Source organism: Alosa sapidissima, chromosome 12, assembly GCF_018492685.1.
Source record: "Alosa sapidissima isolate fAloSap1 chromosome 12, fAloSap1.pri, whole genome shotgun sequence".
NCBI classification, from domain to species: Eukaryota; Metazoa; Chordata; class Actinopteri; order Clupeiformes; family Clupeidae; genus Alosa; species Alosa sapidissima.
The window spans coordinates 16,159,644-16,219,738 of NC_055968.1; the positions used below are offsets into that span (position 1 = coordinate 16,159,644).

General features: G+C 41.0%; 1 protein-coding gene and 1 long non-coding RNA gene across 2 annotated transcripts; both read left to right on the forward strand.

Annotated features, from left to right (window-relative positions):
* The first annotated feature begins 2,265 nt into the window (after positions 1–2,265).
* On the forward strand, positions 2,266–11,272 carry LOC121677940. The gene is made up of 3 exons (XR_006021111.1): positions 2,266–2,407; positions 5,951–5,956; positions 11,252–11,272. It is a non-coding gene; the product is annotated as an uncharacterized LOC121677940 (long non-coding RNA).
* A 10,019-nt stretch (positions 11,273–21,291) lies between these two features.
* Positions 21,292–57,914, forward strand: slc1a7b (solute carrier family 1 member 7b). The gene is made up of 11 exons (XM_042057097.1): positions 21,292–21,358; positions 24,055–24,160; positions 39,596–39,811; positions 43,443–43,485; positions 45,074–45,308; positions 45,627–45,726; positions 46,513–46,746; positions 50,041–50,235; positions 53,301–53,435; positions 55,894–55,993; positions 56,855–57,914. Exons 1-11 carry the CDS (start codon positions 21,292–21,294, stop codon positions 57,140–57,142), a joined length of 1,719 nt encoding a protein of 572 aa, XP_041913031.1. The 3' UTR covers positions 57,143–57,914.
* The last annotated feature ends 2,181 nt before the right edge of the window (positions 57,915–60,095 follow it).

Sequence of the window (60,095 nt, forward strand, 5' to 3'; positions counted from 1 at the left end):
GATTTATTTTTCGCGGAACGGATGTACAGGACTGAGCGGCGGACATATTCTGTACCGCTATGCGGTACATCTAGTTAATCTTATCTCTAATTGTTTCAATTTTGTCATTGAAAAAGTTCATGAAGTCATTATTGTTTAGGCAAATAGGGATAGATTCGGTTACTTGGGTGTGGCTCTTCGTCAGGCGGTAAAGAGAAATGTTGTATTGTTTTTGTTTTCTTCGATCAGCGAGGAATAGTAGGTTGACTTGGCTTCGTTGAGTGCTTTTTTGTAGGTGATAAGGCTATCTTTCCATGCTTGGCGAAAAACGTACAATTTAGTGGTACGCAGGCTCGGACTGGTAATCTGTACAACCGGGCATTTGCCCGGTGGGCCGGTCCACCTGTGGGCCGGTGACCTCCGGGATTTTTTTTTTTTTTTTAGCCTATTTGCGGCCCGTCATGTAGGCCTATAGGCCTAGCCTATAAATGCAGTTGCATCCATTTGGCATTTGCCCTCTTCATGACAGGTTCAGTGTGTGTTACGATCGCGCCCCCCTGCCCCACCCCTCAAGTGGATTTGTCCAAGCAGCCGCTAGGTTTGTGGGGAAATATAGCCATATACGAGCGCATGGTAGCCTGGGCTGTATAAGTGCCCTCCGCTGGCTGATGTTCACATCATCGCAGTTTAACCGTAAACAGCAATCAGAGGTCTAGTTTTATTCCATAAATATGGAATTATGGAAGTTAGTTGCACGCGCTACCACAAGCTTCCATTTACTGCACCATGTAGGCTACTGTAGTGCGGTTCTGTCAACATAAAGAAACTACGGGTAGCCTACAATTTTCGCACAACTTGGTGGAAAAGTGTAGCACAGGTTAAAGAAAACCCATTAATTTTTGGAGCTGATCCTACTCAAAAGGAACTTCAAAGTATTTCCTATATAGTAGGGATAGCCTAACTTTTAGCTCACAGTGAAAGTGAAACTTGGAAAGTGGAAGTCTTTCCACCGAGTGTTACATTACGGTACCGATCCACTTGCACGACACTTCATTTTGTCGTGTCGCATTCCACTCTAGTCCTATGGGTGACGTCAAGCGACTTTAACGGGCCCGCAAAGCATTCCGGGAAGGCAGCGCTGCATTTGAAAATAGGTCGCGCGTCAAAAAGCTGGGCTATGCCATACGGTACTGATCCACTTGCACGACACCAAAGATTGTTAAGGCGGAGCAAGATACTTCGTCGTAGTTCATGTCTATGGGCGAGAAATGGGGATCGAATCCTGTCTGCATAAAGAGGCGTGTCGATGACGTATTGACGAGCGTAAGTTGCAACCGGCCAACAGCAGCGGCAGAAATAACCGGCGCACACCTGATATAAGGTTGATTTTCTCCAGACTGGATTGCTCAAAAATGCTAAAAATGTACCTGAAATGTTCAGAAGGGTTTGAGGATCATGAAAATGTGCCCGAAATTCACATTCCTAACTCTATAGAACCAAGACTTTAGCATATGTGGTGAAATTCTGAGCTATGCCCATAGACTTCAATGGAGCAGTCGCTGCCTCTGCTCTGCATAAAGGGGGATTTTGACCCCCCCCCTCGTGCGATCCGGGTTCCCGGAAGTGGCTCCTGATGAAATATCTTGCTCCGCCTTAACAATCTTTGACGACACTTCATTTTGTGTCGCATAGATGTCGCGCTGCCTCCCCACGTTCAGTCGTGTGTGGGCGTTTTGTGTAAAATGTCAGTTACTATCTCGGTGCTTGGGTGAATTAACATTTTGGCAGAACCTGACATGGTCAAGTAGGGATTGAAATGCAATTGTGAGACAATCGTTCACATTATCCATATGAATATTAAAATCACCCAATATAAGTATTTTTCCTGTTTGGGTAGTTAAAGTAGAAAGGAAATCAGAAAATTCCTCTAAGAATTCAGTGTAGGAGCCAGGGGGTCTGTACAATGTGACCACAGTTACAGGCTGATTAGTTTTCCAGTCTGGCGGTAAAAAATTGAGGACTAGAACTTCAAAAGATTTAAACTTGTGTGTGAGCTTGGGAGATGTGAGAAGACTAGATTGATAGATTGTAGCTACTCCACCTCCCCTGCCAGTGTGGCGTGGTACATGATAGCCAGGTTTCAGTAAGGCACATTACATCTATATGATTGTCAGTAATAATTTCATTAACCAAGGCAGTTTTATTTGACAGTGATCGAATATTAAGTAAAGCAAGTGTAAGTTGCATTTTTGGAGGAATTTGCTTAACCGAAAACGCTTTTTTTTTTGATTCCATGTTTCTACGACATTGTCATACAACCTTTAGCCATGTGGCTGTGTAATTTTCAGTTAGAACAAACATATTGGTGAAGAGAAAATCCACATTAAATCAATATTTGCCAGGGGTATCAATCATTTTGTTCTTAAAGGTACCCTGCCAAACAAAAACGTTTTTACTTGTATGCTATTTTTTTAAATATGTTTTGTGAAAATTAACAGCTACCTTCTTTGTCAGCTCTAGCCACTGAAAAGAAATAAGCGGAGAAATCCGGCTAATTGCAAAAGCTCTTCAGTTTGACGTGGAATTGATTGAGCTCATTACTATTCATGAGCTCGCCCAGTTGAGACCGTGCCCACAGAATATGTCTAGCACTGTGACAGTGAGTTGTCCTACATGCAAGGATGGCTGAATGTCAATGGGCTTGTGCGCTATGCACAAATATAACTTCAACAATGCATTTTGCCCAAGAACCCGACTTGAGGATGGCTTCAGTTTATTTTTTGGAACAATGTCACAGGCTTTGCAAAAAGGTTGCTGTTGAAGCCTGGAGCAGTACGCCATTGCGTCAGTCTACGACCAGTGTCCGGTCCGTAAGTAAAACGTCCTTGTCAACTCAAGGAAGTGTTATGTTATACAGGCTTAATGCACTCACTAGCCTAACAGGTTTATGCCCATTTGGACAATGTTAGCACTCGCTAGCCAAGCTAAATGCATGCCATGAAGCTAAAATTAGTTGATAACAGCTGTCCTGTTGAACCGACTAGCTGTTAGCCAATCAGAGTCAAGCAGCTTAGCTCGTTGAATATTGATGAGAACTGGCGCAAATCGAGCTGAGTCTTCCTGCAGGCTTTCTATACCACACCAGAATGACTTGAAACAAGGTAACCAAGGCATGTTTTCCACAACAAATGTTACAGAGTCCATGGTAGAACTTTAGACATTAGGCTACTACAAAGTAATGAAATATGTGTGGCAGGGCACCTTTAACTGTGTATGTGTATGTGGATCTGACTTGAACTTGAATACTGAAATGTGAATATTTTGGATACACATGCATGTATTTTGGAGGTGTTATGATTATTGCTAAATTTAATCAAAGCATTTTCCCAGAACGTTTATAATTATTAACAATTCTGCATTTGTACCTAATTCAGAAAAGAAATACCAAAAATCATTTGTTTAACATTGTATACCTTACACTGGTGGCACTGTACAAGACCACAAAGCCTTGTTAAGGTATTTTAGACCAATGGGCATCTTTATTAAAGGCTATTGGGATTTCTATCTAACAATTACAAGACATAGTTGTGTCCTACTGTACATGAACTGGTACAAACAGACCAATTAGGCCTATATTTGCCTATTACCAGCCCTTTGCTGTTGAAAGTTGAGAAGGTCTAATGAGGCTGCTAATGAGGTCCTAAGCAGCAGCGTTCATATTGTAGCATGTCCACAGGCTACAATAGTAATCATTAAATTACAGTGACTGGCTGACTTCAGGGTTTATTTATGTTGAGACTGCCTAGACTGGCAGTGATATTATCCATTTTATATGTACGCTTCTAAAACTTTACAAAGCAAGGTACTAACAAACAAAGACTTTCAATTTCAATCAAAGACAATCAGATATTACTTCAAAAACGTAAATGGCTTTTATTTACTATTACTCTTTGCTTTTGTTTATGTAAAGCTCATTGAATGACCCCTGTGTATAGTACTACAGAAGATGAAAGGGTCCCTTGCAGTCTACAGTTACAGCATCATATTCCAAAACAACTGTTGGCTACTGTAACTGTAACCTTGTGTATCGGAATCAAATTGATTCATGAAACAAGCGGCGATACCCAGCCCTATGGCATAGTATAGTAGAATAGTGTACGGTATAGTGCTGCCACCCCAACAGTACTGTTGCTACAGTGTTGTTATTGTTGTGGCCACTTGAAGCATGTTTGCTTTTGTTCATCCTTCAGTGTCGCTATCCCATGCAGCTTAAGACACCCCATGATCTCTGGGTCCCTATAACCCTATGACTTCATCCTCTTTGGCTTTGGGTTTTTCATGCCGTCGGCTGCCCATCCCCATATTTTTATGGGTCTTTAATCCTCGCATCAGGCCAGCCCTTTAAATACAGGGCTGTTCAATGTGATTGGTGTGGCCTTACCGAGTACAATCACGCCAGCTGTCACAGGCCCCCTGTTGGCCACTGTGTGGAAGTGCATGTTGATGAGAGGGGCGTACGGAGGATGCCTGGAAAGTGTCATGATCTCCTTAGTCCTGCGCAGAGAGAGGAAGAGAGAGTGACAGAGAGAGAGAGAGAGAGGACGGTGGTCAGCACACAACCGAAAAAGTGCTCTGCGGCCACATTAGGAGCAATCGGACCGTCGCCTTCTTGTGTACAGCGTTCTTTTTTCTACACCTGTCTTCCCTCTATTGATATATTTTTCTGGTGCACATCTTTGTTTTTTTGCATCTTTGTTCTTTTTTCCTCCACCTTGGATTTGTCTTTTTCACATATGGGGTATTGAGACGCCACTGGTTGGGGATTCGCGATGGCCGTGGCACTGGATGCCGTTTGGGTGCGGGTGAAGGGGGTGTGCAAGCAGAATGGGCTGCTTATCCTGTCTGTGATGGCCGTGATCATTGGATGCCTCCTTGGCTTCTTCCTGCGGTCAAAGCAGCTCTCCGAGCAGGTCAGTGGATCAGGGTACAACTCCCCAACTCTCCCTACCCCCCTGCTGGACACCTGTCTACCCCAACCTCCATCAATAAATCCACTAATGGTTGACCTGTACCTCTTTTGCAACACCCCACCCTAGCCCACCTCCCCACAGAAGAAGCAGTACCATAACCCCAGACCCCACGAGTGACACCCTGTCAACCCACATACTCCCACTGTGGTCCCCAGCTGTGTGCTGTCACCAATCCCACATTTCTTATGTGATTGTACTATTCATATTTATTTTGGTCATGTCCTGCTTAGGGCTTACAATGCATGTTACAGTGACAGTACAGCTCAAGCCAGCAGGAGACAGCTGCCATTTTTTTCTTTTGATGCTGCGTAAGACGCATTAATACAACAGCTCTATCAAGCTGCTCTCTATGTCCACACATAAGAGTTACCCACCTCACTATATTTGTATTTTTTATTTATATCTATATGTCTATATATATATATATATATATATATATATATATATAATTATTTTTTTAAAGGAGCACTTTCTCCTTTAAATTCACATTACTTACAAACCTATAATTGAACCTTTGAGTGGTTATGAAGCGCAGTTGCACGCCCTGATAGATGGTGAGGCTTTACAGCAAAAACTATTGTGTTGGGCGTCGGTACAGTAATCTCTTGCCCATGTTAAATCACATGCCATTCTATAATTAAAGGGATATAGATTCTTCTTGTTAATCATGACCTTAGTGTGGGCTGTGAACAGTGAATTTCCGTTTTGGTTGCCTGGGCAAATCTTCATATTCGGGAATATGCCTAAAAATAAAACGGCAGCCATTTGCTGCGACGCTGGAGGATTACCATCCAATCATACAAATGCTCTTAGTAATTGTACATTAAACAAGAGTGCCTCATATGTCGTAGCACGCTAACTGTGTCATGTTTTCTATTGAATTATTGAATTATAATAGCCCCAGTTGTACCTATGGGCTTGTAATTGGGTGTGGAGACAAGGTATATGTGTTCAGCGCTGTACAAGCAGATATGAAAATGTGGAAGAAGACAACCTTTTGGTTAACTCCTACTGGAAACGTGTGCTGAAGCATGTAATTGTTCTGTGTTATAATTCATTACTGACAAATTTTCAAGATTTTCATGCATGGACTACCAGACAGACCATGGTGGATTGTCACTCGTAAAAGTTACATTAGTACACAACATAACTGCTGTGTTTTTTTGTTGTGCCAGACCAAGCATGAGACTAATTTAATAAAGCGGGCTGATTGAAGTAGAGTTCTATCTCATCCCGCATCACACGTCCCATCTGCCACTCAATTTAGGCAAGTACAAGGTCAACTTTTATGGGTCAGGCGCAAGCACTGTCAGCAAGTTACTTTGATTTCATATTCTGAGCCTTTGCCTGTTTAATTCACAACTCCGCTCTCTGGAGCCTAGCTGAAAAGTTTTGCTAATGTACACACATTTATTTATTTATCAATTTGTTTGTTTATCCTTTTATACATTTATTTTCACTTTATTTATTTATGCTACCAGCAAAACAGTTGGGCAGCACCACCAATGGGAAGGCCAATCACTTATAAACCAGCCAGTGAACTTTAAGCTGAGCCTGTTATTCTTAAACAGAACAGATATGGTGGACTCCTGCGGCTGTGGCTGCCCCCCAAGTGCAGCCATTATTCATTTCTCCTTCTTTATGAGTGGTAGGAGCATTTTTATCCATTTTTCTGTATCTTTGACCTCCCCAGAAGGCTCATCCCCATTTAGATGAATGGAGATATCTTGCCTGGGGCTTGAGCTTTAAGTACACCACAAAGCTAACTATAAGCAATGCATTATTTAAGAAGTTATAAATATTACAAAAACATGAAAAATCATAGGCTGTGATACATAGTACATGTTTTAAGCCTCAGTGCCGTATTACATGTGAATGCCTCTGAAAGGAGAGTTATGTTTTTCAATTTCATATATTGATTAGTTTTCAATGAGAAGATGGTGTTAATAAATCATGTTTTCACAAGACAGGAACCAAAGTTCCAGCTTTCTATGGCAGATCCAATCCTGAAGAACATGCTCACGGAATACAAATGGGTGCCATAGATACATTTGCACTCCCCGAGCAAACGGGGAAATAGCACAATATTCCCTCCTCTGGTTGCCTCCCTTTGAGAGCCCCATGCCAAACAGGCATCAGCCGGACACTCAGTGGGCTGCCAGAACCACCTCGGGGGCTAAAACACCAAGCAGCCTTCTCTCACTGAGCACTGCTGTATCTGTATTCAGGTCTTGTAATACAGGTCCAGATTGATGCTGAATTTCAGATGACAGTTTTGGCAAATCAAAATTACCACGAAGACTGAATCTAATTTAGTTGACTGGTCCCAGGTGATGCCCTACAGTCCTGTGAGAAGTCTTGTTAGAAAGTCTGGCTCTGCAAATCTTCACATCCACAATAAGCATATGTGTGAGAGGTATCTAGACATGCACAAAGGCATAGCAACAGGCACTGGAGTTTGACAGGGAAATGAGGAGGGAGAGAGCTGCAGTGTCATGAGTGAGAGTGCTCTGCTTGAATGCCAACATGTGGACTGCTGTGACTGGCCACTAGGCTTAAGACGGATGTGCTGTGAGTATACTAGCCCAGTGGTTCTCAAATGGGGGTACGCATACCCCTGGGGGTACGTGAAGGAACTCCAGGGGGTACGTGAGATTTTAACCCTTAGAACCCGATTGTACTAGCCTATTAAGGATATGCTGTGAGTGTCTACTAGGCTATTAAGGATATGCTGTGAGTGTCTACTAGCCTATTAAGGATGCGCTGTGAGTGTCTACTAGACTATTACTCACACACTCACAGCTGACAGACTTCACACCTTTACTTTAACATGTGTTCATTCAGCAGATGCTTTACAAAGCACCTTACAAAATGTGGAACCACATTCAAGCTTCACTGCACAGACTACCTTAGGTAATAACAATAATGCGACTACAATAAATACCTGAGGATGAGATTGCGGAAGTTTAGATGCTAGTCAATGTGTGGTCAAAGGAGATGGTGGTAGATGGAAAAGGAGAAGGAAGAATAAAGAAGGGAAGGGCATGGAAAGTGCATAAGAGGTGTGCTGGCTAACATGACCTCACACCACACGTCTTTTTTGACTTTTTCTTTCTGTTAGATTTTTGTGTGTTAGGTAGAAATTCGATTGTGTGTTGTGTTTTGCAAAATGTTTTTTAGGAGATTAAAAACTGAGTCAAACAGTAAGAATCAGTGTATGGTTTTGGTGTAGGGTTATGTTGTTTGAAAGTTGGTGTGGGGTTATGAGTGGCTACTAGCTTATAGAGGATGTGACCTGAGAGGCCTAGAAAGGCTGTGAGAGATATTGAAGTGCATGAGTGTAAATGGATCCCTGTGGAACTATGAAGGATTTTGATGTCCCTGACCTTTATCTAAATCTCTGTGTCACTGTGATGTACTGAAGAAGATAAAGAAAAAAACTCTTTCCTGATTCACTCAGATTTCCCCGGCACTCAATATATTACAGTTTTTCTCGATTGCTTTTACCTGCTTAAGTAAATTAGAACCCACTTGGTCTTCATGACTACTTTCTTTGCACAGCAGAAGTCATCTCTTGCGAATGTGTTCACACATTTTCATTGGGTTCACACATTTCTCACACCCTTTTGCAAAACAGTTAACACAGGTGTCATTCCCATGCTAAACAAAAGGAAAACATCTTTTCACAGGTGGTATAGATTCCTTGCATAAGTCTGAATTTCTGATACACCTGTGTGAAACTCCTTTGCACAATTCTTCAATCAGCAATCATTCATTTTACATAAGAGATGTCTGTTCTGTGTTGCTATTTGCAAGTATGGATCTAATGCACATTTAGACAAAGTACTGTATTGCCTATTTGGTGGAGAAAACAGTACAAAAGGTCTTTACTGTATGTCTATTTCTATGAAAGTTGTAGTTCAATGACATTTACAGTATCTTGCTAGGTGTTTGCTGTATGTCTTACAGTACATGTCAATGACAGTTACATCTTGGGAGGAATGAATAATTTGTTTTTTTATTCAGTACATCTTGTCTTTTCAGAGTTTTTTTCTGATACCAGAAAAATGAGAAAGTAATGAAACAGACATAGCAAAAATTCTCATTTTGAGAACTAGATTTTGCATTTTGTTGCCCAGTGTGTAATGATTGATTAAAGCGTGTTTTTGACAACAAGTTGTAGTGTTTGAAGGCAAGATTAGCTTTTGCTGCATGTTTTAAGTGTTTTGAGAGAGTAACAGCCTTTTGCAAGCAAAATGTGTCATTTTGTCCAGAGTGCTTTTGTTCAGACACAGGTGTTAACTGTTTTGAGAATGTGATGTCAGAGTTGACACAGGTATCAAAACGATCGAGAAAAACTGTATTACTTACTTTGGAGGTTTCTTAGCACAGCTTCCCATGACTCATGACAGAATTCCCGAAACAATTTGTCAAATGAACAAAAAAATCACTACAAAATTGCTTATTGTCCTCACAATAGCACTTCAGTGGATGGTCAATACCCACAGGTTCTATTCACTGTTTTAATTGCTTCCCATAGGTAAGACTTTCATAATTTGTATTCAACACAAGCCTTGTGATACCTTCCAGCGTGAAGCACAAAGCACCAGCTGGCTTTTGTGCAAACACAGTTTTACCACAGTGAACTCAAGTTTGAGACAACAAACTTATCCCCCCCGTGCACTGAACCCCATTAATTCGCCAACTCTCTGATCAAAACATTTGTACAGACTGGGTAATAAAAACTCAGTTGCTTTCATCCTCCCTCTTCCCACATGTTTGTTGGTGAGAGAGAAAGAGTGAGTGAGAGAGAGAGATAGAGAGAGAGAGTGTGTGTGTGTGGGGGGGGGGAGAGAGAAGAGAGAGTGTGTGTGTGTGTGTTTGTGAGAGAGAGAGAGAGAGAGGAGGATGTATGGGCAGAGCATCATCAGAGGTGAATAGGTGATACAGATAATCATTGGTGGTCTGTTTGATCAGCAAGGAGAGTAGTAGAGAGGGAGAAAATTCTGAGGAAGATTGTTGAGTTGGAAGAAATCCAGATTTTCCATCTCATATGGTAAAGTCTTCATCATAGACTCCATAAGAGAAGAACCATGAATGATCATCTCAAGGACTGAGTTCCTTTAAAATACATCTCATGAGCAGCCTATTGTTCCACTAGATGGCAGAATGTAGGCAAATTATTTAGAAACCTAAAGACAGACACAGTGGTATTCAAACTGGGATCAGTGGGCCAAATCGTGTGTCCAGAGGAATCACAATCAGCAAAATATAGTAAGCTTTTCTCAAACCTAAGAAAACAGATGCAGGAGGAGGGAGCTTTAGCGCAGTGTAAGCGTCTCGTAGCGTCGGCGTCCCATAGCGCCGGCATCCCGGCGTCCCACCAACCGGCTCAGTGCTCACGGGGGACGCAGGTTTGAGTCCAGCTTGAGGTACTTTCCTGAATCCACTCCGCATCTTTTCCTTCACTCATTTCCTGTAATTTCTTCACTGTCATGTCAAATAAAGGCTAAAAGTCTCACAAAGTTCAAAAAGAGAAAATACAGGTCGCTGGACCATCAGAGAGGGTCTGAGGACGATGTGATTATAAACAAGGGCTCTCAACCAATGGGGATCCTTTCATTTCCCATCCCAGGTATAGCCAGACCCAGCAGGGGTGTGCAGCACCTCATAATGGGTGTGCTGGTTAACACATCCTCACACCACACGTCTTTCCTCACGCCAGCTCTTTGTCAGGGTAGCTCTGTACACAGGGTCTAAAACTCGAAAACCGTCATGCTGTTCGGCTTGTTATTGAGTCAGATGTATTTGATCCTCTCTTCTTATCCTAACCTAACCTCAAGTCAAGTGCCACCCAGTTCCTGTACTAACTCCACTTTAACCATCTCTGGCTGAGTGTTCTCTGCTTGCTCACCCCTTTGCAGAATAACAGGAAATGTGGAAAATGGAGGGGCATGTGAGAGGGGGCAAATCAAAGGAAGGATTGAGTGTTCTAGAAATAGGACATCCTCTCCCAAAGAAACGGTATCAGCTGATTGAGGAACATTTATTGACTTCCTGTTTTTACTTTCTGGAAGTTTCTCTGTTAAATGGTGTGCAACTTCCATCTCTGAATCAGTCTCAATTGTGAACATACATGTAGGATGCTGTGAGTGGCTGTAATCATCCATCGTCCAAGTTTTTGATACATACACACACACACACACGCACACAACCACACACACACACACACACACAGAGAGAGAGAGAAAGAGAGAGAGAGATACACACACACACACACAGAGAAAGAGAGAGAGATACACACACTCACACACAAAGTACGGGCTATTGCAGCTACAGCTTGGTCTCTGAAATTTTGGTAGAGTGCAGTTGTGATGGCTATAGAGTGATTTGTTTCAATCAATGAGCTTTCTTTGTTTTATTATGTCATACTTTGGTAAAGTGCAAATAATCATACAGTTTGGAAGATAATATTTAGATTGGGCTATTCATTAATTCAGATAATTGCAATAAAGTATTATAGACCACTGTGATATATTTATCACTCTTACCGATTATAAAAGATTATAAAAGTCTAGATACAGACACGGAGAGAGAGAATGAATATAAATGTGTTTCTGTAGGTCATTGTCAGTGGCATAAGGCAATGTGAAGTAGGTAGGGTCTGACTTTCCATTTGTAACCTGATCAATTCAGGTGGTCGTGGAAGAAAAGTAACATGTAACATTTCTAGTGTGTGTATAGTATATCCATGTATTCATTTCAATTACATTAAATGAACATTAGAAACATTGGGCTTGTATGTTGGTCAATATGCCATATAATATGTAGGCCTATCCTAGACTTCCAATGGATTTGGCCAGTTAGAATTCTATCTTGTTAATTCTAGCTCAGCTGCTGAGTCACACCAAATAATGATGGAGGCTTCATAATAGACATATAGCAACAGCCTTGTACATAATTTTGCCTATCCTACCAGGTCGAAATATAGCCTTGTAGTCTTGAGGTTCATCAGAATTTTTGTACTACTTTTAAATCATGGAAATTAGGTTTTTTTTCATACTGTGAATGTCATTGAATGATTCTTCTGAAGGATTTTACACAAAAGTAGTGGCATAGCAGTTTCTTTCAAATTCCGTACCATGTCGTTTCTCTTTCTATCCGGTACCATATCTCCAAATAGCCACTAATGATTTGACCCAATCCTCACAAGGTCAGAGACAGCCCTACAGCAGAGTGAGCTGGTGGTGTTTTGTGGCCTAGTGCTTATACCAAGCCATTCCTACTGAAATATTTGGCAGCATTATTTGAGTAAAATGATTGTAATCTTCCTGAAAGGTCTGACAGGTTTGATGGGCGTATTCGTTATATATTGAAAGACTCTCCCTTGCACACAAGACTGGCAGAACGTTGTATTATTTCTAGTTTAGTATTGTTTTATTTTTTGTAAATAACATTAGATTTCATTTGACATTATGTAGATAAAATGTGCCATTATTGTAGTCCTGTGTTAATAAGTCTAGTTATCCCCAGCTGTGGCGCAACTGGCTGGGGCACCTGCACCATGCACCGGCGACCCGGGTTTGATTCCCGCCCCGTGGTCCTTTCCGGATCCCACCCTTGCTCTCTCTCCCTGTCACTCTCCACTGTCCTATAATTAAAGGCATAAAAAGCCCCAAAAAATATACTTAAAAAAAAATAAGTCTAGTTAGCCACACATTAAAACTCTGTTGGATAGACATAGGCTCTACAGCTTGAAGTGTGACATTTGGCTGAATTTAAGTCATGGCAACATTCAGACATCCACTTGACTAGCCGCTTGGCAGCAGATGCTGTCCTATCCAGCCAGCTGCATCCTTTATGACACACACACACACACACAACACACACACACACACACACATACACATACACACACACACACTCACAGGCACACACAAACACATGCATGCATGCACAGAAACACATACACATGCTTGTAAACACACACATACACACGCACGCACAGGAACACATACACATGCTTGTAAACACACACACACACACACACACACACAGCCACACACACACACAAGTACTGATCCTGCTCTTAAACAGAAAACTAAGCTCTCTCTGACTAATGCAGGGCAGAAAAGCTCTTTAGCCGTTATTATCGGTCACTCCTCTCCCTGGCCCTCTTCCTCTCTCTGACTGCTGCTGTATCAGACTCTGCCGGATGTCTACATTCATCTCCCATCATATTTCCTCCTCCACACCTAGCACACCCTAAAAGCAGACCAAACCCCTGCTGCATGTTTTATTTTATTTTATTTTTTATTTTGTGTTGTTGAGACTGAATACGCATTGTGGTTCTTCTGTGTATCCAGTATTGTCATGCAGTGATCCAAATCATCTTTAGTTGACTTGATATAATATGAAAAACATTTTTGCTTTTGGTGTTGTCATAGTTGGGGTTCATTTGGAAATATATAATAATAATAATAATATGGCCTTGCTGTTTATAACAAAGCAATGCATTCTGGTATAGACGGACTTGAGTCGGAGTGTAAAAGTACTCTGAACTCGTTGGCTACTTCATCCAGCCGCATGGTTCTAATGACCAGACCAGGTCGTGTGCAAAGGAGAAAAAAAAGCCTGAAACATGTCTGCACCAGATTAAATGATTACAAAATTACTTCAAAGCGACTGCCAGTCATGCAAGGTCACAAAAACATGATGTGACATCCCCTGCAACACAGCATTTAGATAATATGATTTAGAGTCAAACATTTTTTGTATGTTGTTCTCCTAGTCATGTCGGAGTGTGTGTGTGTGTGCGTGTGTGTGTGTGTATGGGGGGGTGGTGTTGCAAGCCAAATCCAAGCATGGCAAATACATGCACTAAGCTGGTACTGTATGTAATTTTGGTATACCTGGCAATAGTTTAACTATTTAGCATCCCATAACAATTTACGTGACACTTTATCTAGTTTATTGAGGTATGGGGCCATTTGACAGGCTAAGTGCAAAGTCTAAAATCAAGCTAAATTTAATTTGATAACCATGTAAATCTATTTGCTAATTCAATACCATGAGGAACATCCTAAACACAAACATCTGTGGGTCATCTCAATATTCCAGCATGTCATGCGATAGCCTTAGTCCATGTGTGTGCCAGGCACCCTACCCATTACTAAATCTCGTCCTTTGAACTCCAAATGTCTCCAAATGTTGAGTTAATCATCTACGACGTCCATTGCTTAGAAGAGCAAAATGATTGGCTATTTCTTTTCTTGCCACGATCAATATTAGCAGTGACATCATTTTGAAGTAGTTATTGGCCTGTGCACCCTTGTGAAGTGAAGTAAACTACCCCTAGCATGGATTACTGCCCATCGTCTCCAGTGGCAGATTCCACTTCAGTGCCCAACCAAAGTGAAGGCTTAAAGTAAAGAAGCTTTCTAAAAGTTTTGTCAGAGAGCCAACCTCATCCTACCAGGACCCTAATGGAGGCCGAGAGAGAGTTTGAGACTGAGTTGGTCTGGAACGCAGAGTTAGGAGGAGGAGGGGCCAACAGTGTCAGGCGGACAGAGGATACTGGGTAGTGGGCGTGCTCAGTTAGAGTGACAGAGGTGGCGCAACAGTGGCCAGAGCAGCGTAAGGTCACCTGATCCACAAATGCATTTTGATTGATGCAGAGCTGAAAAGCAACCCCTGACAGTGTTCTGACAGCGACCCCTTTAATTTGCTTTGCAGAGTGATTACGTTCTTGCGCTAACATATATTTCACTTCTGTCAGTCAATGTCACTACTCATCATGTCTGGTGGCCTCTTACTCGAAATTTCCATCTAGATTATTAGACAATCTTAAGCGTGATGTAAAATTGCATGTCTGTCCATTTTTTTTAATGGCAGCCTGTGTCAGGTGATTTAACAATCTTTACATGTCATTGGAGTTCTCAAATTATGTAATGTTACTACGACCTGATACAATATTTGACATTGAAATGATATAATGATACATGCATACTTGTATTGTTTTATAGGCCTACATTACATTGTATGGTATCCCATCAATCCATATATGTATTCACATTACTTTCTTTACCACATAGCACAAGTTCATTGAGATCCACATCTTTGGTAAAAAAATATTAGAAAAACTAACAATTGTGTGTATGGTCTCATAAATTAGCATGTTTGGCTTAAGTTTTAAGCGACTATTGACCATGCAATGGCCAAGCCAACCCCATGTGTTCAGAGACTGCTATATCCTGCCCATGCCATATAATCACTGCTATTATGTTAGATGTGCACGTGACACTTTCACAGTTTCATTTTAAAGCAACTTCCTTAAAATCCTTTGCATAATTTAGTACAGTGTCCACATGTCAAAATCCTCAAGTTTTTTCTCTCATGTTATTTATATCAGGATCAACAGAAGAGTGTAGGCTATGCTACTGGGTTAACCCAGTTCTTATATCACAGCAGCACTGCCTTACAGTATGAATGCAGCTTCTCTGGATGTCATTTCATTATTTGTGCTTGCCTGTGTTTTTCTCCAAGGCCACTTGAAGAATGGTCTTATTTTAGTCAGAGTTTTTTTTTCTTCCGGATATTTTTTTTTCTTCAGTAATTTCGTGTCAACGAAAACTGGACACATAAACACACACACACAATTACCCCCCCACACACACACTCACAAGCGAAAACACACACAGAGAAGCACACATATACACAAAAGCCAACGCACACACATGCACATATTCATTTACATACAGTACACGAAAGTTGCAAGAGTAGGAGATGGAGACAAATTGACAAGCGTGATTTATTTTTGCGGAGAGAATGTGCAGGACTGAGCGGTGGTCATATTTTGTATCACTTTGTGGTACATCTTGTTGTTGTTGTTTTTGTGTGCTTTACAAGGCTGTATATATTTCACCGCACTAACTTGTTTCTCTTGTGCATGCTAAGTTAGGACATGCTTTCTCATTCTCATCGATATTGATAAGACACCTGGGGTTTCTTTACACTGCTTGCCAGTATGAGGTTAATAAACTTTGAAAGAGGCTGGCATTGTTGCTTCGAATTTTTTTGTTGATTTTTAAAAAAAAAAATATTTTGTTGTTTGGTAAAAAGCCTTAAAGTGAACCCTTTTGCAACATCCATGAAAACATTGTTCATTCAGACATAGTGACCAACAATATTTTACTTTAGTTGAAATTATATTGAGAGATATCTAATATTGTGAGTCTACATTTTTAACATGGATGATGCAAACAGTACCTGGTCACATTAATCTTTCCCTAGTAAACTTAAGTTAAAATGGGAAAGAATTGTTAATATTCAATATGACTATAATAAATCATGTCATACAGATATACCAAGGACTATTTGGTATTTCTAAAGGTCATAGCTTATTTAGCCTATACTAAAGTATTCAATGAAAATATATGTAAAAGTTCATTATTTAAAACAAACAAATCATTATTGATGAATTTAGTCCAGGTTTACATTACATTTCATTACCAGTTGTATAGGGTACAGTGCAAAAGTGTTTGTGCAGTACTAAAGCTATCAAAATGATTATGTACTGTATGCCACCCATCCCAGGAACTCTCTGTCCAGCTTGCTGAAATCAGGCAAACACTTTGGCAGTCTGAGGGTCAAACTGAAAGGCACAGGAGGATCTTCCTCTCTCAGGCCATTAGATGACTCCATGTGTGAACATGCCTACTATATCTCTTAAAATGTGGATCTTACTTTCTAAGATAATGATTTGGTCTCAAAGATTATGATTTATAATCTTAACATTTTTCTTTCCAAGCTGTTCTTTTCTTTGCAGTGCAGTTCTTCAACTCAGGACTTTAATATGTGGATTTTACTGTTTTTTTTTTTTCCAGCAAAAAAGTAGTTTGAAGGTTGTTGCCGTTTTTGCTGTGAGAATTTGTCCAAAGTTCTCCTCACTTCACACAGCTCAATGTAGCTCTTTTCTCTGGATTCTTGTGTTGCTTCCTGTATGTTCATCTGAGTTACACAGTAGACAGGCACTAGTGTTTTCACTTGATGATTGTTCTACCCTCCCCATCATTTGTGAGTCAGTTCAACATTCATTTTCAAGACACTGCTATTGAAACAAATTCTGATAAAAAGACAAAAAGCTATTTGTATCTGACCAAAGTCCGACCATTTTGAATAAAATAAGTGAAGTGTAATGTAATAACATTTATTTGATGCATTGTTGCTTTGTCTAGATTTTCTCTAGATCTCTCAAACCAGAGGTATTTTAGTCTACATTTTTAAAGTAATAACTAAGTTCTTTTTAGGCATAGAGTATGAGCAGTCTGCATTGTCATGGGCTGATGTGTCATGTAACCTGTAAAGTGTGGGCTAGTCATGGTGTAACAATTATATATGAAGGTATATTTGGTACAAAACTCATGAGCACTTGTGGCAAAAGATTTTGTACTACTAGCCAAAAGTCACAATCAGTAAAATACCTTCATAGTTGTAGCTTTGTTGCTTTGCATGTCTTAAAGAAGAAATCCGGTGATTTTTCTTGAACAACCTTTCAACCAATGAGAGTGACATCTGTCATTCCCTTTAAAAGCAAGCAGCGCAACTTCAAACAGCGCATCGGTATTTTGCCAGTCAGCGACGCATTTGAAGGAATCTGCTTGCATGGGCGACCGTATAGAACACAGGGATTTCACTAAACCTTGCTTTACTGAAACCTATTTGTGGCATGCATTCTGCACTCGCCTATTATTTGAACTTAAAGGCAAAGTGAAACTATCATCACCATGGTCTCATAGGCAAAACAGTTCTACACAGTTATTTACTTTCACTATTGATTGACAAGGGGTTACCTTTGTACAGTAAACGTAGCCTGAAAAAAGTAATCCTTTCCCCAATAATGCTGAAATGACTGAATAAAAATCCTAAGGCTATTTATCTTGACGTGATAAATTTATCTTGACGAGCTGGCGAGACACGCCGCTCCGTCTGGCATCATGTTTTTGTTTGTTTTTATGTAATGTTCGTAATTTTATGTAATGTCATGTTTATTTTTTGTATTGATTTGTCTAGTTAAATGTTTTCTCTCTTTATTTACGTTATTTTTGATAGTTTTCGTGTTATTCTCTTAGTCCTTTTTACTGCTTTCAAGTCGGCTGATGTTGTTAACGTCTGTCCATTGGGAGCTTGCTATGGTTAGCTTTTGCCCTGGGCCTCTTACATCCTTCCCATCCATCTGTGAGCCGGTGCTGCACTTCGCTGTCTGGTCGAGGGGATTTCTCGGGACAGCAGCTGGAGCTACTCTGCGAGAGATCTGCCGAGGCCGCCGTGCTGTTTCTGACCTGTGAGCTGCCATGCCAACTGCCTGGAGTCTGGATTGAGCAGACTAACGTTAACGTTAACGTTGAAGAACTCTGCATTACGGACCAACAAACTGTCGCTGTTATAAGTCCACCGAGTTGCTGATCTACAAGATCGCCCACGACTTTCAGACTGGTATGCTTCCAGTGGTCTCCAGACTAACAAGGCCTAACGTTCACGTTATCTCCAGACTGCCAGTGAGTGTAAAGAACTTTGTTGGCGTTGCATCGGTTGTGGAGACACAGCTGTGCGCAGTTTCACGCGAGTCATCATTGCCCTTGGACATTTTCAGCCGGTTGGAAATTGGACTAATTTTATTTTTATTTTTTATTTATTTTATTTATTAATTTGTTTGTTGTCTGTCTTGTATGTCTTGGTGTCACGGGTACGCTGGTGACTACGCCGCTCCGTCCGGCATCTTTTGCGTTTGTTATTTCTTAAATGTAGTTCTATGGTGTCACGGGTACGCTGGCGACTACGCCGCTCCGTCCGCTATTGACTTTGTTAGTCTATGTGTCAATGACAATGTCTTATATGTGGAGCGCTTTGGGTTGCACTCTGTGCATGTTAAATGCCCTATACAAATAAAACTGACTTGACTTGACTTGACTTGACTATCTTGCAGAGAAGTTGTTTGGGACTGAGACTTGCTAAGGGCTGCTTACATCTCGTGACAGTGCGTCTTTAGCTGTGCTTTACATGCGCCTTTCACTATAGGGTTTTCTTGGTCAGTGGCATCATGATTTTTTAGAGGGTGTAACTAAGATAGCAATTTTTGGATCATGCGCCAGACCACACCTTCTGCCACACCCCTGGGTGCAAAATAAAAGTGAAGCACATGGCACAAAATCCTAGCGTGGTCCTACCAGACACTCGTACATTTCATAATGTACAGAGAGTCTGGCCACTTTCCATTGCCAAGCGTTAACTTCCTTGAAGGCGAGTACTCTGTTGAAGTTTAAAACCATTGGATCTTCCCAGAGCCACTCTGGATCTGCCATAACCAATCCCTAACATTTGGTTGTGACGTATGTCATGCTCAAACTAGCAAACTAGCGCACGTCCTCAACGTCTGCCTCTGCCACCCCCTCTGTTCGCTGATTGGACAGGTAAAATTTGGCCTGAGAAAACCCGCGAATATACCGAAATCCCAGACGACGTACTGAAGGAAAATAAAAATTGAGTGCAAGTACGTAGCCAGACTTCCAAAATCCACCACTGGGTTTAAAATAAGAATAATCTTAGCGTCAGGCTTTGCGTCGCGTTTATGATCATCAAAATAGAGCCCTAAGTGTGACCGCCACTTTCTACTTTTGAATACGCGGTTACACTTTACTTGTCAGTATTGACATAAGACACTGTCATGAATGTGTCATAAACAAGTCATAAACGTTTATGACATAATGCTTCTGTTATTAGGTGACATTCGTTTTTTGTCATAACAAGGATTAGGGTTAGAAGTTAGGATTCAAGTGTCATGACAGTGTCATATGTTCATGACAGTATCATGTCACTCTTATGTCGATACTGTCAAGTAAAGTGTTACCGAATATGCTTTGGATGTGAACGCCACCTACTGTATACAGTGAAAAACAAAAACGCTGGATTTACTAGATTTTATCATGTACATCAGTTGCACATGAATGAAATGTCTAGAATTAGTCCAGCATTTCTCTTTCGGTTTGCAAAATTGATTCATGTTGTGATCCGATTCATGTTGTGTGTCCAATTTGATCAAGTAATTCCAATGAAATTGATTAGGCTTAGGCCTACATGAAATATTAATGTAATTTCAATGTGATCGTATTATACAGGTGGCATGTACTGAGAGTAGGCATTCAGATGAGTACTTAGTATTGCAATGTCAGTGTTAAAGGAAGATAACTTTGATATTTAAGACTTCAAGATGAAACATGCTTAATATGTTGTGCCACGGTATTCAGAAGCATTCATTAAAGTTAGAAACATATAACATGAAACCACTGATTTTTTGTACCTAAATAATAATAATAAAAAAGTATGGTTCATCTGAAATGGTTCATCTGAAAGCATAACATAAGATACAACTCCGCTCCAAATTCTACTCCTCTTTAAGAAAAAGAATTGCCAGCTGTGTGATTTTCTCAGTGTTTTCTCATTGCAAAGGCTCATTGGAACTCAATGAAATGGTGACACCAAGGCATCCCATGTGTTAATTTGCCTTATTGGTTCAGTACTAAGGTGCTTCACATTAATCTTACATGATACATTGTTGTGGCAAAATATGTCAGATCAACGTAATAACATTGTGTTTGAAAGAAAACATGAGTTTGTTTAATTTCATGTTTTGTGGTTTAGTAACTGTGACAAACCCTCTTTTCCTTTCCCCCCCCAGTATATACGCTTACCTTACGTGATGCAATTAGAAAAATAGGTTACTCAATTGGAATGATTATTTAAACACAATAAGGTTGCGTTTCATTCAAAACTAGACTGTTTTATGTAGTTGTAATATAATATGGTTTGATAAATTGGACAGCCCTGACTTTTTCTTTTTTACAGTGTAAGAGTTAACAAACGATCCCAATGAGTGATTGGGTTAGGGGTGAAAATAAGAAAAAGGCTTGGCTCTTGGATTCAGTGATTATGGCTTATCCAGTGGTTGAAGTCATGTGTTTAAGTGCAGCATGTCTACTTGCACCTCCTTTGGACAATAATGCATTGATTTAAAATTGCATCTTGAAATTCTCTCAGGGTCTTAGTTTAAAATGCTTTACATTATGAGGACTAGAAACTACGGGGAGGGGGGGGGGGGGGGTTAAATATAATGCAATCCCCTTTAGCCCCTCAACTGCACCACTACACAAAACATCTACATACAGTGTGAAGCATAGGGGATTTGTTGATGTGCTCTGCATTGTGCTTTCCTCAGTGTGTTAAAATGATGACAGAACAGATGCTGCTGCAGGTTTCCAATTACACCCTCGCAGACACAGAGGCAGGGCCCCATTGTAAAGGATTACTTGATGATACGTAGTTATTTCTGTCAGAATGGGGGCTCTTTTTTGGGTAACGTTAGAAGACGAGCCTCACAGACATATCTGTGAATAGAAACAGTAGACTCTGACTGAGGCATCAAACGAGATAAACATTTTGACTTCTCTAGTGAGAGTAATTATCGAGGCCTTTCAGTAAATCCTTTGTGTTTTAAAAGAGGGAGAAAAAGAGAATCGTTTTGCACTGGGCATGAGGTGAGGCTCAGCTTAGAGATCTAAAAAACACAGTTGATGTGAACAGGTAGGACTTTGTTGATTCCACAAACGGAATCAATTACAGTAAGGTATTGCTTATTAAGGTTTTCCCAAATTCTTTTATCCTTCTTTATCTAAATCTTCATGTTTTAACTTGCTGCTATGATCAGTGCTCATCACAAACCCGGCAGCAGACACCAATTCATGGATGGGCATTCTCTTTCTTTTTTGTTGTGATTTCCTCTCTATTTAGGATTTAAAAAACATCTTACAATTTATTTATTTTTTATTTATATTTATTTTTAAAGGACCGTCTTAGTATGAAAAGGTAACCACAAAAATAGACAAAAGTTAACAAATTATGCTTGTAGTGGTATTTGTTAGTGGTATAGAAATAGCAATTTCTCTTTACTTTACTCTGTGCCCCTAAGACTTGCGTTATAAGCTAATTAGTTTGTGATAAAACTGGTCACATTCGATTAGCATGAAAACATATCTCAGAGAACGGTCAAACTCTGTACACGTGTTATTAGCCCCTAGGTTCATTTTGCGCAGGAATTGTCCTTTAATGACTGTCGTTTGTACTGCTGTTCTAAATGCAATTTGAAAGGATAGATAGTTAGATGAGTGTTGGAATAAAGACATGTTTGTAATGTGTCCTAATGAATGATTTCTCTCAGAAGTCTATAACTTTTTGTATGTATGGATCAAATAACCTATACTCATCCCTTCCATTTATACTTCTATTTGATTATATCACAGGAAGTTGTGAGGAGTGTCATCAATGAAATCACACTAAAGTCACTCTCATTAAAAATGCACTTTAGGCCTATCATTGTGATATATTGTATTATGTTGATTATTGATATTTGTTAGTTGCAAATGATAGTTGCTTTTTTATCCAGCTTTTTACTAGCCTGGCCCCACCCATCCTATATCTCCTTTCAGGGAGATAATAGTCTGGGACACGATAATTCACTAACATTTCCCTCAGTCTCAGGCCAATCAGCGACAACAGGGGAAGACAAAACCGAAACTTATTGTGATAAACAGTAGCAGCAACACCTGCAAATGTGCAAATGTCAAAGAAATGCGGTTGGAAAAATGCAGAAATCTATCTACAGCAAAGGTAGACCCATATACATTGTTTCTGTTGGTGCTGTTTATTGTCAGTTTGTTACATTTAGGTGAAGTAGGAAGTAACGTTAGGAATCTCTGATCAATGTGATTGGTAAGGCTGGACCAATGATTTCAAAGTTAGTGTCCGTTGCGATTCAAGTGTTGGAAAGGAATCCCAGTCATGAGTCATCAGACTATGTTCACTTTCTGAATGAGTTTGGATTTCCATGCTATCTTATCACTGTAGTTGTGTAGAAATTGACCTAGGCTAAGCTTGTTTAAAAATAAGTAAAGACTGGTATCTTCAAGAAGCCCTTGAAGTCCCAACTTTTCTTAGGGTATCTCCTCTCCTAACACATCTAACAACCCAACACACCTAATGTGCACTTCCCATGCACTTACCATGTACTTCCCTTTCTTCCCTCCTCTACCTCCTTCTTCTTCTACCACTTTCTCCTTCCACTACACTTTGTCTAGTACTTAACACTTCTGCACTCTCATCCCGTGGTAATAGCATTGATTGATGTTGTGTTAATTGCTACCTAAGGTCTCCTCTGCATTGTAGCTTGACTGTTATTCCTCATTTTTGTAAGTTCTTTTAGATAAAAGTGCCTGCTAAAATGAATAAATGTAAAGACAGTGTGTACTCTCAAGAAATTATAATTATGGATCCTGATGAAATACATGGATGATTAGCGCACCCCCAACAAATCAACTGCTTTGTGTGCTTTCAGTTCTTAACCTTACTACATGATGCCTGTTTTGAGTTGTTTTGAGTTGTAATAAGCATTGTTATTATAGATAATTAAGCAACTATTGATTTCATACCAGAGAAGCGGCAGGAACATAACCATGCATAATTATGAGATTGGTTTTTTTTTTTGAGACATTCAATACAATAGTGAGTAGCTGTAAAAAACAATGGAGGCAAAGTGTGTTTCGGAGCCTTTGTGTTCAGCCTCACTGATGGAGATGGATGTTTCCGCTGTTGTTTTTTTTGCAGATCCACTCTTAGGCTAAAAGGTTAACGATAATAGCACAATTACTACTCATGCCTGGAGAAAGAATCCTGGTCATTCAATTGAATATAAGAGTTGCGAAGACAACAAACAACAAACTTTGTGGAAGTTCTGTCTTCGACTGTCAGTGTTATGTGAGCCAGAATGAAGCACTTATGTACTGAAGTGAGAAGCCATTTATACTGCCCTCACTTTGTACCTTGTTGTACAACTCCAAACTCCAAAAGAACATGATGTATTTTGACACTGTTCCAGAAACATACAGCATTTCATGTGTCAGATACCTGCATGTGTTTCTTCCATCGACCCCTCTAACAGCCTGCCGTGTCTGTCTCTCTTCTCAGGAGGTAAAGTACTTCCAGTTTCCTGGTGAGCTGCTGATGAGGATGTTGAAAATGCTTATTCTTCCCCTCGTTGTATCCAGGTAACCACTCATTTTCCTCCCTGTACCCGCAGCCTCTGAATCATCCCTATTGATTTGTACAGTATGGATAGAAATGGATTGATGGCTTTCTTTGTATGGACAGTGTTCAGCTTCAAACTTGACAATGATACAACACAGGGAAGAGAATCAATAAGTAAATGCAAAAGCCTACCACTCATTCAGAGACATCAGCACTATGTTTTATTTTATCAATATGCAATTACTTTATTCATTTCTCAAAGTTCAGAGTATGGGAAATATCTACAAAAGCTTAGAGTTTTGCCTTTTCATGTTGTTGGTTTTGGTGCTTTGGAAAAAGGCGACTGTAATATTGAAATGCAACCCTCAATTTAAAATGCAAACAACACTGACTCCATTAGTTTATTTTCTTTGATATAAAACATATTCATTTTGATCCATTCGTTTGATCCATCCAGAACTGAAACTGCCCTTAATTAGCAGTGCTCTTTTATTCCCTGTAATTAAGTCCATCTGTCTGACATTGAAAAGGGCCCCACCAGAAGAATATGTGTTGCAGCTATACAGTATGTGTTGATAGTATATTTGTGCAAAAGACATCAAGATCAATGATACTGTACAAGATTGAAATAGAGGAATGCATCAGAAGGCCTTTGATTGCCCCACATTGTGCCAAAAAAACAACTGTTATTGTAAAAGATGTAAAACTGAGATAAGTGTGTTAATTTTGATGGTCACCGGCGCATTTGAAGGAATCTGCTTGCATGCTAGACAATATGGAAGAGGTATTCCACTAAACCATGCTTTACTAAAACCTAGCAGTGTAGGGGAGACCGGGGTTGGTTGTCACAATTTTTACTCATGCATGAATTGCTCATCTTCAAAAACTCTTTCAGCAGTAATTCCTACATGAAATGAAAGCTTGGGGTCTTGGCTTTAAATGTGTATAACTTTTGGTTGGTTTGGTTGGTTGTCACAGGGTATGGGGTTGGTTGTCCCTGTAGAGTTTCAATGGGATTTCAGTGATAAAATGGGATCTTAAAAAATGATGTGTAACTTGAGCAAATGAGTAAGCTATCAAAGGGTAACAGTTTGATATCAAAATGTTATCACAGCATCACCTAGTGTACCTGGAATAAGCAATGTGACAACCAACCCGTGAGACAACCAGCCCCGGTCTCCCCTATAGCCTACACACATCTGCACTCGTCTATTACAGTATTTGAACCCATAGGCATATGTGAAACTAACTTTACAGTGGACAAAACAGTGAGTTAATTACTTTCACTATTGACATAGAGGAGTTGGCGCTTACATCTTGTGACAGTGCGTCTTCAGCTGTGCTTCATATGCACCTTTCGCTATAGGCCAGATTTTTCTTGGTCAGTGGCGTAATGCTTTTTAGATGGTGTAAGATAGCAATTTTTAGATAATGCGCCAGACCCCAACTTAGGTTGTTAATTGCCACACCCCTGAGCACATTGCTCAATAAAAGAGGTGGGCATGGCGAAAAACTCGAGTGTACAATAGGAATATGCTGTAGCCTGACGTAGTCATACTCAATTCTAGTCAGAATATGAGTCTGATACTGCTCCATTGGGACGTAATTATGGGGCGTGTTTCAACCGATACCGCCCCATAACCGAACCAGGGGGAATGCCTCTGCACTCAATTGGATAGACCTATCCAATCAGAGCAACAAAATAGCTTACCGTGAGGTGTAGGAAGAAAACACACGAACCATCCTTCTTCTCCTATATTCCCTCCGTTTTTAAAAAAAATTCTGTTGAACAGTGATATGCTACAAACATGTTAAACAGCTGGGAAAAGCTGTCGCAAATCCCTTGAACAGGTGGTCAATCAGAAATTTCAAACGAACGAGGGAACATGTCGCAATGCAACAGCGCTGTTTTCCCTTGATGAAAGTGAAACCACGAGTTTTCCCACATCTCAACCTTTGCCAAAGTTTTCAGAAATAATCGTTTTCAGTGATACAACCTCATTAAATAATATGCATTTTCAATATGGGGTCTTAAAAGTCATGTATCCTTCTAGCCACAGCGTTTTTGTTTCAAACATAAGCCTAATCTAAGCGTGCTCAGATGACGTGATAGACCAGGCGCTGTTGCTCACCTGTCCATCATCGTAAAGCCTGATTTGATTGGTCCGCCCGATATAGGGCGAGCATACTTCCACCACAATAAAGCAATGCCAGACCGAACTTCCCGACCTGTGGGCGGGACTAAGTTCGGAATGGCACCCAGGCTAAATATGCTGTGCATTGTGACAAGAATACGCTTTGCACTGCGCTTTTGACCATCATAATAGAGCCCTTAGTGTTTGTGAATTTCATGTTACTACTCAAGATGTATGAAGACCCAATATTAGTTTGATAATGGAGCTTGTTCTAAATGTCTTCCAGAAACTAATGACATTTCAGAGACCAGTGATTCATGCTGAAAATGGACCACTTGAATTACGCTTGTTTTGAGTGGTGGAAGAAAATAACCCTTATTATCTGACACAAAAAGAACTTCTAAGACATTTAAAAGGATTTCAAAAATCAGTGAAATTGTGGGCATGACTCAAAAACTTATGGAAATAAATTGCCCTGCGGTGACCAGGTTTAGAAAAGCTATTTAAAAATTGTGTCTTGGTTTTGGTCTTCTTTTTGTATTGAGGGGTAAACATGATTGATTTGCGCATATCAGTCATCAGCATTCCTGCTTTTAATTTACAAAACTATTTCAAATTACACTGGGAGATCCCCATCAATTAACTGTTTTATATGTATTTTTATTATGTAACCTATTACTGTGATACTAATGCTTATTGCAAAAGGCATGGCAACAAAAATGCATAGAAAAGAATGTACAGTAGGCCTGTTTGAGACATGCAAAACTACAACAGACTGTAGAATGGATGCAAAACTATGGCAGTGAGCAGTACTGTGTCACTGAATTGGGACCATAGTCACATCATACTTAAGACATGTTGCTGAGACCTATTCAATATTATGATATTGGTTAATTATGTAGGCCTAATCAGTGCTAAAGTGTTTACTGACTAAAATGTCATACATAAAGTCAAAGAAAGAGCAGTGGGCTTGCCCTTCCAAATGTTATGATTTATTATTAGGTTGCAAATTTACAGTACAAGAAAAAGTATTTACTGGTTTCAGGCCTCTGAAACAGTGTGGTGCAGTGCGGAGGCCAAGTTTTGCAAACTGGTATCACTTGTTGCACTGATGACATGAAAACTCCCCTCTCTCCATTGCACTTCTCCTCCAACCCAGTAGTAAGTTCAACATTTTGGATTTGGATACAGTTTAGGCAAACATTTAATCTCTCTGATCTTTCCATACTCAATCCTGTCTGTAATAATAACCTTTTTCTAGCTGCTAAATTAAATGACACTTTCAAACAGTGTGATCATATGAGCCTTACTACATGCAAAGATTTTTTCCATAAGGTCTTTTCCAGCTTCACTGACTTGGGCAATACCTTCCACATCTCTAAGTCCAGTTTTTCCTCAAGGGGGTGATTTATTAATGTCCAATAGCAAGGAAAATGTTGTTGCTTTTGCAACATTAATACTGTAGCACAATGGAGAATACTTACTGTATGAAATGGCAATCTGCTACACCTCCAACAGCCTCCACGTGGCTTTCTGATATCACAATGTTTTTAAAAATAGAAAAAAAATCAAATACTTTCTTAGAGGATCAGCCAAAAAATTCAACAAAATCCGCCATGAGAAAAAGGTGATGATGATAATTTGATTTATGTAATCTGGTAAACCCTGTTTTGGATTATCAAATTTGTCTGTCTAACAATCAGTCACTTTACTTGTTTATACAGCACTACCCAACATGCATGGTGGGATTAAAGACTGGTCTTAAATAAAAAGTAGATGTTCATTAATTATTCAAGACTTTGGTGCCACAGTCTCTCGCTACAAGATAAATAGCAGAATATCACTTTAACCTGGGTTGGTGATAACTTCATTTCTCGCATTTTCTCACATTCTCTCTGGTCAAAATCTGTGACAAATTTATAACAGCATCAGCAGTTGTTCTCTTATATATGTAAGGACTGATGTATATGTTAAACCATCTGTTGACCATACTGAACAGTAGAAGAAAATGCATTGTAATGTGTAATACTGTGAGGGACTTCAGGTGATCAGATCGTAAAATTAAAAATATGAATGAAGAAAACTCACCTAAAGCAACAGGATTTACTCCTTCTCCTTTCGTTCTTCTGCCAAAAATATGTATAGCATGAAGTGCATTGATGTTGCGTTGATTGCATTGGAATCCAGTAACTTTCTTGGTGCCATAAGTATCATAGGTTTGGGCATATAGGTATGAACTGAAGAGCATCATTGGACATTTATCAGCCTTTGCAGTATTGCAATATTGCAGTATTGTAATTGGCTCATTCATTCATTAATTCCCTCACTCTCCATCTTAAGATAGTGTGTGGTGAGTGTTCTGGCACATAATGGCTACCGTGCATTACCCAGGTGGATGCTACACATTGATGGTGGTTAGTGAGGTTCCACCTTCACTGTGAAGCGCTTTGGGTGTCTTGAAAAGTGCTATATAAATGCAATGTGTTGTTGTTGTTGTATTGCAGGGTGCCTTCTTAGCATCACTCGAGGCTTGTAATATATCATTCACAACTTCAGTTTCACTGAAAATCTATGGAAAGATACCTCATTTGATTGATTTTTTTCAATTTAGTGACTAAATAGAATGTGAACTTTTATTTTCATTACCGATATGGGAAATGACAATGGGAGACCATTTTTTTTTTTTTCATTTACACAAATAAGCACATTAAATGAACAGTGCAGTGCATCAAAATTAATGTTTTATATATGTTTAATTCCATTTTGAATGAATTAACTCTCATTACCAAAATACCGCAGCATATCGGTAATGATAGTCCACAGTGTAAGATTCTATGACATTAACAATATCATGATGTGAGAGAAGAGAGAACAACTGAACTTGATTCCATGTTAAACCTTTTGTCCCAAGTGATGCATCATGGGTCTGCTTGTTAATTTAAAGGAACAGTGTAGTTTTTTATAGGCAGGTAAACTCTGCATTACGGTAATGAGAAACATTTATTGTAACGCAATAGTTTTACAATAAATGTAATATTTCCTTTTGCAAAATACCATAAAGATCTATGTTAACCATAAATAAAGACATTTTTACACAACCTTGCATAATCTTCTTTAATGTATTGAAATTGATGAAATTGTGTTAAAATATTAAAAATGTCTGTCCCTATAGTGTTCTTTAAAGTCTTTGTAGAAAATCTCTTAGTTACTATTAGTAAAATATTGTTTTCGTAAAATAGAACCCGGTTCACTACAGCTTTATGAGAATCACCCAGGTACTGTAGAAGCCTAGATCACACTAAAATGCAAGATTCCATTACCTACTACTTTTGTGTCCCTTTCAGCATTTGTACAGAGAGAAACCAATATGTGCAGCTCACATCTTTTAGTGGCTTACCGTTATTCACATGTCAGACACAAGGCTGCTTAACAGTAGCTTCCTTGGAAGTACCATCTTTCATTGCTGTAGTAACATGGTTGAATTTGGGGGATGACTAAGTGTTGCCCCTTAGCTAGAAAACTCTATATTCGTCATTTAGGAGCCTTGTGAAAAGCAAAGCTTGCTGCAGCAATTTGCATTCATTTCTGAGATTAAAACAACAACAGCCTGTGACTGACTTTATCAACATTCCCACCCCCTCATATGCACATGCATACACACAAAAACACTTTTCATCGGAAGCACCACCAGAAGTAGCACCACAACAATGAAAACATTCCTGCTCACATGCACAGCAATTAGAGATAATTAATCCTAAATTAAAAAAAAAAAACTCATCCAGCTAAATGCAGGGTAGAGGTTGGTTATGTGGATTAAAAACTGGTAAGGCATACAGATTAGAATTTCTCTGTTTTTTGACAATCTGATATTATTCTGCTATGGCAACCAGGTAACACATAAACAGAATCAAGAAACAGCTATTCTCACAATTTATTTTAATATAACGATGGCAGTGGGTCATGAGCAGACCGTGATAATGATCATTTGATTTATGTAATATGGTAAACCCTGTTCTGAAATAACAAATCGGTCTGTCTAACAATCAAACAGTCACTTTATTGGCTAATACTACCCAACCTGTTGCTTAATGATTATGTAGTAGCTATTTGTAAATTTGTAAATTCTTCAAGACATTGGTGCCACAGTCTCTTGCTACAAGATGAATAACATATTTTCACGTTGGTGATAACCACAGAGCATTTTCTCACATTCTCTCTGGTGTATGATGTATCTCTGCAAAACATCTATTCTCTATTTTATATATATGGATCATGAAGTGGAGCATGTCTATTAATCTATACATCTGTACCAAATGTAGTCTGCACATGTTAATGCACAGACATGGCTCATAATGCCATCTGTATTGGCTTTGCTGCAAAGCTATTAACACTGATTGTGGCAACAGCTTGTAGCCATCAGTCAGATAGTACCAGATTTCCCAAAGTGGTAAAGAGAAAGCTCTACATGCAAAAAGCTATCCATGAGAGACATGATGTGATGATTTGTTTTGACAAAATAAGATCAGATGGGACCCAGTAAATGGCAAAACCGAAAACCGATCATATGTCTGTGTACACAGCGTACAGTGCTGACATGTTGTTATGTTTTAAAATTATCACTAAATAACATGCAATACTCATACACATTACCCTCTCCTTTTTTCATTTTAAATAAAATGAGTGCCATACTTTTTACAATATATCTGTATTAAACTGTTGACCTAAAGTAATCTTATTCACTACAAGTAATTTCCCACTTTTTATGTTTTAGGCAACTGCTAGTATCATTTTCCAATTCCTTCCTTTTTCCTAAGTATATGGCACTTCTGAGGGTATATGGTGAGGTATTTTCTCTGTAGAAGGACTAAACGCCCGCTGCGACAGACCCCACTGGGAAAACACTGGGGCGAGACAGGGGCTGTCGTGACCGAGAGTCTGCTCTTTTTCTGTGTCGGCTATGTGGAGGAAAATAGACTGGACTTTTTGAGAGGACCTCCAGCAGCTGTGTGTGGTAGACTGTTTGATTTACATGCTTTAAGAAGCATGCCAGAAGGCTGCACTCTGCACAGCGACAGGAAATTCTAAACTTTGAAGTTATAAAATGTCTCATTAAAATGTTTATCTCGCTGGACAGGCCTTTTATGAGCAAACATTCTGTAGAATTTATTGCTATAGCACTTTTTTTCTCAGAAATGTGCTGAATATCTGTAAAAGACAAACAAACATACTTCTTCGCTTGATTCACCATTATGTGAAAGTATCTTCTGGAAAAATCAATTTCATGTGCCTGCAGGTGACATTGATTTATGAACTCCATTTGTGGAACAGATCAATTTAGCTTTGATAGATTTCCAAAGCTGCCATTTGTACATGCTGTCAAACTAGAAGGGCTTTCATACTCAGGTCTTCGGCATAAGGGGGCCATAACTGCAAAGCCTGAGGATCAATCAAACAGGGAAAAGGGTCTCAACCATCTGAAGTGCAGATGTACTCTACAAATGTATTGCCCAATAGAAGTCTCTTAAAAAAAAACATAGTCCAGTATTTCTTTCGAAATTGAAATAAAGTTGTATGCAACAGCAAACCCATACAACTTCATTTCAATTGTGAATTTCCAGAGCGTGTTACTCCACACTCGGCAATCGACTCCTACGGACTTTCCCCTAAAGAGGGCAGCTGCAGCAGCAACATTTTCGGAAAGGTACTGGCTTGATGAAATTCATTCTGGACTCTCTATCCGACCACATAAAGACCTCGGGATACTTCGGTTTGGCTTTAGGGACCCTCTACTCACTACCACATAAGTGTAATGTTGTTTGGAACTGTAGAAGAGGTATAAAAATAGCGTTTTGTAGCAGCGAAATGACATGCCCGGGTCACTTCCAGGCTAACAAGTTTTGACTAAAAACGGTAAAATCAAACTTTTTCAAAACACATCCGAATGACATGATTTTGATGTCAACTCAACATATGTACTCCCAATCATCCGTAAATTGATCTAAAGTGCATTTTACTCCGGATAATTCCTTTTAAGGAGGAGAACATTGCAGAATATAATCAGTGTACTTACTTGCCACTATAATTAATTACATTGTAAAACTGTCCTGTTTTACTGTGAATTTAAAGAATGGCCATGTGTGCAAGAAAGGGAAAAGATAATTAGATTAAGCTTTACATCTAATGGAAACAACAGAAGAGCACCACATCAGAACATGAGCTAGAATTTTGAGGGTTATCGATTCTGACTAAAAGAAGAAAATAAAATAAATCAATGCCAACCCTTACTAAGAAGCAAAAGGACACATGTGGAACCATGACGATAAATGTGGCCAGTGGTTTCAGCACAGTCATGTTCTTAATACAAGTAGCTGAAAGGAGAAAAGTGCAGGATGATCAGAATCAGATCATGTTGTTCAGTAAGAAGAGACCATTACATCAATATTCCGGTACTTTATTTGGTGATTCACATTCAAAGAGAACAGTAGATGTATGTGAATATGATTGGAGTTTTTATGTTCCATTGCATTGACATTGCAAGATGACTGTTTCATTCATAGGTGATTACTGGAGAGATGAGGCCAATTGCATGTTGCTCAAACCTCCCCTCTCTTCAAATTGAAATTCCGGATGCAGCCGTCGCATTCTGATCAAAGCAAAGGCTTTGTGTCATTTTTTCTATGACTAACACACTCAGTAGAGATGCTGTTTTGTACTACCAGCTATTTCCCCATATATGAGGTGGTCATCTAACAAACGGAGAGAGAGAGCGACAGAGACGAGGTTGCCACGGTACCAACTATATGCTGTTGATTCTGGCTGTGGAGCGAGGGCTCGTCCAATGATCTTCTCCGGGTCCTGTGTTGCCCGGGGAATGATTCAATAGGGTGAAAGCCAGATTAAGTGGAGACAGGCATGGCATTTTCTTAATGAATCCGCCACCACACCACCACACTGGTTCATCGTCATCAGGGGATTACCCATTAAGCATTTCTCTGTGTGTGTCGGAACCCTGACTGAGTGGCCAGTGTGGGCTGCCACCACTGCTGGACAACTCGCTGTTTCCTGTAGGTTGCACACAATAAATTGTTAAGATTTGCACTTGTTTTTAGAGAATTGCCTTGATGTAGTGAATTCATAATGCCACTTTCATTATTGATGCATTTCAAGATATGTTTGATTTACATGCTTATCATGCAAAATATTACATTACATATTTTATATATACATTAGATTCTTAATCGAAAGGATGTCCATATTTGAAATAGGATTTTGAATTGAATGAAAAGACAGACATCACTTTGTCCTCTAAATATCCCTGGATGTTGTTTTACACTATGTCAGCATAAGGTAATGTTTTTTTGCACAGTATTTGTTCCCACTGTAATAAGACCTACAGGAGAAGCAAATCAGTTTTTTTCAGGCACACTTTGTGTTTACGAAAACTTCCATCTCGCAGCAGTCAACAACATGAAAAACTATATCTCTCTTTGTTTAACCTTTACATGATGAGAGATGTCCGATGACAATCACTACTATGTAATCTCAGCTGGGGTTATCCAGATGTTGAGTGGCAAGCAGCAGTCAGTCTTTTATAGGCCACAGGATTCGCTAATCTTTTGGAAGCCACTCAGCAGGCTGGTGCTATGCTGACTGCTCGTGGTTGCATGGGCTTTTTTGTTTTACACGTTTTTTTTCCCCCCATGGTTTTTGACTTCGACCAGCTGTGGCTGGGTTATTTTTTTAGTTGGTTGGGTTAGTTTTTTTTTTGTTTTTTTTTGCGTCCCTGTGGTTGTGGCTGAAACAGCAACTGTGAAATCTGAAAAGGTCCACATACACACACATACAAACACACATTGTGAGAGTATTCAGAGAGAGGAAAAACTGTGTTTCTTTAGTGTCTCGTGAAAAAATCTCGGCAGGACCCAAATCAATTGCCAATAGCTACACACTGAAGTGGCAGAGTGTGACTTGAAAGAAATGTGGCATTGTGTTCACGTGGCCTTGGTTGGTGAGAGGACTGCATGTAGATGTTGTCATGGCTAAACGTTCATTTTTAAAACTGAGCAACTGACCAGCCAGTCAAAGGCAATTCAAAACGAGTCAGAAAGTTGAGACAGGACCCATCGTCAAAATTTCGGTGTCCACCACTCTAGTTCATCCAAAACAAACCAGCTCAAAGTGCTAAATACCGGAATTATCCTTTAATATACCTTTAAAATTAAATGTTCATACAATGTGACATACAGTAGATCATTGCCGTTTACTTTGGGCCTGATAATTGTGAATACAAGATCAGTCAGACAGTGTCGTTTCCCATTGCTTGGGCCTTGTCCTTAAGACATCTATTAAGTATTTGTGTTTATTAGTGTTTTTTAAATCTAAATCATAGTCTAGTCTGCAGTCATGTGCGGTCTGTCTAACTTGTTGGTCGCTGATATGCAGCTTAAAGCTTTAAGCAGTGTGGGCTGTGGTGGTGAACATATCGACTAAACTTGTACTGTCCTGCTGTTTGGTTTATTGCCTCACACTGAAAGCATGAGTGTTTTGATGACAAGCTGCACTGCTTGCTTCACAGCACAGGGTCACAGCATCGACAGTAATTGTCAGTAGGTGGTGAGTGACCAGTGCTGGCCCAAGACTTTATGGGGCCCTGAGCAGAATTTGATTTGGGGCCCCCCTCCCTAACCCACGTAGACACCTGTGCTTCACTATTATTGATACAAATGTCACTCTATAATGTAACATTATAAATTGTATTAATATAGTTGTTATTTACAATGTCACAGTAATAGCATAGGCTAAAGAGAATTTTTAGACCTATTTATTGTGGCCTCAACAGGCCTGCCGTAGTCCTAAATCAGTTTCAGTGGCTTGAAACAAAATAACAACTGTCTCTCAAATATTTAACAGTGACTTAGGCTATGATTTATGGTTTCAAATCAACTGAACCCCATTTATCCTTTTGAATGAATTAAACTTGATTGTGGAGAGAAACTCATCCTCATTGATACTTTGGCATGCCAGGGCTGCTCCACATGTTCAAATTTATCCAATGTGGTTATGTCTACATTTAGGCTACACTTAATTTGGCAGATGCCTTTATCCAATGTGAGTAGCAGCAATAGAATAACAATTTAAGCTACAGAGCTACAGCAATAGAACGTCTAGAAAGCTTTTTTTATGCACAGTCCAATGTTGGCTGTTGTAGAGACATGCACAACCTGCATTTTAATGTGTTATTCTCCACATTGCTTCTCCAATTTCTGTACCAAATATTTTTTATTTTGTACCTTTTTGTATGTGTTTTTTTTTTTATGTGTTTTTTTTTTTGTAAAATACATTTTGTACCAAAATGTATTTTATTAGGGTAAGGCTATTTGCACCCCTGATACAATTAGCAGTGTATGCTATTCGTACCCTGGTGCAATTAGAAGTGAATTCTATTAGTACCCCGGTGTACACAACAATGTGTCCTATTAGTACCCCATCTGGTACAAATATATTCGCACCCCGGTGCACACAGCAATGTGTACTATTAATACCCTGTCTGGTACAAATATCAGTGTATGCTATTTGCACCCCTGTGCATTTATTCTTGCATATTGATCACACAATGTAATAATAACTAGATGTACCGCAGAGCGGTACAACATATGACCGCCGCCCAGTCCAGCACATTTTTTCCACAAAAATAAATCACGCTGAAAGGCCTATATGATTCAAACTGTCTCACTAAATTGCATTATCCACACTCAATTCCCACTGGTATCTGCTAGACAACAAGTACCAAAACATGATTAGTTAATAGATTTCACATGTAAAATTAATTTTATACAACCCCACCCCCATCTTGCCTGTTCATAATTCTGAGAAATTCTTGTGTGCATCTGTGCGTGTACATGTTTATGTTTATGTGAGTGGGTGTGTGTGTGTGTGTGTGTGTGCGTGATTGTGTGTGTGCCTGCGTATGTGCCTGTGTTTGTGCATGTGCATGCATGCGTACATATGTCTACTGTGTGAGTATGTGTCATACGTAGGATTACTGTGAATGTATGTGTGTGCATGTGTATCTGTTTATGCACATGTGTGCACATGGAATGGGTTAAGATGACCCCTGGAGGCAAACATACGGAAAAAATTGGTCATCCTAGGCCCTACGGTTCTCAAGATATTCACAGAAAACTGTGTCTGCCCTACCCTCCTTTCGGGGGGTCCAGTCCAGCGGGGGGGCTACAGATCAAAGCGAAAAACAATGGTTCCATGCTATCCATGTGGGGTTACATGCCCACCAAGTTTCGTGTACCCCGGTCTTTCAGTGTCCCGGGAATCCTTGTTGGTGTACGGTCACTAAATGTACACATAAATTATTTTATTGTAAGGCCCCCCATGAACGAAAGTTCACGAAACTTGGCATGCATTCGGAGGGTGTCATAATGATCCTACACTTTCAATTTCGTGCAGTTTTGACCATGTCAGCCAGAGATATTGTGATGAAAACACCTAATTTTTTGCTTTTTAATTTTTAACTAGGTGGCGCTATACATGAAATAAGTGGTAATGGGATAGGTTGACATGTCCCCTTAAGACCAACATACAAAGGACAAACCGTAGGACCTCCTAGGCCCTACGGTTCTCGAGATATTCACAGAAAACTGTCTCCGGCCACCTACAGGCCAGTTGGTGTATAGTAACATAAATTAATTTATTGTGTGGCCCCCCATGAACGGAATTCCACGAAACTTGGCGTGCATTCAGAGGGTGTCATAATCATCCTAAACTTCTAATTTCGTGCAGTTTTGACTATGTTAGGTCACAGATACCTGCGATTACAACACCTCATTTTTACTTTTTTGTGTTTAACTAGGTGGCGCTATACATGAAATGAGTGGTTATGGAATGGGTTGACATGGCCCCTTGAGATCAACATACAAAAAAAATGGTCCTCCTAAACCCTACGGTTCTCGAGATATTCACAGAAAACTGTGTCTGCCCTACCCTCCTTTCGGGGGGTCCAGTCCAGCGGGGGGGGGCTACAGAACGAAAAACGATGGTTCCATGCTATCCATGTGGGGTTACATGCCCACCAAGTTTCGTGTACCCCGGTCTTACAGTGTCCCGGGAATCCTTGACGGAAATTTGCAAAATGCGAAAAAGAAAAAACAAAAAAAAAAATCTGACTAAACCTATATGACCGCCGCTTCACTGCGCGGCGGTCATAATAATAAAAAACAAGTAACATGTTTTTTTGTTGTTACGTAACAGGGTGTGAATTGCTCAGCTGTGTAATAGACAGATGGTGTTTGCAGGTAAACTCATAGTTTATAGACCTGAACGTCATATTCACGAAATTTCTGTTAACTAACAAACTGACGGTTGTATGTGTTCACTGAACCAAGATTATGAAAATAAAACACAACTTTTCAATCTAAAACTTAATCTGAACAGATATTAGTGCCGAAACATTTCATTTGATATGGTGAATGGAAGTCAATTGGGCCATACATTTCAGACTAGCGGTGACCAAAGAATATTTTACTGGATAGCGTGACAGCAGTTAGGCTGTGGAGTGGCTCGATCTTTGGCATCAGTAAGGCTGGGGTCTTTCGCAATTAGCTTTGCCGAAGCGTTGTTTTAACAGGCATTTCATAAAATGTGAATTATTAGCCTACTCTTTGTGGATAGGCTTCTGACACCTGCACACAGTTGATAACCTCTCTGTATTGTTCTCTTTAATCTCGACGAGAGAAAAATAATCCTCATACCTCCACAACGGCAAAATCACTTTTATCCAAACTGTCGGCAACGCTGTGTTTAATATTGCTGTGTTAACGTTAGATCAGTGCCTGTCTGTGCGCATGATCCAATGTTGGCAGACACAGCAGTTGAAGGCAGGTATATTGATCATGAAATCAAAATTATATTGTCTTTTGTGTACATAGCTATGTTAATATATGTTAAAATTTACATAACATATGTTAATATATGTTCAAATTTACATAACATATGTTAATATATGTTCAAATTATTTTTTTTCCTTCTTCACGACTGGGGGCCCCCTGGTGGCCAAGGGGCCCCAAGCAGCAAGAAGGGTCCAGCTGCAGAGCCACAGACATATAGCAACCGAGCTACCATCATCAATCTACCACAGAGGATCTACCAACGCATGCGCTGATGTTCTTCTTGCTTAGCTAATAGCTGAAACTAGTTTAGTTAGTTTAGCTGGTGTGTCGTGTTGTATTTTTTACAGTCTGTGGGCAGTCAGTTTCAGTCAGTTGTGTCCTGATTTTTTAAATGCACATAACAATTCAGAGGGGATTATACCTCTGCGATTACGACCACGTTTGACGATAGTGGGACAAATATCTGTTGGTCACCTTTTTCCTAAAACTAGGAAATTGTAAGACTCTAACGATTTGAAGGGCTTCAACTGTGGCGCTGTATAGGCGGACACAGATTACTCGCCCGTGATGCACCCGATTTGGTTCCCTAGTTAAACATGTGTTCACATGAGTTCATGAGTTCACATGAGTTCATGTTTCCCTAGGTCTTTACACAGAAGCTCTATTGGGTTACCGTAGTTGAAAACACGGAAAACGCAATTCAGTACTGTGAATACGCACGGTAACCTAGCAACAACACAATAACTTCTGGCTGATAGATCCGCTGTGGTAGATTGGTGGTGGTAGATCGGTTGCTATATGTCTGTGGCTCTGCAGATGGATACTATTGCAAGCAGCTGCTTAGTTCACTTATGCCTCGGGCTTGCTCTGGTGGTGACGGTACACAGTTGCAGAGATACATGTAGTTTCAAAAATATTCTCAATTCACACAATGCTTTCACCTTCATTTTAGTTTTGTAAATATTTGTGAAAGGCATACCAGTATAACCAACGTTTAAAGGGAGTGTCTAAAATGCATATGGATTTTAATTTGGGTGTATAAACAGTGAGGAGAAAATGTGATGATATCCCATTTCCTGGCAAGTAAACTTTACTCTGTGGTGTTGGATAGGACTAGGTACAATATTTGTGATCACACAGGATCCAGAACATGTTGCAACTTATCTGACCAGGGTGTCAAACTGAGAGATTGGCAAGCCATGCCATTCATACGGAAAAAACACCACAGTAAACATGTTAGTATAAAACGAGTTCTAAGAAAAAATTGTGCTTGTTTCCTGGTAACCTTGGACGATTTTGAGCATCTGGCTAATCACCCCATTGCCATATGGTTAATCTGGCCCTGCTTTCTCTCTCTCTCTCTCTCTCTCTCTCTCTCTCTCTCTCTCTCTCTCTCTCTCTCTCTCTCTCTCATCCCCAGTTTGATGTCTGGACTGGCTGCCCTGGAGCCCAAGTGCTCCAGCCGACTGGGGCTGATCACTGTTTCCTACTACCTGTGGACTACCTTCCTGGCTGTAGTAGTGGGCATTGTGATGGTTTTGATCATCCACCCGGGTGGCATGGCGCAGAAGGAGGACTCAGAGGACAGCGGGAAGCCAATCATGAGTTCGGCTGATGCCCTGCTGGACCTGATTCGGTAAAACACACAGAGTGTGTGTGCGTGTGTGCGTGTGTGCGTGTGTGTGTGTGTGTGTGTGTGTGTGTGTGTGTGTGTGTGGTCTTGTGGTAATGTTGTAATACAATTGCAGTGGGGGTCCCCACTTAGTCCCCACTAAGATAGTAAAACATGTCAAGTGCGTGTGTGTGTGCATATGTGTGTGACTCCCAAAAGTTTACTGCACGAAAAAAAAAAAAGAAATGGACCCGCAATCCCAGAAGAGTGCATAAATCAACAATGTTTACAGTACAGCTGTCATAAAGTTGGACGTGGACACCTAGAGCCAGGATTGTTGGCTGTGGTGTGGAAACCCCTAAGTCATTCGGAATCTTGACACGCCACGTTGTTTGGCGATTGGGTTGAAACTGGAAAGTTTTTGAAACTCTCCTTTAAGTATTTCACTTCATTCAGCTCATTTCAGTCCTCCAGACTTCTGTCTACCAGACTGAGTCTGTCTCCTGAGCAGATCTGCTGTTGCTTATGTGCCTCCAGCCACATTGATCTGTTTTTCTCCTGCCTCAGTTGTCCACTCTGGCTTCCGACGGGTTCACTTGATTGCCTGTTCCTTCCGAGCATGTCAGTCTTGTCCGAAATGTTTACCACAGAACGGGCCGGATCTCAGATCAGAAATCTGCCCACTTCTCCCTGCTTTGCTTGCTCACTCACGCTGAGAATAACGGGGCATTTTAAAAACCAGTCAGGAGGATTGTCAGCCTTCAACACTTGTCAGGTTTCACCACTGGTTTCTACAACAGTGAAGTTGCCATATTGCTGACAAAGGCAGGTTAAATGGACTAGGATGGATTTGTTCTGTCTCGTGGCATATGAGAGGAATGCCATGCTTCCCTTGGCGTGTCCTCATACTGAGGTTACAGGTGTGTAATAAAGATTGACAGTTAGATTGATTTTCTCCAGGTAAGCGCACACTTTAGCCTTCATTTAGCATACTCTGCATACTGCCAAAGATATGACATTTCTGGATCATGCGTGTGAACTCATTTGGGATTTAATATTTTTAAAAATGTGCCATGTATGCATGAAAACAACTTAATTACCAGCAGTCTCTCTTTCTCTCTCCCTCTCACTCTCTCTCACACACACACACACACACACACACACTTCTCCCTTTTACTTTTACTGACTGGAAGTGTTTGTAAGTTTTTAATCAAGTTCTTTTTTAGAGACTCAGTCATTTCCAAGGAAACTCATTAAGGAAAATCCTTACTCATTAGGAAAAACATTACCTCCATTGAAATGCAGTTCATAGCAAATGCTCATCCCACTGGTGAATGCAGAGCAGAAGCTTACTTCCTTCATAGATAAGTGTGTTTACAGTAACATATTAGTACACTCATATGAATGGCATTTCAATATTTGTGTTTTAAAGGGAAAAAAACAGAAACTTTCTATAGCAAAGCAAAATTTACAATGACATCTAACCTGTTTCTGTTAAGGGACCCTTAGGAAATATAAGGTGAGCTAAGAATGTATTGAGAAGAAAATCTTGTTCTCATCTATTTTGAGATCTTAAGTTGGACTTAAGGAAGGCTATTCCGTAGGTATATGTCAGCTGCTAAATAGTCCCCTTCTGATATTTTCATGACAATAAACTGTCCTTTTGGTTGTCTTCAATGCGGAATTGCAACGTTGACCTCTAAAGTATTTAGTTACTGGAGTCCCTTCTGAAATATATAGACAAAGAAGAATAGATAGCAATCTGTTGGGTTATCACATCCAAATGAGAGTAATCATAATCATGGCATTTTGGTTGCCAGGCTGTTTTGAGACTGTTGCTGATGACACACTGGAGGACATACAGTAACATGAAAGCGTGATTGGGAACATCATGCCAGTGACAGTGATCTTTCTCCACAGTTGTCTTCCCGATATTGAAGTCCAAATATGATGCTATTTCATCAATCTCTGGCATTGTGTTCTGACTCCGCTTGTTTTGTCTGGAGGCATCTAGATGTTGTGTTTGGCATTTTTTTTTTTCAAAACCATTGTGTCCTACAAGTTGTTTTTTTGGCATAGCTCTGTGAGTCCCTTTGATTCATCTGTGTTCTTTGGCACTACAGCGGTGCCAGAAAACCATAACATGCCTCTTTGTTGATAGCGAAGCTCATTGTTTCATGAGCTTCACATCAGGAAAGACAGGGCAAAAGAGGTTGTTTGCAATGCTTTTTTTGGCATAAACCGACCGTTGGTGCTGGCACATGAAAACCTTTTCCTGTTGCTAATATGGCTTTTTGGAATCGACAGGGTGAGGGCCCGGGCAGCAGGCTTTGGTGCTCATAACAGAGATGATTCATGCGTAATGGATGCTGTCCACACAAAAGTTGCTGCCTGTTCTCAAAACTATCACCTGCAGAGGTTCCAAATGAAAGCGAAATGGGCCCACAGGGAGAGAAGCCCACGAGTGTCCTGATAAAACTACATCACAGGAAACACTCTGATGTGCATTTTCATTGTCATCCCTGCCGAAGTCTATAGCATAATATATTCCAAATATCAAAATTGGAACCTTTATACATGTGTGTGTGTGTGTGTGTGTGTGTGTGTGTGTGTGTGTGTGAAATAGTAAAGTGGTAATATCTCTTGATATATTCAATCAGATTAAATCAAACCAAATCTACAGACAACGGTTGGTACTGCCAAACTAGATTGTGGAATTCATAAAGTTTATCTTGTTAGCTTTGATTCAGTTGGAATCATACATGAGTGCTCACAGTCACGGTCATCCAAAGGTGATGCAAAATTGACCGCGACAGTATCTTTATTGTGCTGCCATTACAAAAGCCGTCTCTAAAACATTACGATAACAGTTTATTTTTTAGCAGCTTTAGATGCTGTACCTCCACAGTATTTCTCTCCTATATCTTAAATCTGTTTCTCACTCATCTCTGTGTTTGCTTTGCTCTCCATTCTGGCTTCTTTGTGAAATGAGCTTTGTTTCTGAAAGAACTCCCACACGACCTTTTTTTTCTCTTTTTTTTACTTATTTATGCCAGCGACAGAGGTGTGAGTGTAAACTGGAATTGATTGTGTGTAAATGAAGGACGGTGATTAGGAGGAGAATGCACATAAGGAGGATGAAGCATGCATTCCGGAGCATTTCAAATCATCTCTATTGTTGTAGATGTATGCGAATGTTTCTTGGGCACGCATGTTTTATATGTAAGCTAACTAACACATCGTCCTGGCTTGTCACAACCCTGCCCATGCATCCGCAGTGAGAAGGGTTGTTGAATGAGGGCTGTGTTTATTGTGCCTTCATGTGAGAGCCTACATCACAATTCCTGAGATAATGTGGCACTACTAGCACTGAAGTAACAGTGCCTCTTTTACTCATCCTGGATAGAAATATTCAGAATGGCCTTGCTGAAAGTATGCCAGATCTTCAGAATGACATTAAGTATTTCACGGCTCCGACAGTGGTATTTAAGAGTGCATTTTGAACGGTGGAGTCCAGAGTGAAGGCTTTTCTCTCTAATGAATATATTTACAAGGGGTTGACAGAATGCTTAACCTTGGCACTCTCGAGGTCACTATAGTTATTCTGATCCTTTTGTGTGTAATTAATTTGTAAACAACTCTGCTCTCTTCACAGAAACATGTTCCCTGCCAACCTTGTACAAGCTACCTTTCAACAGGTGAGTCTTAATTCGCTCATTTGTTCCACCGGAATGCTATGTCTTTTCCTCCTCACTGTTCATCGAGTGTCCATTATTCCCAATCCAGAACAAACATCTATTATCATGTCACACGCTGAATGTAGTCAGAATACAGTACTGTGCTATTAGGAGGAGGTGTTTTGTCTGACTGGTGATGTTTTCCCTGTTCTGACTAAATAGGAAATCGTTATGACCTTTTTATGTCCCATGTCCATACTCTGACTTTGCTTGTATACAGGGAAATAAACAAACAGATTTGTATTGTGTTATAACCTGTATATCAGAACATCAATAATACTGTCATGTAAGTCAGAGAGGTACAATGTAGCCCACTGAAAATAGCTTTACTGATGGGGCAGCCGTGGCCTACTGGTTAGGGCTTCGGGCTGCCGGTTCGATCCCGACCAGTAGGAAAAATGTGGATGGGGGGAGTGGTTGAGCACTGCTCTCCCATGCCCACATCCACGGCTGAAGTACCCTTGAGCAAAGCACCCAACCCCTCACTGCTCCCCAGGCGCCACTGTATCAGGCAGCTCACTGCTTCGGGATTAGTTTGTGCTTCACCTCACTGTGTGTTCATTGTGTGCTGAGTGTGTTTCACTAATTCATGGATTGGGATAAATGCAGAGACCAAACTTCCCTCACGGGATCAAAAGAGTTTATACTTATACGTATCGTCTGAGGTGAGTTAAAGAAGAATGATCTACATTATGTAAGCATGTTATTTGTATTTTATCTAAACAGACATGAGACACTTTGGGCCCTATTATGACAGTCTAAAGCGCATGGTCACTAGTCAAAAGTCAAAATTATTCAAATTTAGTTATTCAAACATCTGTCATTCCCTTTAACAGCTCGAAGCGTGTGCTGGTACGCGTTCATGGATGATAGAAGGATGGTGCGTTGTGCACCCGCCAATATAACTGTTGACAATATGCTCTTAAAATAACATATAAACAACTCGCCATAGACTTCTGACCAGGTTTCTCTTGGTCAGTGGCGTAATGCGTTTTAGGTAGTGTACGATAGCGATTTTTAGACAATGCGCTAGGCCACTCCCTAGGTTGTTAATTACCACAACCCTGGGCGCATTGTTTAAAAAATAGACGTGCAAAATCAGAAAATAAACGTTGCGCCGAGTGGAAAACTAATTTTACCCCATGCGCCAGGGTACAAAATAGGGGCCTTCGAGACACTGAGATTCATGTGCTTATATAACCTGTCGTGTACAGGGCTCAAACTTTGACCATAGGAGGTGGGTATATAAGCAAGGAGTCTGAAACCCCATTGGTGCAGTCAGTGAGTTAGATTTACACACTACACTTCTGTACACCCTGACTTCACAACACTTCAGCACCAACAGAAGCTAATCTAGAAACTAGACCTGAATATGGAAATGATAGAAAAACATGCAATTTACTCTAAACTATTCAGATGGCTCAAAAGATAAAACATGGCTTCATCTTAGACATCTTCAGCAGAGTGATCCATCTCTCTCTATCTATCTATCTCTCTCTCTCTCTCTCTCTCTCTCTCTCTCTCTCTCTCTCTCTCTCTCATCACCCAGTATCGGACCAACAGTGTGCCCATAATGAAGTCCCCAAAGCCCACAGTCAGTCAGGTCCTCACGGAGAGCACCACCAAGAGGCCTCTGATCTACGGCATACAGGACGACAACGGAACAGACATCCAGAACTTCCAGCTGGACCTGACACCACCACCGGACGTGTTCTTCCGCACGTTACCAGGAACCAGTGATGGCATGAACGTCCTCGGGATTGTGATCTTCTCAGCAACAATGGGTAAAAAAAACTCACCTAGTATACAAAATAGCATACAATAAGTTTAGTAAAGGCCTTACACTTTAAGGAGATATCTCAAATTAATGTCTCAAATGATATATTTATTAAGTTAATTGCATTAACAGTTAAATAATTACAACTGCTTACTGAACTATACAAGTCTGTATAATGGTACATATTCTTTAGTACACTACAAACTTTGAGACACCAAATCTAGTATTTATTTTTTGAGTGCTTCAGCTCACTATTGTGAGTTCTTCAGGTACATGTATGTTCTGTCAATAGACTGTCTGTTTGTGTAACCACTGCTGTGTTCAGGTATTATGCTGGGCAGAATGGGTCCCAATGGTAGCGCCTTGGTCAACTTCTGCCAGAGTCTGAATGAAGCTGTGCTGAAGATCGTTGCCATCGTCATCTGGTACGATTTTTATGTTAATTATGAGATTTCTTGGAATCAACACATCTGCATTTACTGTATGCGTCATCTGGTACATTTGATGCTAATTATGAAATACCATGAAGACATTTTTGCTGAGATTTTTTGAAATCAGCACAACTGTGTACTTACTATACAGTATATAGCAAGACATGTTACTTTCTCAGAAGCTGTCACAATTGGATACACAAGTAATTATAAAAATATCTGTAAGTAATGTATCCAATGCAGCCAGCTTGCTATGGCCGATACCTGCACTTTGTAGTGTTTTGTGTATCCTGTGGGCTCCATGGGAGGTTGGTCCTCTGGGGCAGAGAGCTCCTGCATGGGGACTCATAATGCTTATGAAGTGCCTCGATTCTTAGGGCTGGTTCATACTCTACTCATGCACCACGGATGCAGCTGACCGCGCAAGGCTCACGCATGTTTAAAAAGTGCTTTCTCATAGTCTGCGCAAACCACATCAACAATGCACCCCCATCGGAAAAGCATGACATGGCCCTTGCACTTGTGTCGCATTACTAAACATTGGGCAGCACATTTTCCCATTTAAGAATGCCCCAAAAGCTCCATGCATAACTGGGTGCATTCACGTTTGCGTTTGCGTTCGTGCCCCATATGATACAATGAGTCTCTCAAGACAGTCCATGTGTTTGTGCATGCCAGCTATGTTCCTCACGGTTCTTCTTCATGTGTTTTGTGTGTGTGTTTATGTGTATATGTTCCTCACGGTTCTTCTCCGTATTCTTTCATTCCGAAACCAACCAGGTATTTTCCATTTGGAATCGTGTTCCTGGTGGCGGGAAAAATCCTGGAGATGAGCGACCCTTCCGCCATGGGAAAGAAGCTGGGCTTCTACGCCATTACCGTGGTGATGGGGCTGATCCTCCATGGCCTCTTCATCCTCCCCAGCATCTACTTCTTCATCACTAAGAAGAGCCCCATCGTCTACATCAGGGGGATTCTGCAGGCGCTGCTCATCTCCCTAGCAACCTCCTCCAGGTAGGAACTGCATCCTGTCATGAATACTAGCAGGCAAGCGGGTGGGGTTAATGAGAGGGAGAGATAATTCGATCTATGTGTTTTTCTCATTTACGTTACATTTATATTTATTCATTTAGATGATGCTTTTGTCCGAAGCAGTTTACATTGGGATGGCTCTAGTTCCCATTATTATATGGTATCTTTTTAGACACATACACTCACACACACACACACACTCACACACACACACACACACACACACACTAACAGGGAGAGAGGGACTCCCTGCTAATTTACTGTAAAAACACATTTCATGACTGCAGGTGGGCATGACTATTCCATCTAGCTATGCAATGTAAGAAAGTCATTGTGAGTCATAACAGCCTCTCCAGATTCTGCTGCCACTCTGCCGGCCAATCGCATCGTACTCGCCACTAAAAGCTCATTTCACACCGCTAAGGGACCTTTCGTTATTTATAAACGGGGTCACCGGAGGAAAATAGGGGAGGGTCATGTCTTTTTATTCTTTGTTGAGGGGAGGGTCACCTATTTTTTTTTTTGTCTAGGAGGGGGGGGGGGGGGGTCACCCATCTTTTGTATTAATGAAAACAGCAAAAAATCAAAGTGGCTTGTTTGATTGTTGATTTCTGTCGCCATATAACGTTCTCTTTCGTTCCATAGCTCTGTCAACATTGAACAATGAAAATAAGGGAGATTTCTCACGCAAAATACGGAAAACATCCGTCCCCATTAACGTTGGAAGGGTTGGAGCAGCAAAGTAGCCTACTTTATTCACGCTTAACAGCCTATATCCATTTGGTCAACTTTATCCAGCCCTAAAAAAGCTAACTTTGGTTTACTTGTAGTTTACGGTGTAGCCTAGCCTAACTTTAAACAGTGTGCATGCTTATAAAGCATACTTGTGCTTCATTCATCCACACATCCAGCTCCTAACGTTTTGACAAGCATTTCTACCAATTGACCTTGTTCCTGCCCATCTCTAGCTTTGCTGTCTCCATCCTTTCTGTTTTTGTTGTTTGCAAAAAAATATATAGTAGGCCCTATTTATTGGTAACCAGCAACAAGTGCAATTTGTTAATCGCTGTCATTCTCTCTCCTGCCAACAAAAATGTGTTACGTTCCAAGTAGCAGTGCGTAATTCTGCTTCATAAAGCAGAATACAGAATACAAATACATTGGTCATATAAATAGCCAGTTTATGGTCTACAGTGTAGGCTAGAGTTGGTAAGTTATGGTAGGCCAACTTGAAGTGAATATACAGGGGGATTTATTTGGCTCTTAGCCTGGCAGGTGCGCACGTAGACATAGCCTACGGCCGAACACTGCAAGCGCCAATGAATCGTGCTCTCACAACAACCACGTTGTTAACTTAAATAGGCCTACTGTAGGTTAACATCACTCTGAGTTCGCATTCAAGCAAGCAAAACGATGATTTGAATACATTTGTTTCTCTGGAAGGGCAAGGGGTAATAACAGGACAACACAGAGACAGGCCAGAATGCAGGACTAATGTTATGAGAGTATTACAGTAATATGGGATATTCTACGGGAAAATATTAAAACGGCAAGACAGCGGGGAAAAGTTAAAATGATAGGCCTAAACCCGGAAAAAGTTGGCATGTTAGGTATTTTTCGGTCCCTGTGATTATTTGTGAAATTGTGCAAACGGTCTTTTCAAGTCATTTGAGAAGGAAGGAGTGTAGCAAGCTCCCAAATTGACGCTCGTCTGAGAAATTTAGTTTTGGATAATGTTCAGCTTTGGGAAGCCAAAGCCTAGAGGAAGGAATAAGCCTAGAGACGAGTCCATAGCAACAAGTTCATGTGTTGAATTTGTTATTACCCAGTGTGCTTTGTTGAATGGTCTCAATGTTTTATTGTTTTATTTCATGTGAATACTTACTAGAGGAGTAAATTATTTCAAGTAGGCTAATGCAGTTGCAGGAAGTGTGCATTTAGTTTCCATGCTTATTGTGTTTCCACAACAATGTTAGTGAGTAAATCTACTGAAATGGCCACCATCTTGGTGAAGTGTGATGTGTAAGATCAGAAAGCAGAGGGTGAGTTTCGAGTCGATGTGTTTTCATAGCGCAGCGTGGGCGGAAGGTATTGACGATTGGCCGGGGAGGGTCATGTCTATTTTGAAAAGACTGCTGGAGGGTCGTTGAAAAATTTCTAGCAGGCAGGGGAGGGTCATGTAACTTTTGATTGTAGCACTCAAAAATCCTCCGGTGACCCCGTTTATAAATAACGAACGGTCCCTAACACATTCCCCATGGGACCATGCTGAGCACTTTTCTCTCTATCTCTGTTTTCCGATGTCTGTTCGCCAGTACCTGTTCCTCTGAGGTCGTGCCGAGAGGATATATTGCCCTGTTTTTTATTTCCACTTGTCAGTGACTTTTTAAAGCGTGTGACCCCACAGAGGCCGGGTGAGGGTGTGTGTGTGTGTGTGTGTCTGTGTCTGTGTGTGTGTGTGTGTGTGTGTGTGGAGGAGAGGTGAGGGAGGTCAGTACACATCTGCTCTGCCCCAGAGAGAAAGGGATAGAGAATAGCAGGCAGCCCGGGGTCATGATCCCACACAGGGTGGTGTGGTGTGTGCCAAGTTGATCTTAGGTTGCTGATGAACCGCACCCCTACAGTACAGTACGTACGTGTACACATCTCTCTGCACCCAAGTAGCAGTGCTTTGCCCCAATATAGTCCCAAGTCAATATCTGCCTAGGAAATCGCCTCGTCTTAATCTGCATTGCTATTTGTACTCGATGTGAATATGCAGGCCACAAGAAGTAATTGGGGGGAAGGGTTGTTTATTTGCTCACTTTTACTCACAACATGCTATCCGGCGACGAGAGATTGCCCACTTCTCTTATTCTAGGAGAGACGGTGAATAATCCAATTTCATAAAACAGTGGCGTGTTCCGTTAAGGTTAAGGTTAGATGTTGGATTTGGTTAAGCTGATGTTAAGCAATTGTTTAAAAATAGTTTTACATACTGAACTTCAATGTTAACAGCTGATTTCTTAAGTCTCTGTGGGCAATAGTAAAGTGTTACCCTTTCTTAGAGGAAAAAGCCCACAGTGTTATTTTTTTGCGGAAAAAGCCCACAGTGTTAACCCTTTTTTTAGCAGAAAATGCCCACAGTGTTTTTTAGCACTTTGTTTAGAGGAAAAGTCTAAAGTGTTGTCTGTTCTCCTCAGAGACTCTGCACTCATAAGTCGCCTCGGAGCACTCCATCTCTCCAGCAGGTCACGCACTAATTGGTTTCTGTCCCACTCCCCCCCTTGTCTCCAGTTCTGCCACGCTGCCTATCACCTTCAAGTGCCTCCTGGAGAACAACCACATTGACCGGCGCATCATCCGCTTCGTGCTGCCGGTGGGGGCCACCATTAACATGGACGGCACCGCGCTCTATGAGGCCGTGGCGGCCATCTTCATAGCCCAGGTCAACAACTACGAACTGGACTTTGGCCAAATTATTACTATCAGGTACTGCACATTACAGAGCAACATAGTTTGGGGTGCAACATGCAGTAAACAAAGTCTTGCTAAAATAGCTTTTTTGCAGAACATTTGCAGATTAATCAAAATCTGGATTCTAGATTAGATCTATAAAATTCATGGTAACACTTTACGGTAAGGGTACATGAATTATCATGAATTCATGCATGAATTAATTCATGATTTATGTATTACTTCATTCCTTAATATCTCATGAATCATCAGGAATTGACATAAGTTCATCATCTGTCATTTGTGACCTCATTAATGAACAACACATCACCTAAAGCATTAGGTACATTATGATTCATAATCATAAGCATGATCATGATTATTTATTTTTCTGCCAAAAATGTGGTCATCACTGCTCAAATTCTGATTTGAATACAACTTTGCTGTTCTCTAAACACATGACATTTTTCACCACTTTAGTTGAGGGGCCACAGACACGATGAACTCATGAGCAATTAACGTTAAATTCATATAATCATGAGGATCATGCTTAAGAAAACCATAAATCCTAATGATGTACTTGTAACTGCTTTAGTTGATCTGTTGTTCATGCATGAGGTCATAAGTGAGAGACTCTGAACTCGTGTCAATTCCTGTTCAAGTCAATCACTCCAAAATCCAGTCCAAATATTTCAGTTGGGAATAGTGTGAATGCTTATGTGAGACATAACTTTTATGTCTGCAATTATAATTCACAATGAACTATTTATGTGATACTGAGTCAGCCAAGGGCGAATAGTGTTGAGGCCACCATTCATTCTCTTAGTTATAGCTGCGCAGCTGTCGAATAACCTCTTCCAAGATAACAAAAGCCAACAGCAGGCACGCGCGCGCGCACACACACACACACACACACACACACACACACACACACACACACACACACACACACAGTCTCTCTCACACACATCCCAAGACAACAAGAGCATGCTGAGAGGTATGGGAGATTTAAAGTAGGATTGTCCTTGCATATTGTATATCTCCCGTCCATAGCCACATGCCCCGTAGGGATAGGGTGAATCTGTGCAGGGGTGATCACATGACCTAATGATTTAAACCGCAGCAAGAGACCGCACTTGACAGCACCGAGAGTGAACCACCAGATGACAACAGGTCAACCTAGGTTAACACGGAAAGGATACCGTCTCACGGCACGGACATTCTGTGGCAAGCAACCATAAACTGATTTCAATAAATATACAATAGAGATGTTGATTTTGGGGGCAAACAATTGTACTGTAAGCTTCATGAGCATTGTCAGATTTTGTTTCCCTGTAATGGTGAAAAGCCGTGCTGTACAGTGTGGAATGTAGAGGGCAAGGGCAGGCAGGATGGAGGGAGAGAGTTGGGTGGGGTGGTGGGCTGAAAACGGGTCTGTAATCCCTCTGTTAAGACAACCATGTGACCTGGATAAATCACCACTGCCCTGTCACGCCAGACTTCTATTTTTTTTATCCCTGTGACACTTCTGTGTCAGTTTCATTCCTCCCATCCCCCCGCTTTCTCTCTCTCTCTCTCTCTCTATCTCTCTCTCTCCCTCTCTCCAACTCTCTCTCTCTCTCTGTCATATCCTCTCCTCATCTCTCTGAAACCTCCCATATTAAATCTCTCTGCCTGCCAACCACCGTCTGACATAAACTAGTTGCGGGCCATGTTTTGATTGGGTCGTAAAATACAGTAAATTTGTGCCATTTTATCATTGGTTCATGACGTGCAAGAGAGATAAACCGATCTCGTAACTCTGAAAAGTTGCATTTCAAGGTACAGAGCTTATTACTTTCTTACTTTCTAAAATTGAATCAGGCCAACCTGTGTCAGTGCCTAGTGTCAGTAGGGTAGACAGGGGAAATTGGCACTTTCGGCGTTCCATCAGTGTTGCATTAAAAGGGTCTGACCCTGCTTATACTGATTGATGCTTTGGGTCAGGCGAGTTTTTCACATCTGCTGTGCAGTGGAGCTGGATCTGGCTCACACACAATCACACACACTCACACACACATGCATAGTCACAAGACACACATACACATACACATACACACACACACACGCAAACACAAGCGCGCGCGCGCGCACACACACACACACACACACACACACACACACACACACACACTCCCCCCCACTCTATCTCTCTCTCTCTCTCTCACTCTCACTCACTCAAAGGCAAATGATCTGGCTCTGATTTGCCATCATCTGACGAGGATCAGCTGAAGCCTTTGGAACAGTTAGCGTCACAGTAGCCAACAAGGTAGACTGAAATAGCCAGAACCAAGCAACCCTCCTGTGACTGCTTGATTGATGTCCTTTCAAGGAGATTGAGGGGCACTGGGGTGTATGTGGTGCATGATTTAGGCATGTCCACACTATAGAGAGATAATGCTGCATAAATCTACATACATGTATTTTTCCTGTAAGCACATACCCTCCCTCCAAATACTCTATGCCTCATGTACCAGAGCCCGTCTATTACTGATTACAGTTTTTACGCCGCTATGACCACTTAGCTCTGTGTGCAAAAGCTTTCTGGTAAATCCATTTACATCTAATGGTCCATCTAGACAAATGGACCATTTTTATGTGAGCTGTGGATTTGTGATAATTTTGCCCTATAATACTGTGGTGCTGGCCAAAATCTTACCCATTGTATTACTAGCCTTGGTGAGCACATTGGTCTAGTGCAAAATCAATCACTAAAAAGGTCCCATTTTTTTCGTTTGAAACATCCTTTATGCCTCTGCCCTCTCCAAAGATTTTAGGGCTGAGCTACACCAGGCGCGTAACTGAAGCGTTCCGTTTGCGTTGCGTCTGCTGCAACAATTAGAATACATTGTAATCAATGGAAGTAGCTACACCAGACGTGACAGTGGGGCGTACGTTCTAAATACATCTAAATACATCTAAAATGGATTTTACGCGTCGCGAACGGAACGCTTCAGTTACGTGCCTGGTGTAGCTCATACTTTAGAGCAGAGAGCTCTAAAATCTTTGGCCCTATCTGCCTGATTGCTAAATAACATTGTTTGTTTCTGTTCTATCTCCAGTATCACGGCAACGGCAGCTAGCATTGGTGCAGCTGGAATTCCACAGGCTGGCCTGGTCACTATGGTGATTGTACTAACATCCGTTGGTCTGCCTACTGATGACATCACGCTCATCATCGCAGTGGACTGGGCTCTGTAAGTTCATTAGGGTGAACTGAGTTTATTGACCCCCCTGAACTCTGCCAACATGAGCACCCTTTGTGGAGGATTCTGACCATTTTACAACACAACACTTCTGACTTCTGAATTTTAAAAGCTCCGGACCTTTGTTCAGTGTTTCCTCTACACAAGGATACAAGGATACAAGGAAGTTTATTGTCACATACATATAGTTACTGGATGTAAGAAATGCAGTGAAATTATGTCTGGTGTCAGCCTATTTGTGCATTTATGTGGGGGGGGGGGGGTAAAAAGTGCAGTAGAAGAGGGGTTTAGTAGATTAAGTGGCAAGGGCTGCATAAGAAAGGTGGGGGAGGATTGGGATTGGGGGGGGGGGGGGGGGGGGGCACCAACAAGGAGCACCAACAAGGAGCACCCAAGAGCAACAGGGGCAAGGAAAAACTCCCTTACTAAGGAAGAAACCTTGGGCAGATCCACGGCTCAAGGGGCTAACTCAACTGCCAGGGGTCTTGGTGTGTGTGTTGGGGGGATGACAAGGGGAGATGGGATAGTGTGCTGTGTATGTGGGGAGAGGGCAGTGTGCAATATGTGTGTTGGAGAAGCTTCCTCATGAGACAATATGCTGTGTATTGGGGGGGCGGGGGGCAGTGTGCTATAAGTATGTTGGGGATGTGTGTTGGAGAAGCTTCCTGATGAAACAATGTGCTGTGTATGTAGGGGAGAGGGGGGGGGCAGTGTACTGCAAGTATGGTGAAGGGACTTACTATTGCAAGCAGAGTACTGTATGTATGATGTATGTGAGTGATGACAGTGTAGATGTGTGTGTGGGCGGGAGGGGAGTGGAGCAGTGACTGTGTGTGTGTGTGTGTGTGTGTGTGTAGTGTGTGTGGGTAGGTGGGGGCAGTGGGCTGTAAGTATGTAGAGGATATGTGTTCTGAAGACAATGTGCTGTGTATGTAGGGAGGGGGAGGGAGTTCAGAGTTCAGATGGCCTGGGGATAAAAACTTCTCCTGAGTCTCTCAGTTCTGGCTTTGTGACTACATAGGCGTCTTCTTGATTTCAGCGGTAGGAATAATCCATTGTTAGGATGAGAAGAGTCCTTCAGAATCTTTTGGGCTCTTAGGAGTACTCTTCTAGAATAGAACTTGTAGAGCAGGGAGTTGAGTTCTTATAGTACGTTCAGCTGAGCGCACTACTCTCTGCAGAGTACTACAATCTCTACATGTGAACTTGTCTATGTTTAGTCCAGAGAGAAAATTGTTTATTGATCTATTGACCTGAGCATTAGGTACCATTCAGTTTCAAGGTTTCCCCTGACATGATTGGTTTTGATGGTGTCTTTGTGGAATATCTGGTTTGTTGGATACGTTGGCAAACCTGAACTGTTCTTATTCTGGTAGAACTCAGAGCTCCCTCACATCTTTGTTTACCATTGTTTATTCAGGGAAGATTGACTGAGCATTACTGTAAGCTCTTTTACAGCAAAAGACAATCATACAAAAAAAACAACAATCAAATAACAAACAACAACAGTAAAAGATTTAATACAAAAGCAAAATAAAAAATAGTTAGTAAAGAAGAAAAAAAGGTCTAAATATCAGTCAAAGCAAAAACACTGTACAACAGCCATATCGTCTATTATATACCCTTAAATTGGTCTCATCAAAAACTGATCAAATTTGAATACCTCTTGTATTTTATTCCATTTATTGGGTGCAAAAAAATAAAAGCTAATTAAACTAGATTTGTTGAGGAGTTTCGAAGGATATAAATCCCCTGTGAGCATGTATTATAATATCATTATTTGATAGTGATTTCTGAGAAAACTACAATATCACATGCATACAGCCAAAACAAACAAAATTGTGTGAAATCTAAAAATACACTAAACTGGAGCAATTGTTTGAAGTTGCGTCCAATATTTTTTTAAAAACTAAAAACAATATTTAACACACACACACACATAAACACACACTATCACTTTCTCAGACATAGCTCCTACAACGTCAGTACAACTCTCACAACATTATCAATTACATATAAAACTCTTTTTGATTATTGATGATTATTGCTGCAAGAGGAGCCGATACCCAAAATTTTGACTCTCTACTGAGATACAATGATAAATCAACGTTGAATGTTGAATCTTGAATCCACTTTAAATCAAATTCACACACCGCACATATCAGGGCAACCGGTTCACAAAACTATTTTATGTAGTTTTGGATAGTTTCATGGCTTTACCCTGCCAGATGTCATATTTTAACTTTCTGTGAACGCACAGCTCCCAAACTCCAACGCAAAACATGGCAAATTCAGTTTTGTAAGATAGTATCTTTGAAATGAGCTGTCATTGGCAACCAGTAGGATCTATTCTAGAATCAAGTTCTTCCCCTACTATTGCTTCATAACATTGTTTGCTTCTGTTAATAATGCAGTTTTTATTTTCGTGTTCCACCTTGACTGTTCTCAGGGACAGATTCCGTACCATGGTGAATGTGATGGGGGACGCTCTGGCCACTGGCATCATGGCCCACATCTGTCGGAAGGACTTCATGAAGGAGACTGATGGGGTAGGTCATCTGCGGAACTGTGTTTGTATGATCTGCTGCAGTTAACATGGTTAACATTGCATTTGATTCGTTTGTTGTTGTTTTTTTTTATAGATGTCTTAAGGATCGATATTTGAGGCTAAAAGTCTTGACATTTGTGATATGCCATTGTGATGTGATTGCTTTGTCTACATTGAGGCAATCTTAATGACAGCTAATTTTTGTCATCAATTGTTTATTAATTTGTTGGGATGAGAAAAAGCATAAACAAACAGGTAGTAAACACAGGAGGAGAGGGAGGCACTTAATCTGAAATAGAAATACAGAAGTCATGAACCCGGTAAGACAGACCAGTCAATAAATGTACAGCACACATCCAGAAGTAAATAGATAGATGTCATATCTCCAGTGCCAGCCCAGGTTTGTTGTGTTGTTGTATGTGAGGCTTAGTCAACAACAAACACAGTCCTGACCGTACATTTCTTACAGGGCATCTAGTATTGGCATGTAGGCAGTCTGTGTTAGCTTAAGTACCCATGACCCGTATTGACCCATGGTGGCTTATTGAATTCATTTCTGTTATCTGTACTGTAAGTGCATCCTACCAGGGACACTAGCCTCACTTTCCATGTAAATGAAGGTGCTCAAGCACAGCACAACTGTATGTGTATTTCTTGTGAATAGAGAGGCCGTGGCACTTCCTATGAATACAGAAGGTCATGTTATACATACAGTACTTATAAATACTGTTCTTTCTTTGATGATTTTTTTAAGACACTTCTTGACTGACTTTCTTTTTCCCCCCATTGCTGACCTTTACTGTATTGTTTAAAAAATCAATCAGTCAATCTCTCCCTCTCTCTCTCTCCATTTCACTCTCAGCAAGTGCCACTCATCTGTGAGACCAAGCCCATGATCTGCGAGACCAAGCCCATCAACATCCAGCAGCTGATGAACTGCCAGCAGAACAACGGCAGCTTCCCGTCCCACCCGCCGGGCCACAAGTCCGACCACATCCCCCCAGACGTGGCCCGCCTCATGCAGCTCGAGGAAGGAGTGAGGCCCCCGCCGCCAGAGCGCAAGAAGCCCCCCATCCCCCCACGCCACCTCAAGAGCAAGGACAAGGACCACTGTGCCATCGACATGAACGGCCTGGAGACCAACGTATAGCCCACAGCCGCGTGGGGAGGAGCTGGGGCGACCTGAGCCCTCTAAGAGAGCGTGGGGTCAACGTAAGGGGCCGACCATTCAAGGAAAAACTGGAAGAGACAGTTGTGTTGTCTTAGTTTATTATTAAGACTGGTCGATTGTTTAAATGTGTTTGTTTGTTTGTTTGTTTGTGTGTGTGTTTGAGTGTTTTTTTTTTCTCCAAGTGTGAATCCTGAGAATTATATGAAAGCAACATATTATGACTTTGGTAGTCTCGGGGAGACTCCAAGAAGTGGAAGTGTATGTGGAAATGCCTGTTGTTGATACACGGGGAAGAAACATGGCTGTCTGAAGCTAAGGCTTACGCTATTGAGGAAAGGAGTATGAGAACGTATAGGTGCACAAGAGAACTTTTCACCTAATGGCGAGAACAGAGACTCCGGCACCGATGGCAGCAGCTGGAACATGGGTCGCCTTTACCACTGTGGCCAAACCTGATCGGTCCAGAAACGCTTTGCAGAAGGTGCTCGTTCCTTTTTTGGCTGGGCAGAGGCCAACATGGTCCTGGCAGATCCCCTGAGGAGGAACTTGAACATAATCTCTCCTCTTGAGGTGCGAGGAAGTGTTTGTTTGTTTTTTTCTTGTATATATTTATGTGTATTATCAACATCTTTTTTTTTCAATTTTATATTATCTATCTGCCATGTTTTGATTCGTTGGGTGATAATCCTGCAAAAAAAAAAAAACAACAGTACTTAATGGGAAAAAATATATAATATTCTAGTTAGGCCTCCTAAACCCCTTCCTCTCCCCATCTGCAATGCTGTGCATTATGCTGCTTCTCCATATGCAGACACAACACCAGCTTAGCAAAGAGTGGAGGAAATCTCCCATTTTTCTGATCTTTGCCTTATGAGAATAAGAGCTCAAATCGTGAGAGAGAGCAAGAGAGACAGTAAATGAGAGTGTACTATAGAGAGAGCTTGGGCCATCAACACTGCCACCACCACCCACCCCCGACACTCACACACACACACAGCCAAAGCCAAGTTGAGCCGATCCCCCCCCCCCATCCCCCCCCCATTTTCAGCCACACGGCACAGACACAAGCCCCCACTGACAGTGATTTGTCCTTGTCGGCTCGTCTGGTCAGCCCCAGTGCCCCCTGCTCTCCTGCCTCCGTGCCACTCTGGGACAGGCTGCACGCACGGCAACGCAGACGCCTCTGGCCCCTCAATTTCTGATAATGTGCCGGATTACCAGCAGATGCTGGCACTGCTTCTCCTCCATAATGCACTCGGGAGAACTCGCCGGCGTTGCCATGGCAATTAAGCGAATGAGATTTAAATCCCCCCTTCCGTGATTACAAATGGCGCTCACAGGTAGAAGACCTGTTTCTCTTTTGCATTTTTTTCTCTCTCTCTGTTTTTTTTTTTTTTTTTTTAAGTCAGGTCAGGATGTTTCATTTTTTAATAGAGCCACTGGCGTATTACAGCTAATGCACTTGAATTTTGTCATGTTTTTTTTCTTACTTTTCATCCAGAGGGCATTTCATTAGCCAGCTACCATGTGGTGTGAAGTTACATGGAATGTCACACTAAAGGGAACAATGTCACCACAGTTCTTTGTACCTCTTTCATACACCCAGTATGACAGCTGCAGATCTCACAAGAATAAACCTCACGTGTCTGGTTGGGTTCTTAACTTCAAAAACCTTCTGAGGAAGGTGGAAAGTGCCCTCACATTTGAATGGCGCATGACCTCCTTTTAAGCTCCAAATGACGTTCAGTCTCAGTGAAGAAGTATCACAATGATTCAAATGAGATTTTCCTCTGTCTTACTTCCGTCCTGTATGCCACTCCAATAAGTCCTCTGTTGCTTGTTCTGAATCTTCTTTTTCTCTTGCTTCTTTTTCAAACTCCCCCCTGCACTGACTGTTTTTTCCCTCTCCCAGTCACCCTGTCCCTTACTAGATACAGTATACAGTATAGTGAAAAAGAAAATGAAAGTGTTCCCATTACTCAGATACATCCTTTTAGATCTTCTGTCAAAGACAAAGGCTACTCTAAAGACTGGCCTTGCACCAGACACAGGGCAGCACTTCAGTGGATGGGGAAGCAAATGGCTCACTAGTGCAGTGGTGAGCTCTCTGTGATTGGTAGTAGCTTTTTTTCTCAATCTGTCAATCTGAAAAAAAAAAATAATATTTATCAATAAAATATTTTATACATAACATGACCACTGTGATGAATATTAGAGGACCTCTGAGTTGACAGACGGCAGCAGGTATAGGGCTGTATCGTGAGTAAACACAAAGTCCTTTTAGGCAAGTCCCTCCACTCAACGGCCATATTGCAACGCATTTTCGGCAGAACTGCACATGCGCAAGGCTTCACGACACCAACCTCGCTCCAGCTGCAAAATCCCAACACGATTGGCACGATGCATTCACAACATACCACATGATTGGCATGATGTATTCACATGTCACTTTTGCCGACGGAAGGGGCGGAATATGTGTAGACGACTGCCATGTTTGTGTTACGAACTAACCCTATACATTTCTATGGGAGATTTTTTGAGCACTGTCTTTTCATTTGTAAACATCCTTACCTGGCAGGGGCAAGTACCCCTGGCTGCAGCTTGCAGATCGGGGCTGGGCTCAATGTGGGGCAGAGCGCAACATTAAGCTCAGCCCTCGTTGACCACATCAGCCCACGTCGACTATGTCAGTCTATTTACCTGGTTTCCATATTGTCTCCAGAGTTCAAAGGGCGGTGGTGGGGTGTTTAAGGAATTGGGCTAGGAGGCAGTAGCCTGAAAAGTTGTGGGTTCAATACCTGGCTTCCACTATCAGGGGCGACGCCAGGGGGGAGTTAGGACGATTCTAAGGGCCCAGCACTGACTATATATAATACTATATATTATTGGGGGAGCCCATAATTATTGTCAATTGTGGGCTCAAATTTTCTAG

Coding starts and splice junctions, on each gene's coding strand:
- slc1a7b (XM_042057097.1), top strand. CDS start 21,292: ATGACAGAACAGATGCTGCTGCAGGTTTCCAATTACACCCTCGCAGAC. Junction 39,812..43,442: donor GCCCTGCTGGACCTGATTCG/GTAAAACACACA, acceptor CTCTCTTCACAG/AAACATGTTCCCTGCCAACC. Junction 50,236..53,300: donor GGCCAAATTATTACTATCAG/GTACTGCACATT, acceptor TTCTATCTCCAG/TATCACGGCAACGGCAGCTA.